Raw genomic sequence first — 72089 nt, 5'->3', positions numbered from 1 at the left:
CACTACAGCGGACTTTCTTAGTTCCAAGGAATTTCAAGTGCATCCTGGTGCACTTGAATATCATGCAGTGAACTGCCTAAATCCAGTCTTTCAGGAAGCATTGAAAAGGGATTCTGACAGAATCCTGTCAGAATCCTGACAGTGTTTGCAAGCTCAGCACAGAAGGAACTGCCAGATTCTTTTTGAGAAAGAGAACAAAGAAAGCAAACCTGCTCCGTGCTGGAAGCTCTTCTAGTGCAGATTTTATTTCAGTAGCTTCTGCACAAAGAAATGAGGCTTTCCAAAAAGAAGAGTCTGAAATGAAAAGAATCAGAACCTTGTTCCTTGATTTGTTTTGGTCATAAATCAGCAGAAATTGATTTCTTTTATCCCTTTTTTTTTTTTTTTTTTTTTTTTTCCCCACCTCTGCCTGGATATTTGAAAAACTGCAAGTTTTGTATTTTATTCAGACTTCAGAGGGGAAAAAAAAATAAGCCATTCTGGAAAGGCGGTATGCAAGGAACAGCATAAGCTAACAGAGGAGAGGACAAATGAGTACAATAAAATCTGCTACAAATCTATGCAAATAAGCATCAAGAAATGACGGAAACAAATCTTGCTAAGATATCCCAGCCCATCCTAAAAGTCCTTCATATATATTGTGTGTATAGGAAACCCTCCTTGTTATTAAATCTTAAAATTCCACCATAGAAGTTTCCTCTCTTGAGATCACATCTACATAAGACACCTTTGCTTTCCAGTGCATCTCATCCAGACATTGGCTCTTGACCATTCTCTGCAAGCTGCTAGACCAGCCTCACCAAACTGAAGGGTCTCTTCCCACCTTGTAAGAGCTGTGGTCCCTAGGGACCTGTACCAAGCTAGATATGCTATGGGGAGAGACTCTTCCAAGCTATTTATGGGGACTGCTACATGGAACTTGGTTTGATGCAGCTTCTTGTGCCTTTTGGCCAAGCATAGGTAGTGAGGACACCACTGACAAAACTGATTTTCTGTCTTAGGCACAGCACTCAATGCAAGGATATCATACAGCAAAAAATCTTCAAAAAACAGATGACAAATGGGGAAGTTAATCAGGATCCTACTGTCTCTGTTATTTCTCCATCTATCACACACCCTTCAAGGGTTTTGGTCTACAGAGTTTGCATGTGTGATGGGAAGGATATCCATGAGCTTGCATATCATGAAAACATCCACATGATTGACCCATCTATTACATGGTGGCTCAATAAAGAGACCTTGCTGTGTCATTGCAGCTGCTCAGCTATGTTGCTTATCAAACCAAAGGCTTCATGTGCTGAATTAATTAGGTTCTACGTTGTTCAGACCTAGGACCTCATGTAGCAAGTGAAGCAGAGGTCAGGGGTGGCTGAGTGCAGCTGCTAAAAGCTGCTCTACAAGTAATAAAGTGTGGAAAAAAAAAAAAAAAAAAAAAAAAAAGCCTAAAGACATAACATATTATTCAGCTCAAGCATGGCTCAGCAGGGGAACTAAAGACTGAAGGACTGTGAATTCCATGGAGGTATTTCCAGGATTGTTTCCTGAGGATCCCATTTAAGGAAGGAAATGAGTCAGGCTACTGGGCTGCTTCCATAATTTCTCATGCCCTGGGGATGGAGGTAAACTTTTTGTGCAGCCCATACACTTGGAAATGGAGTTACTTCGCTATAGGTCTGTGTCATGTAATCTGTAATAGGAAAGCTGCATTAATTTGAGGGCCCATGACATGTTTCCTGGGACTTCTGTTCCAAAATAGGCATCTCCATTAGAATGTGTGTTCAAGTTTCCCTTCAAGTGAAAAAAGACAGAAAGGTGATTTTAGTGTGTGGCTTCATCCTGGAAGCAGAAGAATCCTAACAGCATGAAATTAATCCTTCAGTGAACCCAAAAAGTGGCTGCAAAAGAAAGTTAAACAACCAGCTATTATGTGCCTACTTAAGTCAATTGAATTTGGCAAATAATGAATAAATGAAATAGGACATCTAGATTTGGATAAAGGACCTTTGTTTTCAAGGCCAGCTCTGATCTGGCAGTGCTAAGTGTAACCATATAAAGGTGATGCTGAAGGGCTGTAGTTTATAAGATTCAGGTGAAGTTTTCCTGAAGACCAGGTTGGATGGGGCTTTAAGCAACCTGGCCTAGTGGGAGGTGTCCCTGCCCATGGTGGGGGGTTTAGAATTGGATGATCTTTAAGGTCCCCTCCAACCCAAACCATTCTGTGATTCTATGATTCCTGCACTGGCACAGGATCTCTGTGCAGCCCCAAGATGACTCAGCTGCCTACACATAGGTCATTTGCTGCTTTATGATACCTCGTGTGGGCCCCAGGTTCTTCTCCAGGAGGATGCATGTCTCCTGCAAGTCTCATGTCATATCCCTCATCCTAAGTTGAAGTTACCTCTAAAGCATCTCCAATGACACAGGATTCCTTTGTATAGGTAACTTCCTGGAGCCCTTAATTTTTGCATTTCTCGACTTGCAATAACAATCCTCATCTTTCACACTCCTATAGGTAGGTGAGGAGTAGGGGCAGCAGGAGGAGAGTTCGTTGCAAGGATACTAACAGTAGTGACTCTGAGGCACTCAGGTACAGGAGGGATTCCTAGCTGCTTCCCTATTCCTTTGTCCAGGTATAGACATGAGAATACAGGAACAAAACACAGGTAAGGTTCAGTGGCGTTCAGAAAGGAAGCACAAGAGTTATTACCTGATATGTACTATGACACAGAGCAATCAGAAAATATCTGGACCCCAGCAAATAGTTCCAGCTGCAGCTCTGTGCATCAGATGCAGAGGAAAGCGTGGGAAGAACAAGGAGCCAGTGACATTGCTCTGAACCTCACCCCAGGAGGTGATAATCTGCAGCTGGCCTCTAGCTACGGGCTTTGGTAGAGCACCTGCAGGGCTGGACGTTGCCTGCAACAGAGTAATAAAAAACAGAGCAATCAATAAAAAGCAAGATCTCCGCTGCACTGCACCAGTTTGCCTGATGAACCTGGAGCTCCAGATAACAATTCCACTTGAAATAGGTAATGATGGTTAGCAAACAGCAGCCCAGTTACCCGAGACAATGCTGAGGGCAGCGTGTGACCGAAGAAAACAGCCTGATCGTGTTTCTCCTCTAACTTTTCCAGACCAGTAACTGCCAAAGAAGAGAGGCAGAAAAAATATTAGAGGGCAAGGGAGAGGGAGGGGGGTAAAAAGAGAAAAATGAAAGATGCAGGAGCTCTAAAATTGTTATACTCTGGAGAACTGGAGGAAAACAATGTCTTCAAAGGTCTCCGGTCCTGTACCCAGTGGGACAGATCCAAGCCTTGCTGGAGTCATTGGATAGACTCCCTTTGACTTAGTAGGCTCTGGACCAGACCCAAGGTTCCCATAATAATGGCTAAGCCTGACCTGCCTACTGGGATGCCTTGAGGCTTAACAGAGCCAATAAAAACCTCGTCCTCCCAAGACCATTTTTGTTTTCATGAGGTTAGACTAAAGTTAGCTGCTGGAACCAGTGCAGCTTCTTCACATCTGGACTGATGTCCTTGCAGCCACAGGCTGCTTTGCCATGTGACAACCCCATCCGAGACTATTTCTGGACACCAGGATACATACAATTATTTCAGCATTAGGTGCCACGTCAACGCAGCTGAATTTATGCCACAGCAAGAGCTGCCCAGGCTTCTGTAGGGCAGATGCTTTCCTTAAATCCTGCCTTCCTGAACCATGTTGGTGGCAAAAAAAAAAAGGGGGGGGGGGGGGGCAAGAATGTAGCCAAACACCCTCCAGTGGGTTATTTCCTGAAAGAATGTCTTTATCTCCATTTGCCACCTTAGCAGTGTCATCCTTTTCTACCTTTCTAACTGCTGAATTAGTGAGTAGTGTGCTCTTATATGACACACTGGTTCCTTCAGGCCATGGTGTCCAAGTGCTTCGAGATTCAGCTATTTCCAAAGCACACAGCGGATCCTTGAGCAGAGAGTCCAAACCATATCACCAGGCCATCTGCTCTTTCTGCAGCTATGCATTAGGAGGCAGAAACACAGCCCTTATATAAAGGGGAGAGAAGATATTAATGTTGCCTGAAAAGGATAAGCAAGCATGGACTGGAAATCAGCAAAGGCTAACAGATACCAAAACGTAATGAAAGAAAATAACCTCCTTTCTGTCTCTTTGCTCAGCACAAGGATTGTTATTCAACATTGTCTGACTGATTTTGGTTCCCATTTCAATTCATAGAAGATGATTGCTGTTTGTATCTATCTATCTATCTATCTAAATATAAAGAAAAAAAGAAAATTATGTGCGATTCATGTGGCATACTTCAGGCACATACTTATAAATTAATCACTTCTTGACTAAATCGCTACAAACTATAGAAGATGCTCTCAGTAATCAGCACATGTGGAGATGTGAATTCCACTCACTGTTAAGAGACATGGCAGTGGCTGCAATGGTCTGGGAAACAAGAACCTTTGGGCTGCTCACAAAGTATAAAACATTTACAGGTCACAAAATTTGGTTCAGCCCTTGGGAAGTTTTGTCCCTTTTGCTTCACTGCTCTTCACTAAAGTGAAACATTCTTCCCTGCATCCCAGCAGTCGTCTATCAGGCCTGACTAGATGGTCATATCTGCAGTTCATAAGGTCACACTTGGAAACTTGTCTGATTTTATGGCAAGGAATGTTATGTTCATTAAGATATTTCACAAACAAGTCAGAGGGTGAGATTTTCAGCCCTTGCAGGGTAGCCTTGCTCCAGTGAAACTGGGGAAGTCAGATTCCTACCCAGTGTAAAAAATCCTAACTGCAGTGAAATCCTTGATTCGGTAGGAACCAGGAATTTCACACAAAGGGACCTCAGAGCCCAGAGAGGTTAATCAAGAATTTTCTATTTGGCCCCAGACTTCGGGTCAGACCTTCACCTGAGTGAGAAATAGTACCTGTAATTGGAAAATACACTATTTTGGAATATTGATGGTAATTTAAAACTTCTTTGTAAACAAATAAACATATCCTGATGTGTTTTTAGCTATCAGATGCACCCTTGAAACTGTTCTGAAAGTCCTAGTAGGGTTTAAACCTGCAGGCCTTGAAAGTTCACCTCCACATGAATTTTCTCCTGTTGGAAAATGAAAAGAGGTTGTTACAGAGACACATCTCACTACTAAGAAACGTGACAATTGTGAAGAAAAACTTCAGTGCCATTCTTCAGTGTTTTTGCAACTGACATTTTGATGGTACTTAGGTGCTTTCAGAAGAAAATCAATTTTAAGACTTCTCCAGGCGTGGAAGATGCCGCCAGGTACGTGAGATAGGACTGATTAACAGGGGATCACACAAAACTTTTTATTTTTTTTCTGTTCAGCTCAGGAAGAAAGCTTTTAAACTGGAACCCCCTCTTCTCCAACATTGCCAAAGTGCTTTTTTTAAGCAGCCCATTGATGGTCTCCACTCATGGTCAAAGCTGGTGGTCCCAGACACCCAGTTAAGTAATCATTTTGTCACCTTGTGATGGTTTCGCTCGGGTGGGTGACCGAGCTCCACCACAACCGCTCTCTCACTCCCCCTCCTCAAAGAGGAACAGGGAGAAAATACGATGAAAGGGGCTCAGGGGTTGAGATAAGGACAAGGAGATCGCGCAGTAATTATTGTGATGGGCAAAACAGACTCAGCATAGGGAGATAGTAAGATTTATTGCCTATTACTAACGAGCTAGAGAAGTGAGAAACAAAGGAAAGAAACCAAAAGCACCTTCCCCCCCATCCACCCTCTTCTACCTCCTCCCCGCGAGCGGCGCAGGGGAACGGGGGAATGGGGGCTATGGTCAGTCTATAGAAATTCTTCTCTGCCACTCCTTCTTGGTCACTCTCATCCCCTGTGCTGTGGGGTCCCTCCCACGGGATGCAGTCCTTGCTGAACTGATCCAGCGTGGGCTTCCCACAGGCAGCAGCTCTTCAAGAACTGTTCCAGATATGGGTCCGTACCACGGGGTCCATTCCTCGGGAGCAAACTGCTCCAACCTGGGTCCCCCACGGGCAGCAGCTCCTGCCAGGTCACCTGCTCCTGCTTGGGCTCCTCTCCACGGGCTGCAGGTCCGGCCCGAAATCTGCTCCAGCAGGGGTCTTCCACAGGCCGCAGTCTCCGTCGGTGCAGGGCCACCTGCTCCACCGTGGTCTCCTCCACGGGCTGCAGCGTGGAACCCTGCTCCACCGTGGTACTCCATGGGCTGCAGGGGGACAGCCTGCTTCACCATGGTCCTCACCACAGGCCCCAGGGGACTTCTGCTCCGGCGCCTGGAGCACCTCTCCCCCTCCTTCTTCACTGACCTTGGCGCCTGCAAGGCTGTTCCTCACTCCTCTCACTCTCCCAGCTGCTGTGTGGCGCAGTGTGTTTTTTTTTCCCTGTCTTAAATCTGCTCTCACAGAGGTGCAAACAACATCACTTATTGGCTCAGTTCTGGTCGGCAGTGGGGCCCTTACCAAACATGGGGCAGCTTCTAGATCCTTCTCACAGAAGCCACCCCTATGGCCCCCTGCTACCAAAACCTTGTCACATAAACCCACTACACACCTGTAAAGCCATGTTTTACCAGAGGTTACAAAAAGTCACTGCTTCAATGGGAGTATCTGGTAGATTGAAAGCAAGATGGGATGTTCTCCACAGAAAGTTAAAGTACCGGTCACAGGATCCACTTACACAGTGTTTTCGTGACAAACAAAAGAGCACAACCCTCGGTGACACTGTCAGAGCTACACAAAGCATTTGACTGGAATAAGTTCCACTTTATGTCCAAAGCTTCTCTTAGTGGGGTCCTTACTTCAGCTATTATTTTTTGGTGCTAATGTGACTGCTAAAAATGTACAACTGCATTCCAAGCTTTGGCCTGAGTTTGAAAAAAGGGCGAACCCAAAGCAAAATACAGTCTGCCAGTTTTGTGCACTCGTGTATGTGGTTTGGGGAGGAAGAGGGATTGTTATTACTATTACATTTTTTTTTTTTAATTTATTTTAAGTAAGAATATCTAGCTAAGATCCTCCAGGAAATGAATATGAATGAAAACAATTTAGATCACTGGAGATGCCACCGCTTATAATTTGGGAAGGAAAAAAAAAAAAAAAAAAAAAAAAAGACAAACCAAAATATTTATTTGGCATACACATGCAGTTTTAGGGCATTCCTTCTCGACTGGTCCTAGCAAGATCATTTAGTTTAGTCAAATGTCTGAAGGAAGTAACCAGCCAGATGGGCTAACATGGCTAAAGCATGTTGAATTGAAGTGCCAGAAGTACACAAGGCAAGGATGTGGCTTGCTCCCGAGCCAATTATCATTAATCCCTCATAACAAATGTTCATCCATTACTAAGCCCAGTGCAGAGAAGAGAAATCATGTCTTTCAGCACAGTACATGAACAAGACTGGAAGCTTTCGGATAAAAAATTACTTTTTCTACAACCCTTTTCTTGTTTACCTGCAATCTTACCCTGCTTTTGCAAGACAATAGCAGGATATGTTGGTGACGGTCCAGTTGCATTTGTGTGCAGCAGATGTTCTGAAGCATCTGCTTCCCAACACAGAAGGAGCTTGCAAAGCTCCCAAGAATGATAATTGCTTGTAAGAAGTATCTTTTTAATACAAGTTTTATTCTACCCAGTCCTTTCAGTGGCAGCTTCCTGGCCCTAAGCTTTATTCTCATTCAATGAGCAGAGTGAAAAAGAAAAATAGTAAAAAAATTAAAATGTTGAGGCCAAGTCTTACAAAGAAAAGGTCAAGTGCACAAAGGTGTGAAAGCTCCTGGAGGAGCCAAGGTATTACTGGCCACAGCAGCTCAGTGAGCCAAACTGAAAGCTAGCACGCAGACTTGACGTCATCCATTGACTCTTGGTATTTTGAAGGGACAGGATGAGCTAAAGAAATTAGTCTTGGTTATTTACCAGTCTGTAATTTATTAGGCTGTATCATAGGCAGAACTCCTCCTTTCAGAATGAGAGCTGGAAAGTTGTTGTTTCTCATTTGGGATGCTTAGACTGGGTGTAGATACTCAAGAGCTAGGCAGTATTTCATTTAAAAAAAAAATCAAAAAAAAAATCCAGGGGAAGTGGAAGGCAGAATATGCACCCTTAAGACTGCAGTTTTGAGCCTCCCAAACCGATGTTCATTTAGGTAATTAGTTACTGGGAGTAGGGAAAACTTGCTGGGCTGGAAAGAACTTCCAAATTCTGGAAAGTTAAAGTGATTTTTTATATTTGTTTTGCTATGCCTTGTTTTGCTTGCTTGTTTTGTTTTGTTTTAATTTTAATTCCTAATGATGTGATACTTTGATCTTAATGATATTTAATGAAAGAAACAAGTTCAAAAAATTCACAAATAACCCACAATTACTTGCTTTGCCAAGGACTATCTTTCCTGTCCTCTTACTATCACAAATTCATTTACAAACTGTGAGTGAGTAGAAAAAAAACATTTCCAAGAACTTCTCTGACCTTTGTTCTCCAGATTCCTGGTAGAAACCTGTCTAAATCCTCCAGATCAATGCAGGCTCCATCCCCCAGTGATGCTTACATAACATGGGGTGGAATTCTGGCCCAAAACTTCAGCTTTTTTGCTATGGTCCCAGGGAAATCAATTCAGATCTTGAAGTCCAGCCTAGCTCCACCCAAATGGCCTGTCGGTAAGTGAACTCACTGAAAGGCTGGAAAGTCAAAGGGTAAGTAGACAATCTTTTCACATACGCAGGTCCTATCTACCTGGCCAAATATCAGCAGTAACTCCTGGGAAGTCATCATACTGATTCTGATTTGTTTTGCATGTACATGAGGTGGGTGTAATTGGAATTTGGAGCTGGTTGTGGCTTAGCTCAGCATACCCAGTGCTAAAACCTGCTTCAGCAGAGGAGTCTCACATTTCATTCCATGCTATTCCATTTTGGATAGCTAACCTTAAATCAAAATAAATAATTCAATTCCATGAATTCCCACTCTATTTGAAAGTCTATGCAGAATTTCATGCTAGAACGTTGCAAGTTTTACACAATTTCTTAATAGGTCTTGAATTTTCCATCTCTGCTCTATTTCTTGGATCGTTCCTTTTATTATTTATTTCATTCAAAGTAAATGAGGGCCTTGAAATATAGTTTTCTGATGCTTGGCTGATCCGTGTCTGCCCTGAGATCACCAAAAGCATGAAGAATATAGATTACTGTTGAAATGAATAAACTATATCGGGTTCCATTTGTTTCCAAGTTGAGGAGTGATTTCATTGTTGTTGTTTTGTTTTGATGATACTGAAAGGATCAGAAAGAGAGGCTAGGACTCTTGTTTCTGGATAATAAAGTGTCAAAAAAAAGGCACCTAGACATATCTGAGATTCCCTAGTAAAACAGAGGCACCTACAACACCCACTGAAAACATTTTCCAAATTGCTTTTTAGTCTCTGTACTGTTGCCAGTGAGTTCACTATGCAGGTGGGTTGATCCTGGTTTTTACACAGTTCACTTTTTATGTTTGTTGGAAATATGTTCCCCATAACCAAACCAGTATGCCTTCCAAACTGGGGAACAACATTGGAACCCACCAAAAATGTTGGGTAAGTTGAAAAATCCCATTTCTCTTCCTCTTCACCTATTTCATTTCCTTGTAAAGCAAATCACTTCTTGACCCCATGGTGAAAGGAGCAGGAAAAATCTTTCAGACCAGAGTACACAAATGTCTACAGACAGGACCACGTTTCCCATGCACGTGCTCTGAACTACCTGCTTGTGCATGGCATTCAGATATTGTGGAGATTTGCAGACAATATTTTCTCTGTAGCTGAGTAGCTAAACCTTGTGAGCTGCAGCAGTATAGGGCTTCAGAGCACTCATCCTAAAGGAAGCTGGTCCTGTAAGAATGCCTTACTCATTGAGAATGGGAGATGGAAAACACATTACAGAAAAAAAAGAAACTTGTTCTCATATTTTTGTAGTGGCATTTATAGGCTCTTATCTGCTACATCTCTAACATAACACAAAGAATCAAGAAAAAAATGAATAAGGGATATAGCCAAATAACATTTCCTTCTCACATTTCTTCCACAGGTCTGAGAATTTTTGAATTAATTCCTTAATGACGATCTTAAATCACAAAAAATCACCCTCTTATGAAATCTTCTGCATGCTGCTTACAACTCTTTAACAGTCAACACTTTGTTCTGCTTTTCTTTAGATAAAAGGAAATTAAACCAGAAACATTTTCTAAGATGTTTTGTCTTTGAGGCTGAGAATAGGCTGTGAGTGGCATAAGTACATCACTGGTACATGGACAACTATAGACCCTCTTACTTGTAAAAGGTCTCTCCAGCATCTTGCTGACCATTACTCAAGGCAGAGTATTAAAACATGACGTCCAGCATGATTCCGAAGAAATTTTTGCAGAACACTCGGAGTACAAAACTGTTCAGGAGGGCCACCCATGGGAAATAAGCTCATGTACACAGAGTAGGTAGCTTAAATCAGCTTTATTTAAAAGGTTTTGTTGTTGGTGGTGGTGTTTTTTGTAATCTTGAAATCACACTGTAAATACAAGAAGACCTATTATTAATAAGGCACCCTCATCACTACAGTTCATCACATGCTGACTTAGAGCTGGGAAACTGGAGATTGAAGATTGAAGGTTGAAGAAAGTGAAAGATCTAAGTCCTGAATTTAAAGAACACTTGTGGAAGGAATTTGTCTACATGTTGGAGCCTGCATTCCAGAAAAGGTCTCTGTTCATTGCCTCTGGGAATCTGCTCTTCGACATGAATTCAATCCAAGAAAAAAAAAAAAAAAAAAAAAAAGTAGCCTAGTAGGATTTATCTTTCATTATCTTACCATAAAATATAATGCTTTTAATCTTCAAATGGATTACAGAGATTTTTTATATTTTTTTCCAGTCTGGGCTGTCCTTGGTAGCAGATGGAAAATCTCTTACTTCTATCTCATATCTGACATTTCTCACCACACTGCTTTTCCTTTTTAGTCTCCTTGTTAAATGCAACTACCTAGCTGTAAATGCCAGTGTATTTAAGGCAAGGTGCGCAGATACTCAAATTATAGAAGCAGCAGAGAGAAAATTGAGCATATCTTTCTCCAATTTCCTCACCAGTAATCCACCCTGTCTTTTGCAAGACCATTTGTCTATTCCCATCAATGGCTAACAATTTCATTGTGCACCTTTAGATGTTACAACATCCCATAAGGAGGATTTCTAGTGGACTCATCTCAATGGGGTCCTTGCCCTGTCACTGGTCTTTTAAGTTTCTCTAGCAGAGGGAGGGTTTGCATGCACACACGTGTATGTGTGCAGGTTTTGGTCTGGAGCACTGCTGGGTTCCTGTCATTCTCCATGATGGCACCAAGTTGTCTAACTCTGCTTTGGAAACTGTTAAAAGTGATGAACTTAACCCCACTGGGGCCAGCACACAAGACTCCATGTCTATGCTACTAAATAATATCAGCCTGTTCTTGGTCCCTGGCTGATACAAATAAACCATCTCCCTCCCACACACCCTAAATAAGTGGCCACAGGCAATCTTCCTGCTGGGAGTATGTTCATTTGTGCTATCCCCAACTGTGCTCAAGCATTGTCTGAGCATTTACTCTTGGACACAGGTCAAAGCAATGCCAGGGGCTATGTTAACAATGTAATAGTGTGGGCAGCTGTGGGACACTGCCCACATCCATGACTTGGCTCTGTTAACTTTCTATATAGACAGGCTGACTTCAGCAACAACAAAATCTAGCTCCACAGGAATAATCTAGGTAGGAGCCAGCTACAGTACAAACTATCAGGCAATAAGGAGTCCTGGAGGATATTTTATTTTCTTGATTCCATCTGGGTATTTTTCATAGATATTAGTATGTATACAACTTTTGCAGAGGACTCAATTGAAAAACAGTTTTTAGAATTTAGGTTTTCTTCATGTCTTTTGTGCTATTTGATCAGTATCACTTTAAAAATTTTTTGTAACACAACATTAAAAAAAGATATATAAATTATTTAAATAAGTATTTATTTTATTTATAAATTATATGAATACTTATTTAAATATTTTCTTCCATTAGGATTTTCTGATGTGTCTGAAACCATTTGAAAAGCTTTTGCAATGTAAGCTCTGATTCCTATTACAGTAGGTATGAGAGTGATTTGTTGCCATTACTTTGGTGACTTTGGTACAGAAAGACCTGCAAAAAAGACACAGAGCCCCATATCTTACAGAGCAAGAACTTACTGAATTCCCTCTAGTTCTTAATGATGCAAGAACCTCTGAAACCTCTATATGTTGTTGGGTCTGTTTCTTGTACGGGGATATTGAAGTGCTCCAAATGAGGATGAGAGGAGCTGGCTTGCTGAGCTTCCAGCCCCAGTAGATCATCAGAAACACAGGGACAGTGCTGATTTGAGTCCTCAAAAATACTGAAACACAAAATTTTAAGTTGGTGGAAAAAAAAACTCCTTTTGTATCAGATTTACAGCTGGAAAATATCTCCTGAATTTCTGTACCTAATCCAATCCAACTGCATTCAGATGAAATGTAGATAAGGAAAGGACCTATGTGAGGCCTGAACTCTGTTATATGGCACCTGATGAAGTACGAACAAGTGTTTGGAGCAATTCTGTAAAATCACATCTGGTACAGCTGTAGACTTTCAAAGCTCAAGACACTCAGGCACATCTTTAGAAGAATGTGACTAAAGGATGTGGGTATTTCCAGAACTTAGGAACCAGCTGAGCATGCGTTTTGAAGGAGCTGTGTTTCACATCAAGGTGTTTATAGGGCTCGCCAATCTTTTATGGGCCCCATTTCAAGCTCTATGTACACATTAGGATCTCCAGTCCCAGCTTAGGTCCTTAGAAAAAATCTTCATTTTCCTGTTGGTCTTCCTGTTGAGGAAGGAGACTATTTGTAGTGATGCCTTTAAAATACATATAGGGTCCCAGGACACACTCCTGGCTTAGGTTGTCCCTAGCTTAGATTTTTGTCCCTAGCTTAGATTTTTGCTGGGACGAATAAATTAAAAGGTATGTTTAGCCTGAAAAAGAGAAGGGTCCAGGGTGAAATCACTGCAGCTTTTCAATACTTAAAGGGGGCTTATAAAAAAGATGGAAAGAGACTTTTTTCTTGGACAGATGACAGGACAAAGGGAAATGGTTTAAAACTAAAGGAGGAGAGATTTAGATTAAGAGTTAGGAGGAAAAAAAATCTTCACACAGAGGGTGGTGAGGCACTGGAACAGGTTGCTCGAAGAAGTTGTGGATGCCCATTCCTAAAGGTGTTAAAGGCCAGGTTGGATGATGGCCTGATTTAGTGAATGGCATCCCTGTCTATGGCAGGGGATTGGAGGAACTGGGTGATCTTTAAGGTCTCTCCCAACTAAAGACATTCTATGATTCTGTGATTCTTTGTCCCCAGCATGAAGAAAATAATTTTCAGGAACTTGCAGTTGCTGCTAATTAAAAAAAAAAAAAAAAAAAAAAAAAAAAAAAAAAAAAAAAAAGGAAGAGAGAGAGTGAAAATCAACAATATTCAACAGCAAGAACCTAAAACTTTCAGGTAATCTCGCAGCCTCACAGGTTTTCTTTCACTGAATAAGGAGAGAAATGGGAACTTCAGAGAGTAAGCCATATCATCCTGAGAGAGGCAGATAAGATAAGGCACACTAAGGTGATTTTCCCCATCAGCTGCACAGGGCACTAGAAGCTGAGCTCAGGCTTAAATGTCTCACTCTAAAGCTACACCTTCACTATAAAGTACAAAGTGCATTCTAACTCCAAATCTTGTTTTCCAGATTTGTTTAAGAAGGTTAAGAAGGATAAAGAAATCATAAGGCAATGAAGTCAGGATGTATCTATGTGATGACTGCTGTAAAAAAAAAAAAAAAATATATATATATATATATATATAAAGTAATTGAGATTTAAGAACATAAATGTTTATACCTGAAGCTATATCTTCTTCCTTGAGATTATAATCAAATCAGATAAAAGGAGTACATCAGGACCTGTGCCATCTGCTCCACATGGATTTGGTATCTGAAATGTGTGCTTAAAGTTCTATAAATTGGCTTGGGATACTGAGGCTTGGAAACTCATGGCAGGATATGCATCTCAGCCTCCACCTTCTCCAAATTATATGCGATTACATTGCAAACAGTGGAAAAATATTCAATTCTCCATTAACTTTGCACCTGTATTTTTGACTCCATGTGAAGCACTGACAAAGGCAGTTGAAAGTTACAGACAGTCTTCCAAGACTGTTTTGTTGGTTTAAAAATTTTTAATGCAGTGATTTTCCTAGCACAGCTCATCTTCTGCTTTTTAAAGGAACTTACAAAACTTTTAATTGAAAATAATAAAATTTCTTAATGTTTTGAAAATGTATTTTGTATTTCAGTTTCTCTTTTCCCAGGTTTTGCTGTCACTTTTTTCTTTTTCTGTCATGGGAAACATTCAGAGGATAAAAAAAATATGGAGAAGAGCAAAACAAATGGGGAAGAAAGACTACATTTTTGCTTGAGATCAGAAGGAGAAATAAAGAAGGATTTGAATACAAAAATGCTGAAATATTCCCTTTAAAAGGAAGAGCATTTTCATTTTTGAAGATGTTTGTAAAGAAGAAAAACACATTAATTCTGGTGAGTAATGGCCATGTCCAAAAACAGTCTAAAACCAGTAGGTTATAAACCTCAGACTCTGCTCAAGGAAATCATAAATATACAGTCACTCAATCACACATGAACAAGAGCATCAATCTTTCCCCAGATGATATGCAGTTTGCAACCTGCTCTCTTCCACCTCATGCTTTGGTGGCCTATTTTGGTTCTTGACAAGCTGCCTGTCTGGTCAATTTGTTCTTCAATTTCTCCATCCAGCACCTGTTCTGCATTAAAACATGAAACTCTACAAACAAGCATTCCCAGACCAGACACAAGGAAAACTCAGAATTAAAGTGAACGTTCTGCTCCATTAACTTTCATAAATGGACGATGTCCTTTGTTTTTGAACATTATTTTTAATGGCCCCTGTTAGGGATGAAACAATTTTGAATTGAGCTGTTAGTGAATCTCCGTGTAATTTGTGTATATTAAAAAAAAAAGAAAAAATACAAAAGAAACAAACTGCCAAAAACACTCTTTTTTGCTCTTTAGCTGTAAATTCAAGTCTGTCAAGTTACGCCTTTGGAAACAGTCTTTTTTAATTAATGTTGCTTGCTTGAAAGGTGCTTTCAGAGTCATTTGCCACCATAAAAGTGAAGAAGTAAAAAAATGCTGGAAGAGATCATAAAACTCACCCAGCTGTGAGTGGGTACATGGGGTTTGCTTCATCACATGCTCAAAAACAAGTGCTGAGGCACTGTGTTGAATTTTGCTAATATGGTAGTGCAGGCTTTATGTTTGCAGTAAGAGAAACAAAGAGATGCACTGAGAAAGATTCCTGAGCCCATTCATATGACTGCAAGTGCTCATGTTTTTAATCACGTTGCACTTAATTAACTTATCCCATGTCACTGACCCATGGTAAAAGGCATGCATGCTCATAATCTGTCCTAGCTCTGAAACAAAATGTTGCCTGACACTATGCTAATGTCTATATTAGTGCTGTGGTGCTGTGAAATTACTTAAGAGAAGGAAATTTACCCAAAGTTAGGGAGTAACAGGTTAGAAGTGTGTCTTGCAGGATACTGGAAAGCTTCTGAGAAATGTTAAACACATACACCAAATCACTGAAGTCAGGATAGTTTCAGCTTGCAGGTTCAAACTCAAGTTTTGCATGAAAACATGCAAATGTCTGTATGAGAAAAGGTTGTGTAAGATCTCATCTCAGTTAGTAGAAAAATGGTCAATGGATTCAGTGAAATTTAGAGCATGGTCCATCTGCAAAGCTAATAAGGAAGCAATTCAGTTGTTAAAGTCTAACTATTTCCATCTAAGATGCCTTTCAGTATCCAAGACATCCATGAAGGGGTAGTGAACATAGCAAAGGGCCTGGCAGACAACTAGCTGGCACAGAGACACCAGATGGAAACCTCCTGAACATCTCCTGAACATCTCTGCATATCAATACAGACTCTTGAGCTGAGATCACAGACAAAGATGCCAGTTTCCGCACCTGTCCCACATATTGCTCCCTATATTTTGGTATATGAATTTGCAAGATGAATTCCTGCCTGAAGGATTAATTCGCTTCCTTAAACACAATGCGTTAACTGCAACTGAAAATGCCTTGTGTTCTCTTGCCTGACCTCCAGCTGCAGCGTGAAGAAGGCACAGATCTCCTGTACCTCCTGTGTCTGTACTGAAGAACAAAGTCTTCTATACAGTAAGAAAGCAAATACCTTCTTTTCCTTCACCCAGTGTGCTCAAAGAGCACTGGATTCTGAAAGCTTTTATAAAAATGTCTTTGGTATAGATCAGAAAACTGTTATATTCCTGCTCTTACTTATTTCCCAATTGAATCTTTTTTTAACTTTTTAAGATAACAGAAGATGGACTTCTTACTGATGACTCTCAAGAGACCAAAAATAAGTTCAAGATCCTTTGCGTATTGCACTTTTGTTTAATGATAGTCACCCATGGAACAATCTGGGCACCTAAAATTCCATGTCTTGAGATATCTGAGGCACCTTTTGATACCCAAGATATCTACAGAGAAAAGATGACACAAGACCAAGGGGAAACACATGATCATCTAAGTTTGTAACTGGAGACCGAGTGGGATAACTTTAGTCATCTAAAATATAATTAGATTTCTGTGACTAGATAGATGAGTCATTTCTGAGTAGATGAAGAAGTTTTTTATAGCCTGTGTTTTGCAGATGGAGAGGAAAGGCCAAGGGAAATGCCACATCCAGCATCAGCAATGAATTTTCTGGTAAAGTCAGGTGTCAAATGCAGAGCACTGGAGTCTCTCAGTTGTGGTTTGGCCAAGGTTTTGAGGCTGAATTGTATATCTCAAGCACAAAAAAAGTTGTGCTCAGGTTACTGGCAATAGATCTTCATTCCTACCCAGAAAAAGGGTCATGTTCAGTCCGGTTCTGTAAGTGCCTTATGCCTCACCATGGTTTCTTTCCTCTGTTGGTTGTGCAAGGATCAGAGTCAGGGAAAGTCATCTCGAGACAGGGCCATGAATCCCTATCTAAAATCTAAGATGTTATGACAGATGTCTAAATTTACCTTCGGTACTGTGGTGAGTGGCCTGAATAGGGATTATAGATCACAGTTGACTAATATAGCCTACAGAAATGTTGATTATCTCCTTACAGAAATGTTCATGTGGGTCCCTACAATTTTGGGGTTAGTGATTAACCTTCCTCATGATATTCCCTGTAATTAGGATCAAATACATGTTTAGCCTCAGGAATATCTGCAAAATAGTGTGGTCACGGTAATTGCAAAGGCATTTTTAGAGGTTTTAATAAGGGCCACTGTATAAAACTTTCCTCTGTTGCTAATTTAGGCTTGCTATATTTTCTCAATTTCTTTATTAAAAAGCTGTTCTAAATGGTTTATTTGCTGCCTTGTCTCCCTTTCATGACCTCCTTCTTATTAAAATCTTTTTAAAAATTAAAAAAAAAAAAAAATCTGCCCTGAAGAAACTCAAGTCTTGCACAAGTTTGGTGAGGTGTTTGCATAAGGGTTAGTTAAGGTATTAACCACCCAGTCAAACTTTATCTATGAGCAATGAGATGCTGTTATGATTTATTTCCCATTTAACATCTGTGGTTTTAATAGATGTGAGAACCAAAGAGACACAGTGCAATAGAGTACATGAAAAATTGAGACTAAAATGTAGGTATTCCATGCACATTCCATGCAGCTTGACAGTAAAGTCTCAATTATAGTCAAGAGAGGCTGAGACATAAGAGCCTAAGGAAAACTGCCTTGAAAATGAAGTCCTGGGTTTACACTTAAAAGCCCTGTCTGATTTTATGAAACTCAGATCTATTAGCATGAGGATATGTCTGAGATAAAATAACTGCAATATTTTGGTATGCAGATTAGTGTCTCCTCAGAGATCTACATGCACCAAGATGTTAATTTGAGGGTCACTTCAGGCACTCAGTACGCTAACAAACTGCCTAATAACCTGCATTTCAAGGAAATCACCAGGAAGGTTCAGGATCATGCTGCTCCATTTTCTTCCCAGGTAAATCATGCTTTGACCACCAGTAGACATCCAAATAGGCTTTCTTCTTAGTCTTAGGGTAACACTTGATATTTTGGGAGGGTGACTGGGACTTTATAATGTTCAGGTGCTGGGGAAGGTTATTGACAGCACCATGCAGATTCAATCACCTGGATTCAAATGTCTATACCCAGTGTGTTCATACAAATGGGGTGTCTTGTTTCCAGTTATGGTCTATGTAGACCTGAGGTTAAAATCATTTGCCCACATAGAGGCACCTACTGCCATTTCAGGCACACTGAGTTACCTGTAATTTTCCCTTGTCCCTTGTCATCGGTCCCCCAGGAGGCAGGATACTTGGCCTAGGGAATCTCAGATGGCTTCACATACCTGCATTGAGGAAATTGAACTGACATTAGATCTTTCTTACATTGTGAGGGAAGATAGGACGCGTGGGGCAGATACCTGGGTGGGTCAGCGTCTAGATTTACATCTGACTCTAACCCAGTATCTACATTAGCAACCTAATCTTCCTTAGCTCCCTCTATTATTAACAGAGGAACAATGCCTTGAGAAGGCAATTCAGAACAATTAATTGGATCCTTCCTCTAATTCACACTTTGAAAATACCTGTTTGTCTCTATTGACCACTGGGTAACACTGGGGTACCTAGGCTCCTTCTGCTGCCCTGATTTAGGCATCTGACTTTTATGGCATCACAACTGTAGCAGTACATATCCCAGCTGATGCACATATGCTTAGAAAAATCTCTACCATCTCTCTCCCCAGGGAATGGAAAGTTCTGTTCTTATTTTAGGTTCGTTCCCACCAACTGCAAGGATGGGGTATAAAGCTAAGTACAAGTTTGGCTATAATCTTTGTGCTGACCAGGACCGATCCAAACCTCATCAATCTCTAAGGCAGATTTGCCCTGTCTGGGGTGGCCCTTGGATCAGGCCTACTAGATCAAAGATAATGGGGAAAAGAGCCAAAGACAGATTTAGAAAAAAAATCAGCTAGCCATAGCTACATTCTCAATTAAATTGCTGCAGGCCAACAGCTGCTCTTTAGGGAGTTTCTAAACTCTAACACATGCCCCTATATTACAGTAGTAAAACCAAGGAATAATGTTGCTCAACAATAGCTTTCCTGTGTGCATTGAAATGGCCCAATATACTGTCATGCTTGAATTTTGTGGTTTAAGGGCAAATATATAACAGCGAGGCCTTTTCTATTTATTTATTTATTTTTTAATTATTTTTATTTTTCTGGTCTACCAACTATGATATCAAAGTAAAGGAAAATATTTTGTGGAAAACCCAAATGAACAAGCCACAGGAAAACCATATGACATTTCTCCTCATCCTCCTCACTGCCTTACTCCTTCAGATGTAAAATCCAAAATTTCTCCCACAGATACACTACATATGTCAGTACCACAACCTTAAACCAGAGGTGATGGAAGAGGCTGAGAAGACAGCAATGATATCCTTTAGAAAGGTCTACCTATACTGAGTCTTGAGTGCCCCATTCATTCCAAAAGGCAGGGAGCCACAGCAAAGGAAGATCAAGTAAGGGAAGGCCAACTGAAAAGGTTCATCAGAGCTCAGAAGTTATCATTCAAGTCTTCTGTGGTAAGAGCACAAACACTGAGTGTGCTCATGACCCTCCTGTGTTACAGGTCTCACCTCAGGAGGTCTCTAAACCTCGAAATCAAAACAGGGTCTTCTATGAGATCAGGCCAGGCTATTTTGTCCGATTTGATTTTGAAAAATACAAATGGTGGAGACTGCACAACCTTCCTCGAGCAACCCATTCTATTGCTTGACTAATGGTTTATATATATATATATATTCCTTCTCGGAGCCAGTCTGAACAACCATAGTTTCACTTTCTGACTGTTGTCCTTCTGTTGTCCTCCTTCCTTCATCATTCCGCAAAGCCTGATTCCATGCTCTTTGTCAACTCCTCACAGGTACTGGCAGGCTGCTGGCAGGTCCCCACAAAGCCTTGTCTTCTCCAGACCACAGAAGCATAGGTCCTTGAGCCTCTCCTAACTTTTCTGACCATCTTGGTGACTCTCTTGCTGAGCTTGCTCCCGTCTGTCTTTGCTGTAACTGTGCCCCAAAACTGGGAGAGGTATTGTAGATGTATTCTACATTTTCACCTGAAACAACAGGCAGAAAAAGCTGCTTCTTTCACTGAGTAGATACATGTCTTCCACCCTTTCAAGATTTACTTGACCTAACTTTAGATGCCTGAGATAAAAATGTCTAGTTACAAAGCTTTCCTTCACTTACTTTTCTCTGCTACCTCCTCTCTGGTGATTCATCTGGACTGTTTCTCAATATCTCAGGATAAAATTAATCAGATTAAAGCAGATTGTTTTTAACTGTCTAAACCCCACTCATGTATCTGTAAACATTTAGGAAGAAGGAGAGGCCATTCAATGCTGTAATAAATGTTCTAGCCTCCACTAGATGTTATCATACTGTTTACAGATAATGCTATCCTGCAATCCTATGGCAAACTGAAGTCTGGAGACTTGCAGAAAAATATACTCACATGCCAACACCATGCAACTGTGAATGGGCTCTCAAATAGGCATTCAGATTCATGCTGACACACTCCTTGCCTTCTATAATTTCCCACTCAACGCCTTCTGTAGGAAGCAGCAAAGTTCAATAAATAAAGGAGGTGAAATCCCCCAGAGCAGCATACAGTACATTTGAACTCTCCTTTATGAAAGAGTTGGTTATTTTGTTTAGAGTGAAATAATGGAGGATTTGTACATCTCCCAGCCTCTCACATCGCTGAATGGCTTTCTTCCTATTGACAAATTTGCCTTTTTCCAGATCATAAAGTGCATATATATATTAGTGCAGGTCTATGTGTGTGTGTCTAAAACAATGTTAAGCTTCAGTTAGTGTTTAAAAAAAAAGCAGAGTAAAATAGGAGAGTTATTCCTGGAGAGAAGCCAAAAAAGACTGAGAAAATTATGGCATGCTCAGACACAGAGGTTTTTCAGAGGTCAAGTAGGTGAGCACTGGGTGGCCAAAGGCTGTGGAAATGTCTCAGCAGTTATGAGAGATCCAGCAAACCAGTTCAGCAATTTACACACAACCACGTTGCTCTGCCTTGCTTGAGAAAAGAGGTGACAATGTGCTGCAGAGGCAGTGGGATAGAGTTTCCTTCCCCGGGCTGCCCACATCATCCCAAGTCCCACCAGGGATGTGGCCCAGGGGGCAGAACCACCAAAAATTAGCCAGAAAGCAGCCTAAGAGGTCAGCATGAGCTAGCTCTAAATGGCTTCTTCTGGCTGCTACCCATGGCTTTCTTTAACAGAGATCTACACCAGCTGCCAAACCCACCTGGCTTTGGGGGGATAAACATGCCCACATTAAGCTCTTAAACAGCAGCAGATGGTGAATGGAGCCGTAAGGTCTGCTGTGTCAAAAGTACAGCCGAGTTAGGCTCTTTTCTCCCTCTTTATAGTCGCAAGAGACGAATGGGGATTTTAGGGAATAATTCATTTGAACTACCTTCAGCACAACCTTTAGGATGAGAAGACTCCCGCTCCAGTTTATTAACTGTATTGAGCACCTCCCTGACAACAATAAAAAGAATTCAAGGTATCTAGCACAGGTGGAAATGTTGACTCGTAGTCACGTAAATCCCATAGCAAATATTGCATGACAGCTATTATGTACCGCTGTCCTACAGGATTCTGTCCAAGGACATTTGTTCTGTGCTTTGCCATCCTCAATCAGACCTGACAAATGAAATCTGCAGAGCATTAAAGGATATTATTCTCAGAAATTGCCACATTTGTGTGAGGGGAGATTCATTGCCGCGTGTGTAGCAGCCAGAGCAGTACTTCAGCAATTTCTCATTATATCCCTGTTGTTCAGCCAATTGTTTGCAAGGTGCCGATTACGATCCCTGTCTGTATCTTTCATTGTACTGCGGCAGATAATCAGGAATCACTGAAAAATTATCAAGCCCCTAAATCAACCTGCAACTACGGGAGCTCAGAGAGGTGGGGGAGAAGCATTCTTGGAAAGAACATGGCAAAGGAAGGCAGAAATATAAAATGGCTTTTCCTCAGACTTTTGTCAATGTGTGTCCCAGTGAAAACCAGTAAGAAATCACCAGTTTCAGTACTACCAGTTTGTACTTGTAACCAAGTCAGTGATGGTGTATTTTTGATTTTTTATGTATAACAGTGAGATGAAGCCTTTAGAAGGCTTCATGGGTAGAAAGGCACTCATGGCATCTGATTTGTGATCACAGTCCATATAATCACTCTTACAGATTTTGTGCTCGTCCCACATAATTTTCCCTTCCCTTCCCTTCCCTTCCCTTCCCTTCCCTTCCCTTCCCTTCCCTTCCCTTCCCTTCCCTTCCCTTCCCTTCCCTTCCCTTCCCTTCCCTTCCTCTCCTGGAGAGGTTTTTTAGAGCTCATGCTCCGAGGAAGGGAAGGAGGTGGAGAAATGAAGTGCCTTTTGTTTATGCAATCTCCAGGCAGGTTGGGGACAAGATGAGCATCTTGACCTCTTGGAAACAAACCCAGCCAAAACGGAGCCAGCAAACATTTAACGGTAGCACTGGGAGGGGGTGGTGAAGCATTTTTGGGTGTCTTTAGGATCTGTTGTCTTTGGCTGTGCTGCCCTGTCTCTACACACTTCCTGTCTCTCTGATGTTTTGTTAGTTTTTAAAGTATCTGTGTCTGACTTGAGGTTCACACTTCCTTCCCACCCGGGAAATTGGTTCTTGCCATAGTCAGCAAAAGTGAAGAGAAAAGAGAAAAAGAGAGTCTGAGGCTCCCTGGCCTACCAACCCACCTCTGTGTGAAGCCTTCAGAGAACTTTTTCCCCAGAGCAGTTTCTGGAACTGATATGCCTTACAGATTACAAATGAGTTATTTCTATTGGTTTGTTGTGAAGATTTCCAACCCTAAACATGTAGAATTCCCTGGGATCCCACTGCCCTCTTTTCACTGGGCATCTTCTCTTTTGCAGGAGGAAGACTTTGGGACCTCCCAGCAGGCACAGACCAACTGTGTGAAATGGGAAAATAAGCCATGTGAGCTGGAGTTCAGGCTTTGCTGGGCTGAATGCCCCCTATAACCTGTTCTCTCTTGCTACGTCTCAGAAATCACATCTTGCTCAGGAGGTTCCTCGGGCACCATAAGCCTCTGTTGGCTCTGCCACCTCTCACCAACAAGGAAGATAGCAGACTAACTAGGTGCATGCACACATACAGTCACACATGATTTTGTACCCTGTAAGCATGCTTGTCCTACTCATTAATGGTCTCTGAGTCCTGCCTGTGTAACTGCAAAGGGAGATGCAGACCTCTCTACTGAGAAACAGAAAAACAGAGACTGAAACCTGTCACATCCCCTCCCTTCCAAAACAGAATTTCACCCATCGATGGGAACCAGACCCCGGCACACTGATGCAGACACGTGCAGAACTGGTTGCAAAGCTACATGTGGCCATATACATGGGAGCACCTAATCCCAATGAGCACAAGATGGGTGTGTGTCCATAACGGGTGTTTCTACTTCACCTCATATATTGACAACAGCTAAAAAGCTGTTCTCTAGAAAAATGAAGGATATTTTTATTGAAGAGCAATTTTTTGATGCTAGCCTGCAAGCTGTGATTAACAGCTGATGTCCTAAAACAGCCAAAAGGGGAACTCATTCCCTATTCAGCCATCACCGGGTAGCAGGCAGTAAATGAAGCCAGCTAGTGAAGTCCTCAGTAAATTAACATGGGAAAGGTCTACTACACGGTGACCTGACACCGTCCCTCCCCTCTTCCCTACTTTGGGAAGGCAGAAATACCATCTCCTGTTTCTTGTGACATTATTCCTGGGAACAAAGCATCCCCCAGTTTGTATTCCCCCTTTCATCCTGCACCTTATCCCTGCAGGACTCATGAGCAGGAGCAGCTCATTACACCCCTAGAGTGATCCTAGGCAAAGCTGCTCTACAAAACCATGCGGCTCAAATTATTCTGGTGCATTCCCATAAATCGTGGCTGTTTTCTCAACCTGAGAGAACTTTATTTAGCTTTTTAGATGGCTTCTCTATTTTAGGGGCTGTCTGGGAGCAGCGTGAAATTGCCACACAGCCTGGGGCACACGGTATGCCACCCAGAAATCAATATGCCCTGAACCAAATGTAACCTTGCAACTTCTTAAGACAGTGCTTTTGATTTATACTAGAAATATAAAACAGTCCCCTGTGGCACATATTTTCAGTCCTCTTCTGCATTTTTACATTTCAAAGCTTTGTTTTTACAGCAAACTGGGCATTGGAGCAGAATTTGGCATTTCTATGTTATGTTCATATTATTTATTAATCTGATTGCTTTTTTTTTGTTGTTTTTGTTTTTGTTTTCAGTGCTTGTTTACAAAAACCCAAGGTTTGGACAATAGTTTAGCAGTCATTATTCCTTAAAACTTTACCTTGGCTCTGAAGCAGACTCCAGCTTTGACCTCGGAAAGCATCATTTCAATGCACACACATTGGCTCATGGGTGGGGTGTCAGTACCTTCTCACACATGCTCCTTGGCTCCTAAACCTGTTTGTCATAAGCACTGTATTGTTAGCTGTGGAGGAAAGGTGTCTAGCAGAAACTGCCTGCCCCTTTAGGATGAAGCAATGTGGTCTCAGGTGTCCTACGACAGCATCCTTCCAAGCTCTGGGGCTGAGCCCACTTATTCCCTTCCCCAAAAAACCTCCCCTCATTTGGTGAAGCTGGGCCATGAGTTTATAAAGTGGGTGTCACACTAGCCTCAGCATTTATTAATGCTGGTGCTGTCTGAGGCACTAAAGACTGCAGTGATGCAGAGGTATCCCTACATCGCTGCTCACCCTTACATTCACCACCATCTCCGTTGACACCACTATGAATAAGTACCTGCTATTTACATTATGAAAAATAGCTAAAATCATCCTGACATGATGCCAGACATATCGTCCCCTCCATGCACACGGCCAAAAAGCTGGTTGTGTCCTAAATTCATTAGCTTGGTACTTAATCTAGATTTCATTCAGGTTTGAAACACCGCATGTCTCAGTCGAGGCAGGCTGTGAGCAGGCAGCTTCATCCCTGTGCATAGACCATACCATCAAAAGAGAAGCAGTTTTGCCTGTGTAATGATCCTCACAGCTTCTGCTGGCAGAGCTGCACCACACAAAGCTCACGCTACTAAGCAGTGTATATAAAAGGAGAAAAGTGAAGTATAAACAGTTCATTGCATCAGCTCTGGGTTTGAAGCAGTTCCCTTTAGCTCAGTGCTCATGCTAAGTCGGGAGGCAAAAATTCTCCAGTATTTTACCTGCACCGAGTGTGAAAACCTTTAAGCATGAAATGCCTCTAAGCAAGGTCTTTGAGCAAGTGCTTGAAGACCATGATGTTTCCAGCCTTTCAGGCAACATTTCTTGGGGTGACAAAATGCTTGCACAGCCAAAGCCCCCACACTTCGCTGCTGCGTGGGACGTGACAATGTGAGTCAGCTGTAGTGTGAACACAGGAGAGGTGCAAAATGCCAGAAAGCAAAACACCAGCTTACAAGGGGTTTTGACAATGTTTCTCACACTAGAATTCATCCACATTCTCCAAATCAGAAGTGGGAATTTACTCTGCCACTTAGTAACGATTTGGACTCAGAAAGACATGAAAACTTGGGCTTTACTTTGAAGAATTTTCCTCAGTCATTTTTCATACAGTTCCTGCACACCATGATGTTCCTTAAAATGGTATATTTTTGTCAGTTACTCACTTCTCTGTGTGATCGTGCCATGAATCACTGGGTAAACATCATAAACATGCATTTTGATGAGAACAATAGTTTTGAAAGAAACTAGACTGTAAATTCCACAGTGCAGAAACTGTTCTTTTGTTCAGTTTTGCTCTGGCATCAAGTGCAGTGTGGTCCCAGTCAATGGCTGTAATCCTAGCCAAGAATCATGATTATTAGGAATTTAAAAATTAATAGCCATTAATACTGAGCAGTAGCTACTAACAGTACTTCTGTTCAGTCTGGGATTTGCTCACCATGCACGTGGTATTGGAACATTTTAATATTTTGTATTTACTTGCTGCCTCCCATATGCATTTTTCCCATATCATTTTTCTCACTCTACTTTCTTTTTCCCAAAGTGTATGAAACTCCATTTGTTGGACAGCAAAAGTCCTTCCAGGCCATTCTGGGAAGATGGCATGTCTGAACTGAGGAAGATAAATTAATCTTCTAAGAAGACTTGATGGGAGGCAGAGATCTCTGCAGTCCACTGCCAAGGGGTTTCCACTCCTTCACATCCCTTCACTCCAATCCACTTCCCATGGTGTCTGTGTTGGCATGTGTGTCCCAAATGGCACAACCTGAAAGAAATTTCCGAGGTCTCCATAGACCAGCACTATGCTTCCTTCAATAAGATGAGGGCGTGCAGATATGTTTGCATACAGGCATTTTGTTAACCTGGTATTATTACTGCCTACACTTCAGAAATGCCTGGCCATTCAGAAATCCACAGGCCACAGGTAGAACACCATACTATTGGGTTGTACCAAGGCTACTCAGTTTATCCCAAGATCCACTCTTATGCAGAGCGACATCACTACCGTAAAATTTACCTTTAAAGCAGGGGCCATGCACACACACTTCCAAGATCCAGCCTCCTCCCTGCAGCAAACACCACACCACCCCCAGCCCCAGCATATCAAACAAGCTTGTACTGTCTACAATGCCAACAAGTTAGCAGAACGGCATAGGAACCCCCAGATTTTTTGTTTATGGGAATATGGAAGATTTTATGTATCTGGGACCTTGGAGAGATTTTATAAAAGTTTATTCAAGGTCTGGATCTGGACAGAGGTTTTCTTTGGATAGCTCTGCTCTGGAAAGAGTAAATTAGCCGTCCAGATTGGACAAAAATCCAAACCTGGATTTTGTTTTCAAAATATCCTACTTGGAAGTCCTCTTGCTCACTATATTTCCACACATCATGCTACAGTGCTGGACAAATGTAAGTCAGAGTGAACATTTATCCCAAGCAGCTCAGCATGACCATCCACTGATCCTCATTCAGTTCAGCAAAGGAATGATGTTCTAGGCAAGGGCAGAAAACAAATTTTATTTACTTTTTTTGGGAAAAAAAAAAAAATGTGAGCATGTGACATGTTTTCAAGGATGGTCCTTTCAGATTGAGGTAGTCAGAATGAAAACCATCTCATCAGATGTTGGCATCTAGAGAAGAGAAGTCCACACACCTATGCTGTAAATTCTTTGGGGGAATTTAGGATCCAAAATTATTCCTGTGTTTTAAAAATATCGGCCTATGTGTTGTCTGGGGAGAAGACTGTAGACTGACCCTACTACAAGTAAAATCAGCAATGCCACTTCAGAATTGGGTGCACTGTGAGAAAAAATAAATCCAACTGGCAGCGTAGAGACTTGAGTCGGATGGAGACAAGTCAAAAGATAACTCTATTGTTTTCTGCAAACCATGAGTATTTCCATTCAAGAAACACTTGGTTCTCAAAGACAGGATTTGCATAGACTTATTCCATGGATGTTTATTGTTTCTTGAAACTGGCATGTTCCAAAATTCTCTGTTCCCATTATTTACCATCCCTCAGCATTTACAAATGGCAGTAGAGAACAATTACTCATGGGTTCAACACTTTCTGGGGAGTTTTTTCCTCAGCTGAGTTGACTCGGATAAAAGTTTTGTTTTGATTGGTTTTCCTTCTTTCCTAAAAATTTTCTTTCATAGGTGATATTCTAAAATACGGGCTGTCTGGTAGGAGGAAGACACGCCTGAGCATCATCAGATAATGAGCTCCTCAAAATCAAAACCATCAGCAGAAGAATCACTTTTTGTGAATTTGCTCTGAGCATAAGTGTGACCTCATGCAGCCAGAAGGTTTGCATGAAATGTGAAGGGAGATGCCATATAAACAAGAGGTGCCTACTTGAGTGGCAGCTACCAGAAGATTTTCAAGTAGTACCTTAGTTTTTATATAGCACTGCATGCAAGCTGGAAGGGACTGAGTTTCTGCAGAAAGTTATATGGATTTTCTTCCAGCCCAACCTTGGCTGAACAATTGCAATACTCTCACTACATCCAGTGGGCATGGTACAGAGTGTATGCTGAATTTCTCCTCTTATATCTGCTTTACAAAATCTCCTGAAAGATACTGCATGTATTTTATTTACGGATACCGAGCAAGAAGTTGGAATGAAAGAGAAAGGTGGTTCTGTGATCCCCACATATAAGTCTGCCTAAAGCAAGTGAATGTCAGAAGTTTTGAGTGATTTTGAAAACACACGGTGAGTTTACACTGAAACAGAACTTTGTATTGCATGTTTATGGTTTGTTTGATTTTATTTTATTTTTTTTAATCTGTTACTAGGCTCCCCAAAGCCTAGTATCATCCAACTAGAAACTTCATTCCAGAAATGTCAAATCACATCTTGAGATACTCTGAGTCTGTGTTATCTGGGTGTTTGTGTGCGTGCACCTACACACCCATCGATTCTACCTGGTGGGAAGAGAAGCCCAGCTCCAAATGCTAGCTCTGTCCCAAATCAAATGACACACAGTTGCTTCAATTCAGCACAAGCCTACCTACACACATACATACTTTTCTTTCTTCATTTCTCCTGTCTTTTATCTTTGGCATGCATCATAACTCTCCCATGGCACTTTTATTACAGGAAAGTGAAGGAATTCACAGAACAGCTAGTACAGAAACACAGGCACTTTTGGATGTATAAATGAAAACATTCATTTTGCTGTTCTGTTGGGCTTTTGACATATTTCAACAACTTCACAAGAAAAATGTGAGAAGAAGGCTAGATGGACAGAGGCTGCATAAGAAACTTTAGGGAATCCAAAGAATTTTCCATGTTAAATGAAACTGGGAAAAAAATAGCTATGCTATATCACAAGGCATTTGGTGAATTCAGAGCTCACATGGTCTACATTGTGCAGTGTAGTTGCATCTCTGTATACACATATATGTATATTTAAGATCAGCAGCATATAGTCGGGTATTAATTCTACCTCTAAGCTTGAATTTTCAGATCTCTTCACATCATTACCCCTCCAAGAATCTTGCTACTACAATCAAATAAATTAAATAAACCTATCACCCTAGCTTTATGGTAAGTGATGGAGTGAGGAGGGGGTGAAGTAGTGTACAGGCAAAGTCTATGGAGAAACAATCTCTGTAAGCAAATCAGTCAAGCTTACAAGTTGAATAAGGTAAGTCTCATCCATACTAATCACATATCAGAATACGCAGAAGATATGCATATTTCTAAGCAAAAGCTAGAACCAGGAGGAATGTTCTAGAGCATTGCAAATGACAAGACGCACTCCTAATTAATCCACTGAAATGAATTCAAAAAGCCTGTTCCTGAAGTAGCTGTTTAGGGCCACTTTATTCTCAGTGGAGGGGAAAAAAAGTATTTCTAAGTGGCAATAAATCTCATCATAAGAGCAAATCAAATTCAAATGGTTCAGCTGTGAAAAATGAACCCCCAAAACAGTTCCAAGAAAAGCTTCATAGTCTGTGGGCAATTTCATTATGGAGGAAACTCGTGCCTAAAATCAGGTGTAATTTTCACAACAGGTATGACTGAAATAAAAATTGGGGTCAGAGAGAAAAATATTGAAAATGTAAAAATGTTTAATTTCAGAATGATACAGATGGAGCATTTTGATTTTTCATTACAAATCATTAATTGACTATATGAAGTTAAAATAGAGTTTTTAGACAGTGTTGAATATGCCAAAAACTGAGCTGAAATATATCACTGATGGGGGGGGGAGGGGGGGGAGGAATATTTTTATTTGATCCCCAAAATGAGACTGTTGATGTATTCATTTTTTTATTTGATTATGAACCTCACTGAAAATATATATATATATTAGTATTAAATTTCTCTTTGGCTTCCTGATCAAATATATATATACATATATCCAAGCTTCATACCCCGCTCTAATCCAGGTTTGGGTGGGTTTAAGGATAGAGTAATGAAATGCCAGCCAATATTTTTGCTCCATCTGAAACCCTTTCTGCATGACTGGGTGTTGCAATGCAAGTCGCTGCTGGAATGTACTATGTAATTCTGGCAAGAATTCAATAGGCTTGAACTCCTCAAATAACCAAAGAATGGTACTAAGAAATCAGCGGAGCAGGCAGCAGCCCAGTCAGCCAGTCCATTAGCAGCTTAACCACAGCAGATGTAAAGTCACCAACAAAACTCCCTACGGAGGCTCCCAAAGAGCCAGATGCTAGTGCTATAAAAAGATCTTCCAGAAACTTGGCATGTCTCCTGGCCACATTTTTTTAAAAGAAACATTCTCTAGATAGGAGGTTATTTTTTCTTAATTCGGGGTTGGGGGGGTAGGGGAGAGAAGGAATGGAAGGGAAGGGGGAGATATTGCTTATTTATTCCGGTTTGCTTGTGAGTGAATCTTGTGCTTGTGAAAACAAAATTCAGCGATAGCATGTCCTGGGACACAGCAGGCAGCAGGCACTGTTCCAGCCTTCTCCCACACACAGCTTTGCTTATGCACCTTGGGCTGACCTGCATATCCACGAACAGCCCTGCCAATGCACTCAAGGTGAAACACCAGCTGTTATTTCACTCTGTTCTGCTTCACCAGGTTGCTGGTGAGCCTGGCTTGCCCCAGGTGCTGCACTTGGGCAGTCCTCTTGCCTAGCATGCTCATCTGGTGCTCATTAACCCGAGTGGTTGTGCTTAGCCTGGCTGTTGCCCCTCATTCTGCTCCATCAAAGGACTTCTTGCTCACTTGCAGCACTACCAGCCCTTGAAGCTTTCCTGGAATACCCATGAGCACTGTGCAAGTCCCAGCTGCTGGATTTATGTGATTATATGTGTGTTTCACCTGTGAACAGCAATAACAAAGCCAGTAATAATATCTGACAATGTGTAATCCTTATAGTACAGAAACATCTGTGCCACTAAGATAACCATTGGATATAACACAAGACTAGAACACATAGACTCATAACTTTATGTGTATCTGCACTTACATGGATGAATGGCACCCCCAAGGCCAGATGAAAAGCTCACTTGTATCTGTGGATGTGAACAGATGTCATTTGGGGAATGCAGGGTGAAACATTCTGCAAGGTTTAGGTATATATGAGTCTGAGAGGCAGGCAAAGGTGTCCTAATTTTAGACATTAAGGTGTCCCGTCCTTGAACTAGGGGATGTAAGACTATGTTTAGTGGCAATAACCCAGACTGAAGATGAGTTTTGGTGGCTGAAAAACAAGGGAGGGAGGACAGAGAGAAGGTGGTTAGAACGAGCTGATACTTTTCTGAGGGCATCTGCTAGCAGAGTGTTTCCACACTAAGTCCTGATGGTGCTCGTCAGCCTTACAAGTGCTAGAGCCCAAGAGTTCTTCAACCATCCCCCTACCACCAATGTCACCACTAAACCATGTCCCCAGGCACCATGTCCAACCTTTCCTTGAACACTCCCAGGGACGGTGACTCCACCACCTCCCTGGGCAACCCGTCCCAATGCCTGGCTGCTCTTTCTGAGAAGAAATGTCTCCTCATTTCCAATCTGTACCTTCTCTGGCGTAACTTGAGGCCAGAGAAGAGAGGGAAGGCAAGATGCCTTTGAAATGCTGTTTGCCCCAAGACAAACTAGGCCTTTGGAAAACATAGGAGCCAACAGTGAGAAGGGAAGTGGCTGCCCACAAAGCGAGCCCCGAGGAGATGACCCACTGGTGGTGATTATCTTTGGTGTCTGTCCACTGCACACTAGAGCAGACCTAGTTACTACTGTCGTGATCTCACCAGTGGCCTGTTCAATGCATTTCTCTGTTCAGGATTGATGCTTCCGAGGTAGATTCTCCAAAAACATTGATGGTGATATATCTTCTTGCCTCTTATTTGCATCTTCATGTACAGTTAACATGTTTCTTCCCTTAATTAACAGTTTTCCACTTGTTCATCTCCACTAGCTTTTTGAATTCCCTTTAGCTTTTTATTATTACTATTTTAATACTACATTTAATTTAATATAGTAGTGTTCCAATGACTATCTTTCCTCCACTAAGTTTTCAAGCCCAGCTTCGATATTCTTTTATTTTTTCCCACCAAAGGGCATAATGGTTGATTGCTTTTTTTTTTTTTCAAATGATTTTCCCCCAGAAAATGAGCCAACTTGTTCTCTTATTCTGTGTTGTTGTTGTTGTTGTTGTTTTAATTAATTAATTAATTATTTTTTTATTTATTTATTTTTATTTTTTCCATACTTCTCAGCTTTCCTTTGGCTCTACTAAGGTTTTTCCCAAAAGCATTTTTTTCCTATTTCCCCTTCCCTCACACAGACACAGAAACAACAATGAAACCAGGAGACAAAGAATCCCATGTTTTAATGCAGGACCAAGACATGTATATCAGAACAATTTCCAGTTTGTATTGGGAAAGACATTTTACATGTTTCATAGGCCAGACTGTTGAAATGGGAAGATATCCTTGTGGAGAACAGAGAAGGGATCAATTTTAGCATACATTTCATACATCTTTGCTGTGTTTTGTTTTCCTTTTACATCTCACATATTAAAGGTGGTATCCTCCAAAGCTGAGAAATATATGAAGAATTTTGCATTTGTTGCTGATTGATGTATATTCTATTTTTGCCACTTTTCACCAAAGGCCAAAAGTATTCCTTGCACACATGAGATTTATACAGTTGTTTTAGTTTCTTTTCTCCCTTACTCTCTTACAGTTTTTTTTTAAAAAATAAAAAAAAAAAAAAAAAAAAAAAAAAAACACAGAAAGAAAGGTCCAGTTGCTTTGGAAGGAAGAGAGAAAGGGAGAGAAGGGTATAGCTAAGTGACAAATACATTTTTTGATTGACTTAGTGACAAAAATTCACTCTCCCCTTTCTCACCTCCTTCTTAAAAAATTGCTGTTTATATTCCATATCAGAAAATAAAATAAAATAAAATAAAATAAAAGACAATGCCCAGGTATTCATGGTTCAGATTCCATGCTTCTTCAGTTTCCTGAGTGTATTGAATCTCCACAAAGGCCATCCTCTTCCCATGAAGAAACAAGACAAAATAAACAAAAAAACATTTATCCAAATAACTTCAGGACAGTACATTTTGTAGCTCTGTAATGGGAATCTGGGCTGAAAAATGAGAAGACATTCCAACACATCGAAATCCAAGGCCAGCATCTGGGGTTCTCAGTGCCTATCCTGTCCTAAAAATAAAGTTATTTTTAAGCATCAGAGAAAGAAAGCGGAAACAAACAACACCATCATGAATCAGCCTCAGTCATCTTAATATATCTGTACTCAGCTTGTGGGCAGTGAGGCCTGCATCTGAGAGTCTCTGCCCTATGAAGATGCCAACTGACATCAAAGATAACACAACATGACAAAAAATCTATAGAGTCATCCCCAACCCTGCAGTCTTAACCTCAACATGCAAATGATGGATGAAACATGGTAAGCAGTAATATAGAAAGGTGATAGAAACATGCCACATGTGAGGCTAGGCAAAGACTTAGCTTTACAAAACAAAACAAAACAAAACAAAATAAAACAAAATCAGCCCAGTTCCTGAGCCACTAGACAGTTTATCCTACTTCTATTTAGAACATCCCTAAGCAGATGGGAAATATGCATTAGGCTCCAGGGAGATTTTTCCTTGTTTGCAAGTTGCTATCCCAGCAGACACAGATCTGTCTTGGGCTCTGCATCATATCCATGAATCCATGGTATCTCAGACACTTGGAACATCTCAAACAACACCATGAACCTACAGGTGGGACACTAACTGAGCCCCTGTGAACACAGCATGGGCTGTGTCTCCAGCTGTACTGCTCTGCTACTTGTGCTTACATGTTTAAAGTTAACTAAGGTATTTTTGTTGGTTGTCTATAACTAAAGTCAATACAGTGTAGTCACAATAACTATACTCAGAAAATAAATAAACAGAAAGACATAGTTCAGTTCTTATATTAGAATACAGATCTAGCTTTCAACTAGTATGTGGAAATGACCCAGAAACATAAGCCACTATATTATTGAACCGAGAACCATAGTCCCACTTAGTTCAAAGTCAAAGTTTTGGGATTTGTTTGTTATATGCTCTATGGCAAAGGGCCACCACCATTTCAAGGGTAAAGACTGCATTTATCTTCCTCTAAACATGCCAACAGCAACACAACAGGGAGTGGAAGATGCCACCCCTGAAAGGTGCCCATTATGGCTGATTGGCAAATCAGTGGCACATTGGTTCTCGATGAATCAGGGAGCTCTCAGCTTCTTCTCCAAACCCACCATAAGCCAAGACACTCTTGCTGGCCCCTATTCTGCAGCTCCCAGCCTCTTGCTAATGTTACAGCATACCACTGCTCACTTGTCTTCTTCAGTGGCTGACCCTGCCTTAGGTGATTAGAAAGACTTCTGGCATCATAATGGGACTATCCCATGGCAATGGATTTAGGAAGGGATTAAGAATTGAAAATATCTCAAAACAATGAGCAAAGATAATGCTAACTGTGGGAATACCCACTACGGCTGTGGGCCAGTCCAGATCTTTGGAACTGAAAACTGGGATCTAGTGCTGGAAAACTGAGTGTACATTCAGAGTAGATAAAAGTTTTTAAGAAAGAAAACTGGGCCATAATAAGAAAAAACAGTCCGCTTTTTAGGCAGTTTACATTTTGGTCAATTATATCTTGGATCAAATGTCCCAAAGTCCTGGATTTGATTCTTCCTTAACTCACTCCCTAGGGTGCCAGTGAGCATAATCAAAAGTCACCACACAGCAGACAGGTCTCAGTGGGATGGGATAATGTCAGCTCCAGAAGCAAAACAAACCAGGCCTGGTCAAGACTGAGTAGAAAAATAAACCAAAGAAGAAGAAAAATAACCCAGAATGAATCTGAAGGAAGCCACTGCCTTTCCCACTTTATCAGACACTTTGCAGAATAGATAGAGTTGGTTAAGTCTCAGGTCAGACCTTCCCCAAGAGCTGAACCAAGGTAAACAGTGGCAAATGCCAGTTCAAAACAGCTGGCACCTTTTCCAGGAATACAAAAATAAGTGGTGACCAGACAATACTGGAAATGAAGTTCAGCTCATTTGCAATGGCAAGACTGAGATACCCTTAATGGCACTGTGGTTTGGAGAACACTACTGAATAAAGTCAGAAGATATGCTGGACAAAGCTCACGTCTTTTCCTGGAAGACCAATCTATTTGCCAGTAGAGGTTGGGAGCCAGATTTATGGAAGACCAATAATTATCCTCCAAGTTTAGGCTCAGAGACATAGGCATGCGTTACTGCTTATCTATTTGTCTTTATATTTTTGCCCACTCTTTCTCTAGTCAGCCCAATTCTATCTCATTGCACTTTTAGGAAAAGTCTAGGAGCAGAGCCTTGTAAGTGGACATTGAAATGTAAATCCTTTGAAGTTTCTGGTTAATCACCAAGGAATGGGAATTTTTCTTTGGAAATCAAATCCTTTTAGGATATATTATGTTGGACTTCTAAGACAAAGGTGTCCAGATTCACCAGTTTCAGAAAGTTTACTGATTTGCTGTGCACTTGATAGGATGAAGAACTTCTTCTATTTTTCTTGATCTGCTTCCTTGTACTGCATGTTGAAAATATTCACACCGTTGGATTAATCATTTACACATTCCCCTAGCCTATCTCAGATGCCAAAACCAAAATAATAGGATATGAAAAGAGAACAGAATAGACTTACCTGTTAGTCTCAGTTAGCCATGATATGTTTCACAAAAGCTGGAAGCAAAAGAAAGAGCAGGATCATATATCAATTCCCCTTCATTAAATAAATTAAGGTCCCACATTTATCAGCTTAGTCATTAAATTCATTTTTCTTACTTCCTCTGATGTAATGAAGACATCATCACTTTGTAAATAACACTCCAGATACCTTGGTGCTAAATGATTTATAAATCCTTAAGATAATATATATTACAGTGCAGGGTAGTCAGCACTAAGTAGCCAGTGAAAAGGAACACATGCATTTGTCAATCCATAACTTGCTTAATCCCTTAGCTCTGGCTGCAGTATGGAACCATCTTTCCAAAGTATACAACCATGAGAAATTTTGGGTCACCATCTTGCAAGGTTTCAGCACATTAATACTAAGGCATATAATACTGAAATATAATACTGAAAGCAGCTCTGGAGTGAACCTTTAGAACACACAGCAGGTCACCTAGTTAGGTATCGTGACTATACCTCTGCAGTGAATTCAAGCTTAGAAACAAGTCATTTCAAAGGCAACTGAAATTTCTTTATGGTTGTTGTTGATGTTTGTCTGGTTGTTTTTTTACAAAAGGTTTTGCTTTTGTTTTTTCTCCATTTTGAAAAAGCATTCATCATAAAAAAGTACTCATGATTTTGAAATTCAAAAGGAAAGAGAGAAACACTTATTGCAGCATATTCTTTTCCTTCCCAATAATCTGTCTCTACAACGAATTTATTTGAATTCACCATAACTTCCCGAGCCATTTGGGTTGGCTAAATCTACAATTATCTATTTATTTTCTGCTTATAAGAAAGGTTTCCCTGACATCAGATCACTAGCATTTGTAAAACAAAGGAGAGCACCGAGGAAAATATTCATAACAGACTCAATGAAGATGACAGACTGGTTAAATCACCAGATAATACAGCAGTCAGTCACCAGTTAACCTTCAAAGAAGGATTCAAAAGGGTACAGTAACATGAAGATCATATGTTCACAATCTTTACTAGAATATTGTATTATAATGAAGAGTCTGAAACAAGCAGACTTGCAAGATGCATGAGAGAAACATCCATTTATTCATTATCAAATCCCTTCATTCAGGTTTTCTACAAGCAGTGAAATAAACTGAAAGGTCTTTGGAAGGTCTTGTAGTGTTTCTAGGTCAGAGAACCAACGAGGATCCATGGATAACATTTTTTTTGGCTGAGATATTGAAAGAAAATTTAATGATTTTCTGGAGGGAACTCTCAAGGAAGTATTTGATTTTGAGATGACAAGGAAATATTGGGTGCAGGTATTAAAAATAAGGAAGAAAAAAAGAAAAAAGAAAAATCAAAAGAAGACATATCCCTGCTTCCTGAAAAGGCCTTGGCTATTCAGCTATGGAAAATGCAAGTAAACTTACTACAGATACAACTTATCAGGTGAACTATAGAGTCTCAATTAATCTAAAATCTGGAAAAGCCTGCATACTTATTATGGGGAGCCAGATTTTCCTTGGATTTAAGTCTTCACAGAAAACATTGCAACAAAACCTTCTAGTACATGACCACTGTTCAGACCAGACTGGTATTACCTACCTTCATAGTTGATACAACCATTGGCATCTTCCTGACCAGCCATTAGCTTATCAACTTCCTCTTCAGTCAACCTTTCACCTGTGGGGAAAGCAAAATGACTGTTCAGTACCTCTTAGTCCTTCTAAAGAATTTCTAAAGAACAGTTCAAAGAACCAAAGAATACAAAAGAGTGTGAGAGAAATATGGGAGGATTTCTCTTCAGCTAATTTGTGGTGCTGACTGCTAGGAAAGCTTCTTTTGAACTTTCAAACTGAGAAAATTTGATCTGAAAACCAGAAAGACAGAATAAATATGGAAACCCACATTATACTCTGTTCACATACTCTTTCTTCTAAGAATAAACTTTCTCTAAGTGCCAAATCCTAAGGTTTTAGTCAGCCCTTAACCAAGTCCTCACTAAACAAATTCTCACTAAAGTCACTCTCTAGTATGCCTATGAGTTTGAGGTTCAGGAATATTCCAAGGTCATTTTGGGGATCTCTGAATTGAATGAGTGCTCCATTCCATTTAATTTAATTATCTTAATATTAGGCACCTATTTACCCATAAGGCTTCATTCTTGTTAAACAGAGGGATCAATCCAATAGATCTCTCTATTCTGATATTAAGCACTCATTTTAGGATGAGATCAAATGACTTCTAGAAATGCATGGGAGAAATTTTAAGGTAATATCAGATGAAATTGTAGAAATGAAAATAAAGTGTGTTGGATGTATCCTACTACTTATGTTGTTCTGCTTTTACATCACTGATCTCTGCCACAGAAGAACAAGTCCTCAGCTGATGTAAACCTCTGAAAATTCAACTGATTTTTTGAAAATTGAACAGAAAAAGATGCAAATTTACAGAATACTTGGTTGTGCTTAGGATTTGAGCAATACTTAAGAATATCACTCTAAATATAACTGTTATTCAGATTGAAATATTTTCTAAAAATGCTGGAAAATCAGATATTCTGGATTACTGGAAACAGAAGGGCAAGTTCAAAATCATTTCTATTAGTGCACTGAAACTAACAAAACTGACAAGAGTGGTTACATTGCCCAATGTAAGCTTAGGTAGACATCAGTCCTGATGGTTACTGTTGTTTTGGAGTTGATGGTGGGGTTTCCTGTTGTTGTTTTGGTTTGTTTGTTTCTTTCTTTTTGTTTTTATTTTTGTTTGTTCATCACTGAATTTGATCCCCAAAATGATCAGTGATGAAAAAGAAAATAACATTGCTTTTTTTATAGCATTATTATTACATAAGTCAACAGAGAAAAATATGCCATAGAATGGAAATCCCTGAGTATAAAAAATTTGGCTTTTTGAATCAATATCCCACGTCAAAAATTATTGTTGGAATCCTTTTATCTAAGTCAAATCTCTTTTGCAATAGATCATCCTTTTTTAAAAATAGTGGACAAACCCTAGTTGAAAAGGCTGATCTTGAGAAATGCTTACTGGATTCAGATGACAACATTTCAGTGCCTTCTAATCCAAATTTGAAACCTGTCATTAAGTTACATTAAATTTTCTGTCTGCTATTCATGCTGTTTTCATCACTATTCATGAAAACCAGAGTTTCTGAAGTCAAGATTTAAGACAGTGAAATACTCATTCCTCCTTTAAAAACAGAGCTTTTCCATTTCAGAGATACTTCTGCTAAACTCATGACTGATAAAAAAGGTGCAGAAAAATGGAGACAAATATTTTAGGAATAGATGGGTTTTCCATTGTTTGGATAATTTTATGGTCATGCTAATATAATATTTATTGGAAGGAAGGAAGAAAGAAAGGAAGGGGTGGAAAGAAAGGAAGGCAAATATTTGAGTTCTAGGTCAGTGATCTTTTGCTTCATAATTAACAAGATTTTTATTTTTGTCTATATGTTGAGGACAATGTGATGACTGAAGTCTTGCCCAGTCATTTTCACCAGAAAAATCACCACAAGCTGTAATGGAAAGCCCTCGATGATTAAATTGTATAAGCTTCACCTTACCCAGAGTAGCCAAAACATGGCGGAGTTCAGCCCCCATCACTGTTCCATTTCCCTCCTTGTCGAACACACGCAGACCTTCCACAAAGTCTTCATAGGTGCCCGTGTCTTTTGTCTTGGCAATATGCTGAAGCATGGGCAGGAAGGTTTCAAAGTCAATCATCTTGGAGTTCATGTCTACAAAGACACAGATGGAAATGAAAGTTTTGGTAGATTCTGGGAGAGCTGGGTCATGCACCATGGGTAGGTTGGAGGAGGAGGAGAACCATGGCAATAAATTCTGGCTAAAGGGGAGAGACGCACATAGGAATATTTTAAGTACAGATAGAGGAATGGATAGTCAGAGCTGAAAAAAAGAGTTCTGGTAAGGACAAAAATATGTTTTTAACAGACCAATAGACCAATATCTCCTAGTACCTGACATATGCAAATGGCAAGGACAGAAAGTACAGCTAGAATTGTAAGGCTTTTGATGCAATATAAAAATATGAACCTAAGCAGAAGACAATCAAAGAGGAGCCCAGTCCTGATATGAAATCCGCTTTGCTTTGCATCCCTGTAAAACAGAGGTGTTTAAAACCATGCTGGGACAGGAGCTTCGGAGTGAATAGGGGAATGGCAGGACTGGGACTGAGTCCTATTTTCCTGTTTCTTTGACTTTCAAGAGCATCATTATATTTTATAGTCCCTTTTGACTGCTTGCCCCACCCACCACTGTGTCATTGCCATATCCTGATACATCCCAGTTGTTCAATATGGGCCTAATTGTCAGTTCCCACTAACCTCAGATAAAGGAAGGGATAGAGAAGTCATCTAGAAAATGCCTGAATGTGGTATGGTCCATTTCCTTTGCTCTGAACACATCTCCTGTGCGTGGTGAATGTTGAAGGGAGATGTAATCGCAGTCATAACAGTGCATCTAACATATACTTTGGTAGAACAGATTGTGTCCTTACTTTCAGTCTATCCTTTTGTTTCTTTAGATGTCTTCAAAATGTCTGAGTTTTTAGTAAACACAAGTGAATGTCTGTCAGCAAAGCAATTTCAAAAGGTGAAAACATGCAATTGTAAAACTTATTGACACACATTGGCCATCAGATGAATTCAATCTCCTAAATTTGAGACAATTATATTGACAGACATCTATTTTTTTCCTTGATTACTTTTCTGCTAGAGATTTTCAGAGGCTGTTCCATACCCTTCAGTGTTTCACATTTAAACTTTCCATTAAAAAAAAAAAAAAAAAAAAAAAAAAAAAAAGGAGAACTCATCTGCTTCATCATTAATTCTTTGAGAGATCTTTTTCTAAATGAAGACAGAGAAGGACACCAACCTTCTGGTTTGGGTCTGCCAAGAACTTTCATGACCTCAGCCTGGGTTGGATTCTGCCCCAAAGCTCTCAAGACATCTCCACACTGTGCGTATGTGATTTTCATCTCAGATTTGGGAGTCCGGTCAAAGAGTGAGAAGGCTTCCTTAAATTCTGAAAGACAAAAAGATGGAATGAAATGCATGCCATGCTCCCTCAGATAAAGTCAAAGCAAGCCTAGACCTTCCCCCTAATTAACTCAGCATAACCCCCTTATTTTGCAGTTTGGGAACAAGTTTGATGAGCTTTGCTGTCACTGTTATCAGCAATGTTTGTCTTCCTCCTCCCCTGTGTTTTCCGGTTCAACCAGGGAATGGAATCAGAGAGGTCAAATGCTTTTCTCATGATATTTCCGTCTCAGCTAACATCAGAAAGTGCAGAAAACCTCACAGAGATGGTTGGCCTTGAGATCTTCCCAGTTCAGCAGGAGCACTCAGGATGGCACAGAATTCAGTAGCAGTTCTGCTCGTGAGCTAACTGGATATTGTATTCAGCATTACACACTTGGAGAGCACTGGCAGCCCACAGATGAAGGAGCACCTACATTAACAGGTAACAAAATGCCATGATAAACTAGTGAAATAATCACACAACAGCATGTTGTTGTTGGGGGAAGGTGAATGTATATTGAAAACTTATAATAGATATTTTATGCTTAATAATGCCAAGGAACAGATCTCAAAGAATCCTCTGATTTTTCTTTCTTCCAGCACCAGATCCAATTGTGTCTGGAAAATTCAGGTTTGGTATGCTGTCAGCTACTGAGGCCAGACCAGATCTCATGTGTAGAGATGCAAACATTCACTGCAGTGATTTCACATCTGCCTGCTTCCCCTTGTGTGCCAAAGCAGAGCCCTTCCCATTGCAAGACAGCCAGGCCTCCTCCGCTACATCTTCATGGGCATATCCTCATCTCTTCCTCCCAAAGAGTGAGTCCTTTACCACTGCAAGCAGCAATACCCTGACAAGAACAGTCACATGGGAGAGGGTTCCTGTTCTTCCACTAATTAATGGGGACAAGGCAGAATGCCAGGGCAGACCCTCAGATACACGAGTTGCCCAGGTCTGCCTCTCCCCTCTGGAGCTGCAGACACGTTGCAGACAGGAGTAGCTCAGGGTGCAAGCTGTTGTAATTTACAAACACTCTGTGTGGTGTGTGGTCACAAATATCCCTTCGGATTTAAGTTGGGAATCCCTGAATCTGCACCTTGTCCTGCTGTTACTCTTCTGAATTTTCTCTCCCACTCTCCAAACACAATGAGGCTATCTTTATTCCCTAGATCTTGACTCATTCATTTATTCAGCCCCTCATTCTTCACACTGGATTTTCTCCATCTTTCTCTTCTCAATTCCTTATCCTCCTGATTATTCCTCTCTCCCCGTTCTTTCTTTTTCTTATTTCCCTTTCTCCTCCTTCCTTCCAATGCTCCTGTTTTTCCTCCCTCACTCCTCCCTCCTTTTTCATTTTTATCATTCCATTCATATCCTACTCATTTCCTTCCCCATCCAATACTTGCAAGGAGGGATCCAATTTTCTCATTTTGGACTAATCAACACTCCCCTTCTTTTCTTTGCATTCTGCTTTTTGCCTTCCCTTGCTTTCTCTCCCAGACCCTCTCTCAGATCTTTGCCTCCCCTGTCCCCAGCTGGCGCCCAGGTCCCACCAGCAGCCCTCACTCCAGCAGAGGGCAATAGTGGATTTTCACGGGCTCCTTGCTGACAGGAGAAGGGGGCCAGAGCCCACTCCAAGAAATCTCCTTTCCTTGGGGGTCTCAGCAGCCAAAGTGGATGGGAAACACAGGAGCTACTCCTCTGCCTGCCACCTACCTACTCCAGGAGCCCAGCTGCCTGAGCACCCTGTGCTCCACCTCCCAAAGGCTCACAGTTCATCACAGTCACTGACAGCTCTCTCTCTCAATTTAAATTCAGACGTAATCGTCTCTGACCAGAGCATTGGCCTGTGGGCTTGGAAACTCCATTTTGTCAACATGCAGAAGCCTTTTTGCTTTTATTTTTTTATTTGCTTTTGCATTTGCTGGCTTAATGCAAGTTTCCATCAAAGCAGTGAAACCAGCACGGCTATGGTCTCCTTTGTCCTCTCGCTAGCCATTAAATCACTGGCAGGAGCAGTTTATATTTTCATATGCCTAATTACTACCTATCTTCTCATGGTGAATAGCTCATATTCTTCTCTTTTCAGAAGAGGCCAGGAATTCAGTTTCATAAATACACATTGCCAGAACCACTGAACCTCACTGGCAGGGCAGGCGGAAGGACATGTAAGGATGGATGGCTTCACCCAGAGAACATCCTTCCTCCTCTGGCAGTAACATTTGGGGGGCTACCCTAACACCAGTTCCTTGCAGTGAAGTAAGTCTGGCACAGCAGCATCTTTTCCTTAGCAAAGGAAACAGGTTCACGGTATCTTAGAAGGTACAGATTGAAAAGGCCTTAAAAAAACTGTGTTATCTGTTTCTCCTCCACCACAGAATCAGCAATATCGAACACATAGTCTGGATTTCATATTGAGCTAATTTCAGCTGACTAGCAAGGAAGTATCTAAACCCAGTGACACAGCTAGGTCCCCATCTGGTCAACAGAGAGAGATTGTTATTATACAGTAGAAGGTTAAAAAGATAAATAAATAAATAAATAAATAAATAAGGTATGACAGGTGACTTTGACCTCCTGATGGCTTTCTGGACAAAAGTCTGACAAACCTAAAAGTGCTTATGTACAATGAAGTCAGTACAAAAACCGTGCAGCTGAAACCTAGAAGAAAGGGAGGGATGGAAATATTGTAAGTCTGAGAAAGGAGAGAATGGGAAGGAGAAAACAAATTGCAAAGGCAACAATCTAGAACTCCCATGAGCCCCACTTCTCAAGTCTGGCCAGCAGCCAGTATAACAGCTATATATTATGGCAAGCGGTGTTTGTTTCCTGACCTGTGTTTTTAACACAAAAAAAAAAAAACAGTCTCAAGAACTGGAGTGATGATTGCCCACTTTGTTAAACTGGTAGCTCACTTCATGACAAGGTTTTCAAAGGTGCACACCAGTAGAGAGGACAGTACTAGGGGCAACCTGGGAGCAACTGTGGGCCATGCCACAGATATAATGCCACACCTGAAGCATCTGAACTCTATCTAGGAGTGAGTATCTGTCTATCTTCAAGCAATCTGTTTGTTTCCTTCCCCATGAACCCAAGGACCTTCTAAAGGTCAAGCTAAGGAGAGGAGAGAAAAAAAAGAAAAAAAAAAATAGAGGCAGAGAGGAAAGGCATTGAGGAACTGACTGATAAGCAGTGCTTTTCTGCTCTTTCCCCAGGTGACATTCAGACCGTTAAGCACTCTTTCCAGTGATTCATGGCAGAACTGATGAAACAGCTGTGGGGTTAACCGTAGGTGTGTTTAGTGTCATTCCCTGGTGCTAGTACACAATATAACTTTCTGTTATCCTGCTGTGGCTGACATGCAGGTCTCCCTGCATTTCTCACACAGATGATGTTATCTGCTTCCTGCTTCATGGCTTTCCCTTTGATGCTACAAGGATATCCTATTTCACAAATCCCAGATTCCCAGCTTTGCTCAGTGAGTACAGATAGATCAGATGGCACCAGAGGCTGCTGTAAAGAAAGAAAAAGCACATTTCTGTTTCTAGAGATAGTCTACATCTGCTCCAGACTTGCAACCTTTTATGGCAGCCCTGGAATTGTTCCAGATTTGCCTTTTCCAAGCCATTCTAATGTGCTGATGGCCTTATTTATTTATTTATTTACCAAATTGTCCTATTCTTTTCACATTTTTTTGATAGAGCCTCTAGTGCTTATTCTCCTCAGGGGAAGAGAAATAAAGCATAGACACTAGGAGGGTCCTATCCAATCCCCAAGGCATTATCTTAACAGCAATCCAGCTGTTCTGTGATGCTGGAATAGCTCAACGGTCTGTGGCTCAGAACTGGGCCTCTCCTGTCATTCTCCCATGATTTTGGGACTGGAAAAGGGGAAGTTTCCCAAAAATTAGTAGTTGCCTTCAATCATAAGTTATTTTTGACCTGTTGTTAGAAGACTGGAACTAAAGTCATGAAGTGGGGCTTGAAAATCCCAAGGTAATATTGGAAGTTTGTAGCAAAGCCTCGGTCTCTGAGGCATTAAGACATTTGTTTCCAGTTCAGAAAATCCTTCCTTCTATATCTCCTTTCTCTGAATCAACCTGACTGGATGGTCTGTGATTTTTTTCATCTGTTCTAATTAATTCATTTTCTGATACCATTTTTCATAGGCTCTGTCAAGCTCTTCCAAGGGTTTAGAGACCAAAGCAAAGCTCTACCAGATGTTTGACTCCATCTATCAATTATCCTTTAAGTAATAAGCAGACTGGTAGTTGAGGGAAAAGAGGACAGCTGCAGCAAATAGTGTTCCCAGGACTTCATGCATGAGGTTTCAGTATCATTTTCCTGGGCTGGGACAAAGGGCTCAGAAACTAATGCTGATGTTTTCCTTTGAAAGAAAAACCATCATCACTGTCATTATTTGATGGTTTCTGGATAGCTGTCACAAAACTGTAGCAAATTAATTCTAATTGAATACAGGGAAAAGTTCTCAAAAGCCTGGTCAGAAGACTTTCTCTTGAAAGTACTGATATTTTATTGGTGGGTTTTCTTAACTAAAAAGCATATCTTTGGACTGAGGTTTGGAGGGGCGAATTGTTTATTTCATTTTTGTGTTTGCCTCCTTGGCAGAGGAGCTGATGTTTCCTTTAATTAAATAAGTGCCTAATTTGCATGGTGCATGACTTTCCTCCTTTTCTTTTGACCAACACAACGGAGGATTTGGAGGAGGGACAGGACAGGAGCAGAACCATGAGCTAAAGCACAGCTGTTTCAAGGGAGCTCCAATATCTACACCCATGTACAACCCAGTGCTCGACAGCACCTCCCAATGATGGCATTTACTCTGCATAGACGAAAAGCAAATTTTTCTCACCTTCGATCTGATCAGGGGTGAATTCAACCTGGAAGAGACAAAAAATAACAGCCAGGTGAAAACAGAAAAATGAAGCAAATAAGGAGAGCCCTTGCTTAATATCCCTTGAATATTGCTTGATGAAAGTGACTGATGCATAAATCTAATAAAATAATTTATAGAACCTGTAGATATTTCTTCTTTCCTCCTCCATTTTCCCTTACCAATCAGCCCCACCTTTAGCACTAAACAGCTGCAGATACCCTTTTTCCATTCTTCTGATTACCCTGTGTTTCTTCTGTAACCTCTTTCCCCTATCCCTACGTACACCTCTACCACTGATGCCCTCTCCAGAGATGTTCACAGAAGCACTGTGGTAAATCCCAGGCCACTTACCTAAAAGGTTTCACCTCTTCACATGGGCATATACTATCCATCGTCTTTCTCAGCAGAAGAACTAGGGGTATCGAGAGAAACTGGCCCAAGTCAGGCTCAAAGCAAAGTGAAGGAAGTGATTCTTTCCTCTTGCAGTTTAATTGTGAAAACTAGTCATGAGATGCTCATGGTCTACATGTGTAGACATGTAGACAGTGGTCACAGGACCACTTCTTGGAAGAGAAAGCCATTCAAGGAGTACTAAATGCACAGAAATACTTAGCTCAGGAAGTCCCGGTTTGAGGTTTAGGAAAGGGTTTGGGGGAAGTTTTGCCTTGTTCTTGTACCTTTTCTTAAAGCATGCTCTAATATGGACAGCTCTCAGGGTCTTTCTCTGATTCTGCCATCTGCCTCTTGTATTCTCACCATCTCACATTTCCTCCTGTTCCCTAACTTTTAGAGTTGTTCTGCTCCCCCTTTTTCCATGGTGCTGCCTTTTGCAGCTCTGAACTCCAAAAACACCCCAATAGGCCCATGAGGTGTTACTGAGCTCAAATACAAAAGAAGAAAACACTCTGACAGAATGTGACATCCAAGCTTCTGAATGAGTAGGCATAAGTCATCAATGAGAATTTATGCCATATTGCAGTCTGGCTCACAGGCTTCTATTAGGTTTGTTTTGAGACAAAGCACAAGGGTCTACAACAATGGTGGGATTCAAACCCACGTATTCAAAGCACATTGGATTAGTAGTCCATTGCTATAACCAGTCTGCTGCTGACAGATGTGACAAGGCACAGTTTACCACATATAATTACAAGAAATTGCATAGAACAGCTGGAAAGAAAGAAAATCCAGACTTTAGCACCCAAAAGGGAAGGATGGTGTCCTTGGATGCATCCCTTCTACTCAATTCCTTGTTTGTGGGTGTGGTCTTAACTTTTTAATATAATATTTACATTATATATTTATATATTTATATATATATTATTTATAATATATAAATATATATTATATATATTATATAGTATATATAATATATATAATATATATTATTTATATATAATATATATTATTTATATATATTATTATTTTATATATATTATTATTTATTATTTATATATTATATATGTATTTATATATTTATATAACTGGTGCAGTTTTTACCTCCTTCCAAATGAATTTGTCAGAGAAGTAGGGAGATTGATGCTCTAAAAGAAAAGTTCCAGTCACCCCAGTATCTATTTTTTTCTGCCTACAGGGAGTCAGCTACACCTGCCTCTTGGGGAATACCAACATAATTGGCATCTCTGCTGATGGGGGCATTCCTGTAAAGCAGGCAGACTGACAGAATGACGTTATGGTGAATACATAAATGAAGAGAAACTGTATTCTGATATGCACAAATTTGCATGGAAATATACACATGTAAATATATTTTGGGTCTGCTTTTCTTTTTGAAGCTGTCCACCTCTCATTGTTTAATACCATATTTTATTCTTTGCCAGCAAAGCAGCCAACATCATAGTGAGACTCTTAAATGTAAAATTCATTCTTCTTTCAAGGTGAAATGCAACGTGACAAAACCTTTCATCACCTAGTTGGGATTTGTTGCTCTTAAAGGGTGGAACTGTTGTAGCTCCCTAACCGTGCTGCCAGGTGCATGGCAACACCAGTTCCAACTCAGGAAATTCTATGATTCTATTATTCTATGATTTCCTTCTTCCACCAGGGTCTCTGTGGACAGCTCCCAGGTGATTTTCTGTCTCCAGATACCCTGAGCAGCACGAGGAGCTCTAGCACTCATAGGATAGGACAAAATGAGTGTTTATGGGGCAGCTGCAATCAGCCCCAAACTCACTCTACCCATGCATATCATTGCCCAGTGAGTAATTCTGTGCTGATGGGGATCTCCTTCCAGGAAGCTCTGATTTTTTTGTCATAATTGATGGCTGAGAAGGTCCCTGACTCTCTTGCAGGGCATCTTGCATTAGCTGCTGGAGTAGCTGGGGATGGCCACTCTTGAAGACAGGGTATTTGGTGCAGAGGGATTTACTGATTTCATCTGTTTTGGTAGAAAATGGCAGAAGATACTTATTTAGGTACCTCATTTAAGCACTGAACAGCCCTAATCCCTTGGACCCATACATATTCCCTCCCAGCCCTGCCTATCTCTCCATACCACGGTGTTTCTGAGCATATTCTGGTTCAGAAGAAGAAAAACAAGAAAACATCTGGTGGTCTTGGAAGACAAGACTCATGACTAATCCTGCAATTGTTGAAAACCAGACCACTGCTTTTGTGCCTGCCCTCTTCAGTCCTTATCTGAACTAGCTCATTCAGGGGATTATCACTTTGTTTGCAATTCTCAGTCACAGTTTACCTTGAACAAAATCCAATTAATAACATAGTTGCCTAAGAAGCAGCCAGGAGGCTGTCTGGAAGGAAGCATTTAGGAAACACTAGTAAGGAGTCCCCAGAAGAATAGTGATGCTCTTTCCTTTTCTGACACACAGATGGATCCAAACAATTTTTTTTTCATGAAGATTATAATCACCTAGATGAGGTCCTATCCCAAATCCACACACCTCATTTTAATTAGAAGTAAATGCCCATTTGGGAACACATTTATACATGTGCATTGTCAGCAGACGGCCTTACAGTCAGTGTGTCTAATTATACAAATCTCTGAGAATTTGACTGAATCTAATTGCATATTGAATTTATTTAGGCATCAATAGCCCTTGTGGGTGAAATAAGGCCAGAGTTGTTGGCAACTCATATTTAAATCACTTTGATGGATTATTCTCGGGGAAGTATTCATCTCAGCTGCACTTAGATGTATTCAGCAAGATTTATCAGCCATCAGTTCCATTTATACCAGCAGAGAGGAATGGACACTTCAAGGGGGTGATCAGACTTGCTTTAGGTGTGTGCCTGGGGAGGAGACGAATCATGCCCTCATTTTCTCTGAGTGGATCAATCAGTACTACAATGAGGACAAAAACCATAGTTGGAGATGTCCTTTCCTGATCTGGTGAATCCCACCGAGAAAGCATGGGCTGGTCCTTTGGCAGGCTGCAGGCCAGGAGAAACTGCCAGAGTGAAAAAAAATAAAATAAAAATAATAATAACAAAAAAAAATAGATGCCTGCAAATTCCCACAGCTGGATCAAAGGGAAGGGTTGAGCTGAAAGGCTGAGCATGCCTCACCTCTAATCACAGACCCTAGAAAAACACCACCCAGAGCTGGAGGACCGTGCATGACAGCCAACAGGGCAGTGGCAGAGAGTTTTACCAGACCTACCACCCAGGCACGGCTTCCTCTCAGGAAAGCTGCAGAGATGTGTGGGTGGTGGCTGCAGCTATTTTATCCCCTCTCAGCACATACCGCCATGGAGTTGAAGGGAAAGGCAAGTCATCATTTAGCCAGCCACAAGGTATCATTGAGAACGGATGGAGTGAACTCGGGCTATATTTAGATTGAAGATGGTTTGGTTTTCCCTCTCCTATCCCTCAGAATGGCATGGAGCACACAAGACCAAAGCCATCTCCATACAGTAAGAGCAAAGGCTCTTATCCATGCAAGGCCACCGCCCCAAAGACCCCAGACAAGAGGGATCCAGAAGACAGGCTGTAAAAATGGGGTCAGATTAAGGCAATCAGTGGACAAAGGACCCCCAGTGCATTGCAGCCACAGACAGTGGCCCCATATCCCTGCTCAGAGGCAGCCCTGCTTCTGCTGGTCTACTGCATCAGGCTTGCTATGGGGTGAAAGACCCCACCAGTAGCTCTCATGCCCAGAACCACCCGTGTCCCCAGGCACGTACTCAGCTTCACAGCAGCTCAGACGACAGCATATCCCTCTTCACCCAAAGCTGGAGGCTGCAAAAGACACTCGCAGGCTAAGTGTGACTTCGCTTTCCCAGATAGGCTTCACATTTTCCAGCTCCTTGGATGTAAGCTAGGATGACTGCCCTTGGGGGCTTGATTATTTGTTTTCTTGCTTTTAAAATGCTGACACTATAGAAGAGTTAAGTTTCCTCTGGCACTTTTTTTTCTGTTGGCCACTGTGGTTTTAGGGCAAGGACGTTCTAAATGAATGCCAAGCACTCACACCACCAAGGATCACAGTGGTGTTACTTGCTACAAATCCCTAGGAGAGACAGAGCTGCTGACTGCTGGCATCTTTCCTCTTGTCCCCTGCCCTGATCTGGGGACTGTGCTGCATGTTCCATGCAGACACCGGGCAGCTGAATTACATTCTTTTCATACCAATTGTTATGCCAGCTTCCCTGATGTTTTAGCAATCTTGGCTTCATTACCTGGTCACCAGTGGCATCAGCTATGGCCTTAATGCTCCTCTCCCCTTTGCCTAAACAATGACATTAAGCTGTTTTTGTCCCACAGAGACCAGGAAGGATAAGTGCACCCCTCGGCGCCGTGAACGTCATTCACAGCTTCTTATCTCGGAGACTTTTTCATGAACCCACAGTATCTCAGTCAAACACATAACTCTGTGCATGACAAGCCAGTAATAGCTAAGTTTGAAAGAAGTCCTATTAATAAAACCATTGCTAACCAGCATCTAAGAGGTTATCTGGGGAGGGGTATTTAGACAATGCAAGAAAAGAGCCCCTCCAGAAAAATAAAGCAATGTTCTTCTTGTTTCATGGCACTCTGAGGAATCCCAATACAAACAGAAAGGTTTGTACTTAGCTGTGGCAGGGCTAGTTTTGGAGAAGGAAAAGTGTTCTTTTTTTTTTTTTTTTGATTTATTTATTTTTATTATTATTATTGTGCTTTTGGGAGGCCGATTTAGGAAGCAGAAATGCAGCAGATGGAAAGAGGCCCAGAAGGCCATCAAGATCAGTATCATTGTGTCGGGATTGCATTTGTATTTCACAAACGTGGGTTTTTTTCCACTAAGACCTTTTAAACCTATTAATACACATCATCTCCATTGTACTCTCTCCCGTCACTTATGCATAGAGCAATTACGATGTACATAAACTCCTCCACTGTCCGTGGACAAACCTTGACACACAGTCAAGTCTCATTCCCTTGTTGTTTTTTTTCTGTAACCACTCCTGATTTCTCATCATCTCTGGCTTCTGAAACTCTTTTGGTACATCTACATTTAGTTCACAGGCTTCCCAAGGACTTTTCTGGTTGTTTCTTTTCAGCTTATGGTCTGATGGGTGAGAAGGCATCACTCAGCATAGACACTTGATCAGGACATGCGCTGTGACCCTGGACAGTACCAGATCCACTTGATCTCCGTGGGGAATAGTTAACATTGAAAGTTTTGCAGGATAGAAGCCCAAACATAAAACTCTACAAATACTCTCTGTTTGCAGTTTTGTGGCTGGTCCCCAATGCTTTCAGAAGAAAAATTCATTCAGGTTGACCTGAAATTGCAGGCATGATTTTTTTTTTGGTGGAATGGCAGATTTTTTTTTTTTTTTTTGGAGTTTGAGAACTGAAGAGTTGACTTTTTACAATATCTAACTACACTGATAATGAAAATGAAGTTAAGATAAAAATGAACCTTTATCTGTAGCTGAATAGGTAAAGATTTCCAATTAAAATATATATTATGTACTTCAAGATCAGGAAAGTGAGGGAAAGTCTTAATCAAGGTCATGCAGAGGATGCTGCCACATAAGGAAGTACAAAACCACATTTGTCTCCAGCACACACTTTTATCTGACAGAATATGGTTACCTCAAATTTTTATTTTATCTGGGTTCCCTAAGAGCTGAAAAAACAGAGCATTATACCACCACTTTTGCTACTATACCTTCAGCAGACTTTATGGGTTCAAGGTCCCTATTTTAGTCTGAAATAAATCTAGATGAAGTCTGCCATGGCTTTTGATTCCTTCAGGAAGTGGGTACAGAAGCCTTGTGTGAGGAGCAGTGCCTGGTTTGGGATTAGGAAGCACTGGTTTGGGTCTTGGAGTCACTCCATGGGATGCTCAGAGTTGTGACAGAGTCGGAGAAGGAAAGCTGAGGTAGGTGCATGGCACTGAAGGTAAAGGGAGGCTGAAGAATTACGGAGAGACAAGACATCAGCAGTGCAGCCATGCTGAGAGGTGGATTTGGGAACCCATGTGGCTCCTCCATGAGGAAGGAATTACAGCACAACTCTGAACTTCTATAGCTCACACTAAATCTACTCTGCCAGAGTGTGGTGCTCTGAATCCCTGCTGAGTGAGGAACCACAGCCTGATATGTCTGCAGGGCGTGGGTTCATCTTTGTCCCTTGCAGGAAGCCTGTCCAAGCACTCAGTGACTCAGAGCAGCCTTACCTTTGGTGCTGATGCCCTGTGTCCTCAGCCCGAGCCAGAGCTCTGGGTGGCAGTCCCCTCTCAGGACATCATATCCTTCTCACTTCTTTGTTTCCTGTAAATACCTTCTGGGGTTTAATGAGCAAGGCACTTTCCAGCCACTGTTCTCTTCCAAATCTGGCAGCAGCCTATAAATTGATAGCTCCATTTTAAAAAAGAAATATTTTATTATTATTATTATTATTTTGGATGAGGAATGTGTTGCCACAGTTTTCCAGAGCACAAGGGGAAATTCCAGAGCCTCGACAAGAGAATGACACAGACACTCTGGAGAACAGAGACGGCTTCTGGCAACCAGCAGCACCAGAAATATAAAACATTTTGTAGACTGACTGTTCTCCCTGTAGCTCCACGGCTTTGGATTCTCCAACCAGTTACTGACAGCTGGCCTCTCGCCTTCTCTGCAGTCCCCCCCTTCACCAGCCTCACCAGCAGATGTTTGTTCAGATGTTCTCAACTGTATAAGAAATTATAAAAGCTAAAAAAATACCCTCTGTTAAATCCTGGAGGGGAGCCTGGCGTGTAAGGGAGGTCAGACTTTGCCTGAGCTGTCTGCTTGCAGTAGACAGTAGCGCTTGGGTTGGGTCTCTGATGGGGAAGAGAAAAGCCCCAAGGATGCAGCTTGTGGACATCGTTGCAACATTTCCTGGGGTCTTCAGACCCTCAAATCTCCTTGGCAATGAGGAAATAGGCCCATCTCCCAGTCCAACAGGCATGGAGACAGGTAGAGTCCCCCATCCCACCCTTAATTCTGGGTCAGCACTGCATTTGTTTCCCTTGCAGTAAGAGCACCTTAAGATGTAAGGTCTCAAAGAGGGCAGGTAAAAGCAGTCAACAGACTATATATTTGGTGGATAGGTTGGAAACATGTCCAGGAAGAGTCAAAAACTTCTGCATTTAATTTGGTAAACAGCTTAAGTAAGAAAACAAAGTGAGAGAGAAAAAAGAAAAAGAGAAAAAAAAATAAAAGGCATTATTATCATTATTACTCTTATTATTTTGAGATAAAGCCTTTTCTTTGGCTTTCATTCCCAAATCAAACACTTTTCTTTTGTAAATACTGGCAGGTTTTTCTTTTCTTTTTTAATTCAAACATTTTTATATTGAAGTGGCATATTTCATGTAAAATTGACTTAAAGAATCCCAGTCCCCCACACTAGATTACTCCAAGCCCTACCAAAACAATTCTTTTCAGGCTGAACAAACCCATTTCGAGTTGCCAAATGAGAATTTTTGTGGGTTTTTCTTGTGTCACTGAAACCTCCTCCTGAAAATCCAAGCTGTTTTCTTCTAATATTTTAATTCCCCCTACCAAGCCTGAAAACAGCCACCCTTTGCTGAACCAGTTTTCCTCTCGGATGACACAGTTGTGTAACCCTCTGGGTTGCCGATTGACACGCCAGTCATGCTTGTAGTGGATGAGGCCATGGGAGACATCCTGTTGGCCTAAATGAAAGGAGCTTGATGGGTCTCAGGCAAGATGTAGCGGAAAGGCGCCTGCAAGGCAAAGTGCTCCTGGAAACCCGGGAGTTGGGTTTGGAGGTGGAAGCTGAAACCCTTCCTCTTACTCAGCAAGGTCCCCCTGGACACAAAATGCCTTGGCAAAGTACCTCCACCAGCAGCACTGGCCATCTACCATGTTTTTTTGTCCTCCAAGATGTAGTTTGGCAGGGTTTGGCAGCCCGGTGGCACACGCAGAAAAGCTTTGGTGTCTTGGGTAGCAAATATTAAGGTTTCCCCTGACATAGCCTGACAGCACCATACCACACTCGTACTAATGCTCCAGCTCATACAGCAACACATTGCAAACATTGTTCGGCCCCAGAGCTCATTGCTTGAGCTCCTCAGGTGTCATTTTTTCCCCTGCCATTGGCACTGCAGCCATCACCACCCCAGGGATGGAATGGCACCAGCCTCCAGCCCCCAGCAAGTGCAGTCCATCCCCATGCACTCACAGCTCCTACAAAGTCAAACGGCAGCTGGACCCCTTTAAAATATCACACTCCTCGCCCTGAAACCGTCCTGAAAAAAAAAAAAAATAGGATTAAGCCACCTCTGCCAGACACTCGTTGCGATAACACACTGGCAGCGGGGAGAGTTCGGCTTTTGTTTCTCGAAGCTGGCAGGCGCAGCACACATACCGCTCCCAAAATAATCACACTGTAACTCAGCCCTGGTTTCAAACGGGCCCAAACGTCCCTGTAGCAAATCCATGAGTGCAAACTAATCTGTCAGTGGGGTCCACTTGGCTTCATGCAGGGGCTGGGGGAGAGTTGTCTTTCTTTTATTTTTTTTAAATTATTTTCTGAAACAGGACATTATTCATTGTGAGATGAAAAAAAAAATAATAATCATAGCGTGCTCTGATCTTGCGGTGCAACCGCAGCCGTACTGGATGTTCCTGCCCGACCCCAGCATCGCCAGGGAGCTCCAGTCTGAAAAGCTGAGCCCCAGCTGGGGGCCGGTCAAGAGGATGGAAATTTTGAAGCCTGACCTTCTATCGAAATTTCAAATTCTGATTGAAAAAAAAAAAAAAAAAGGAAGAGGGAGAAACCCTTCCCTTCTCCCTCTCATCACCACGAGTTGTTTTCTTTTCAATTCACTGCAGTCTGCTGGGGTCCTTTGCTTGATTTAGAGGTTTATTAACTTACGCAGAAAGAAGCCAAGTTTGAAGTTTCCTACAACCACAATTGGAGCCGATGTTTCAAGAGTTTTGTTTTGCTTTTTTTTTTTTTTCTTTTTTTTCTTTTTTTGGTCCACTTGCAGCAGTGTCAAGGTCCAAGAGCTGATCGCATTAACAAGTGCTCTGACCCATGGCTGTTTTCTTGGGGCTTTGCAGCGGAGTTTTACTTGAGACCCACGAGACCTGTTTGGGTTCCCCAGCCTCGAGCCCAGATGCCCTTTGGGATGCATTGCAGCCACCTCCTGCCCGTTGTCCCCACATGCGATGACGTTGGAGGCAGAGTCAAGCCCGTGCGCAAGAGGCAGTGTTGATAAAGTGCTGTCACCAAGCAGCATGGTACACAATGACATTTCATTTACAGACAGATGGGGGGGGATTTCGGGCAGTTCTCTGTGCAATCATTAAATCAAAGAGAAACAACACTTTTACTCCATGCCAGGCTATGACTGTTACCTACCAGTCAGAACCAGCCACAAACAGTGAAAAGTTATTTTCCTTACCAACATTTTCTGTCTTTTTTTTTTTTTTTTTTTTTTTTTTTTCAAGCATTCAGTGGTTATTGTCAGGCTGCTCTTAACCATAGCTGGGCTCTCTGTGAGCCTGTTTTTATCTCCTTGCTCCCGGGTGCTGTTTTGTTAGGGCTGGGTGGCTCATAAACCAGTTTGTTTTTCTAAGGTTGTTCACAGGAACAGGCTTCTTTTTCGCAGGAGATATTTCACCCACGTCTGCCCAGTGGCTGGGATGTTCTGCTGCTTCCCAGAAAACACAATTGATGGATTGTTGCAGTTTCTATTCTGGGCTTTGGGTGCATTAGTTTGCCGGAGCAAACAGTTTTCACAGGATGGATCAGATCCCAAGGTTTGGCTCTCATGCACCTGTTGGAGAGCCGGGGAGGGGGCAGTGGTCTCCAAACTGTCCATCCAGACACCTTGCCTAGGTGTGTGCTTACATGCACCCTGGGCATTTGGATAAAAAATATTAATTGCACAGGGGCATGCACGGATGTAAAGATTTGCTCTTCTACATATATGTTTGCATATATGTGCATATCAATTTACATGCACATATGAATATACATAGGCATATATATCAGCACACCCACATTTCTGTCATGTATATATGCTTATGCACACATGCATATAGCATATATACATGGACATACACACCACATGCATATAAAGTAAGCACAGCTCACATTCACAGCCAGGCACACACATTAACCCTTGAGCCAGCCAGAGAAACACGAAGTGAGGGATGATCATTTATAAGGGACCACCATAAATCCAGAGGCAAGGATCTCCCTTGGGAAGCCAAGGGGTTTTTTCATCTGTGCTTAAGAAATAAAATAAAATAAAAATGCCCAAGCTCTCAGTAGAAGCCAACATAGATTTTTCAAACAGTAGAACCCAGGTATTGATCTGGGATAAATCAGCGCGGGGCGTGGGTGGATGGAGGGGGGCCATGCGGATTGAACCCCGCTGGGAATCAGTCCGTAATGGGAACAGCATTCAGAAGCAAAAGCTACCAAAGCCCTTCCAAAGCCTGTTATTAGTGGCAATAATGCACCATTCCCTGGCTAGGGCAGGGGTTCTGGGAAGCTGCTATCTCATCAAAGGGAGCTGGGCTGCGCGCTGACCACATACCCTGAGCAGAGCACGATGCTTTCAGTTCGAATTTAGTTGAGTCCCTCTCCTCCCCGGCTGCTTTTTTTTTTTTTTTTTTTTTTTTTTTTTTTTTTTTTTTAGGATTCAGATTGTAGATAGGACAGGGGAAGGAACAATGCCATGAGAGATGAATGCGTACAAAGTAATGTGAAATTAAGCTCAAGAAGGAAATTTGCTTAGGAGTAAAAAAATAAAAAATAAAAATGCTGGCGATTATATTGGCATTGCCCCTCTACTAATATTACATCTATTTCCTTTCCCATATTTCTTTCCACTTCTTTCTACTGCCAGCATATGATAATTTTATACATATATATATAACATGAATTATTGTTAGGAAATATGCTTTGACATTGCTTTGTTATTGCTGTTTTTAATAATACCTGAGCTTTAACCAATCTTTGTGCTACTTGGAAACCCTACAGCGAAGTCTAAGGAAACAAACTAGCCCAGGGGCTGTAGGAGGAAAGAGGATGGAGGTGGAGGAGCTTGCTATTAGTCTGACATCAGAAAGCTCCATAGTTTGGAGCCATTCAGAGCCACTACACCTTTTGGAGGGGGCTGGGGTGCTTAGGGACCCAAAGTGCCAGTGCCTGTGCAGCAAGGTGGGTGCTGGCTTGGGCTGAAGCTATGTGCATGGAGAAGCAGCACTTGCCATGCTTCTGGTCTTGGTGCAGAGCTTACTGGGCTCCCCACTTCAGGCTAGTCCAGCTCAGGTACTCAGCGCATGCCTCTGCCAGAAAATCAGTGTAGATAAACTCTGCCTTGTCCTGCTGCTGCAGGGAAGAGCTCTGCATCAGCTTTTAGGTATTTACATCACCTGAATTCTTCTGACACCTCCAAGCCCTTCACAAAAATCCATCTCAGAGCTGTAATTGTCACTATCCCCATTAGCTGCTGGAGCACAGAGGTACAAGGATAGGTCTTGTGCAAGGTGACTGCTCCCAGGGGCACCACTGGGGAGTGCACAGAGATTTTTAAGGGCTCTTCAGTTGGGCAACTGCATTTCAGCCACCCACGCTAGGGGTGTTTGTCTGAGGCTCTATTTCTAGGCATCTTTAGAGACACATTGCCCTTGGCCAGCATGGCAGGGACTTCACAACCCTGGGAACAGAGTGCAGCCACCAGCCTGCCCCTGGGAAGGGACGGGTGCAGGACCAAGAGGGAAGGCAGCAACTCATCACCTGGCACGTAGTCACATCCTCAGCCCAGCTCATGACTGGTGAGGCTCCATTTCCTGCAGGGGATGATGTTTTTTTTGTCTCTAATGGTGTTTTCCATCCTATCATCACAGACACCAGGGCAAAGTCCACCTGGGCTCCGCTGCCTTGCTAACATCTTCACAAAACTTAGGAGAAAACCAAAGTTTTTATTAAGAGCTACTCTCCTCCCTGCTTCCACCCCAGCTACTCTTAACATTTTTCTCCCTTCTCCAAGTTAAGATTTAGCTGGTTTACGAGAGAAATAAATAATCTGTCTCTACAGTCCAGCTTTCCAGCAACTTGGGAAAAGTTAGCACTTTGGCCAGGGCCTTCTGCATGCTCTGAGCTGTGCATTTAATTTAAATTTAATAGTTATTGCACGTTACACAAATGGCGATTAAAACCATATTGATTGAGGTTTAGCAGTTATGTGAGAAATGCAGATCTTATTACAGAGCTGCTCCGTATCCAGAGCGTGCTTTTAATAACTCCCTGCTATCCAGGGGCAGATTGGAGAGAGGAAAAGGACCAGAGAGAAAAAGGCAAAGCTGGGAGGCACCATCGGGAGGCACGATGGCCAGGCTGTTGGGTCGGGTGGCTCTCACCCTGTTCCCACCATGGCCAAACACCCAGAGCACAAGACCTGCAAAACTTTAGACTTTGCAAACAAGCCCACACAGCCCTTATCCACGCCACGTGCTGGAGAAACAGACAAACACCCTGGCTGAGATCTCAGAAGATAAATTTCTGTGGCAGGATGTGTTGCCACGAGGGCTTTCTAGGTCAGGACCTGCTGTAGAAGCACTTGAAAACCCCAGAAACTGTCCAAGCAGGGCTTATTTATTATTCTCCCAACCCATCCTTTCGAGAAGCTGCAAAGTACATTTAGTGGCAAAGCAGAAATAAACAGCTCTCGTGTCCTAGTTGGTCTGAGATAACGACCGAAAAGACAAAACGAACCAGAAAAATAATCACTGCATTTAAACCACCCTGCTGAAGGCAGTGCAAAGCCTTTCAAACCTGCTCTTGGCTTGGGGCAGTTCTGAGGGGCATTTCCATGCCTAAAGGCTGGGAAATGCTGCAGGGAGACGAAGGGTGCACAGGCATGAGGGGTGCACAGACAGGGAGATGTGAAACATGCAGGGGCACAAGGGGAAATGTGGAGGGAGGTGAGAAAAAAACACCTCTAGCCACATTTGCAGCAAAGCTTACTTCTAGTCGGTGGTGATGAACACCCTCTACAAAAATCATCTTCTTTTCATGAGGCACAAGAAAGCCATGTTCAGAAAATCCTACCGTGCTCCTGGCTCTCCATGATCCAGATACAGACTCAGAAAGCTGCACGTTTTACCGCTAAGGCCCGGAGATTCAGTAATGCTGCAACTCCGAGTTACTTCAGATTTTAAAAAGAGCATATGAAACTTGACAGGTTTTCATCTGAATATCCCTTAGATAAGGCCAAGCTGTTTACAGGTTTGGATTTGTACGTCCCTCTGCCACAGACTTCAGACATTGCAGAAAAATTATTGTTTGGCAGCTGCACAACAGAGACTTGGAAGAGGAAACTGCCCAGAGTCATTATTTTTATTTTTTTTTTTAAATCATACTACTACGTATTTTAGGGTGCCACTGAGCAATTTCCAATTTTTCAGGGAAAAATTCTTTTTCATTAAGAACGAAAACAGCTTTTGGTTTTGTGTTTTACTTGATGACAGTTTTAGTTGGAAATGAGGGAGAAAAAAATATTCCAGATTGGTCAAAATGTTCCCTTTTGCCCAAATTGTAGTAATTTCAACCATTAAAAATTTCTGGGTATTTTTTTATATATATACAAAGGAAAGAACCCTCTAAAATTAGTAGCTGCTTCAGATCAAAAGAATCTAAACAGAGGATTAGCTAAAAAAGCTGAAACTGGTAATTTTCTTGATCCTTTTCAGATTCTTTTGAAAACCCTTTGCAAAAATCTGTGTGTGTTTGCAAAACACTCCAGTGCCACCAAACTGCACTTGCCAAATCTCCCCGAAAAACATTTTTACGAGAAACGTCGCCCAGCTCTGCGAACAAGAGAGATACACAGAGATAGCCAGACTTTCACTGGCCCAGAAAATCCATCTGGAAAGCAACTTCAATTTCCAGAGCTGTTTGGTTTTGGCCCTAAGAATGAGTGGAATACACCACAAAGAAACCCTTTTGCTGCGTTTGAATGCATGCTTCCTCAGTGTCTATTTCTTCACCCTTCTAGTTCAAGACAGCATTTTGCTAGGAGCTGGTGAGGAACATCTCCTGTTTACAGGCTTAACAATCAAAAGGGACAAAATGTGATTATCATCCTCCATGTCTCTCCAGGGGAACCAAGCCACAAGCAGGTATTGGATGAGTGAGCCATGATCTGCCACGGTCTGCAGGACAGATGGAAGGTGAACCAAGGCTCTCTCCTCCAGATCACCTCCCCTCTCCACTTGCTGGTCTCACAGTCTTTTTTCCACCTGATCTGATTCCCTTTCCCTTGTTTTCCCATCACAGCCCTTCAAAACCTGCCATTGCACAGTTCTGCACCCTGCCCCCCGGGGATGCCCCCAACCCCAGGGACTTGAGTCATCCCACATCTCACCATCCAGTCTAACATTTCACCAGGTCAAGGCCACAAATTGTTTCCTAAGGTTGAAATCCCCCCCTTTGCCTTTCAGGCTCTGCTTCATTTCTGCAAAACAAGCTGCCAAAATCATGTCAGCCTGGGCCAGCTGCTCCAAAGGGAGGGACAGGAGGGAGAAAGGTGCTCTCTGTGCTATTAAAAGCCGCCCCACAATGGCAAGCCTGGCTGGGAATGTCCCATGCTTCCAGAGTGACACAGACTGTGATAAATAAAGGAGAGAACAAAAGAGCAGAGCTGCCTTTAGAAGTGTGCTATGGCAGCATGGCATTTTAACTACGCTTATCACTGGGGTCCATCCAGGAATGCTTAAAGAAATTGCTACAGGGGCATTATAAGCATGAACAGCACCTGATTTTGTATGCACGGCAGGGTGTCTCAGCCACCGACTCTTGAGAAAAGGCTTGAGGTAGCTGCATCTAACAGACCCTCACAGCTGAAGAGGTTCTGGAGAGGGAACAAAGGCTGCTGACAGTCCTGACAGCAACCTTTGGCTGAGCTTCAGCTCCTTGTGCATCACCAATGGCACACCTCTGAGCCTCCTGCTATGCAGCAGGAACAAGGCAGAATGGGAGAAAGTGCCAATTATAGAGGGACAGTCCCATGCCATGGACCTCAGCTGTCCCAGAGCAGAGGGAACCCCTCCAGGAGGATTGATTTATTCCCTTCCAGCTCCCACCTGCAGGAACCACCGTCCAACATGAGCTGAAGTCCTCAGCTCAGATCTTTCCTAAGAAGAACCACAGGTACTGAATTTGGATTCCCCACAGCTTCATGGGGATGATGGACTGGGAGGATGTGGGATTTTCTTTCAGACATGGTAAAGAGTGTTCAGGATCCTGAGGATCTCATTCTCTTTCCTGGGCAGCCCAGAGACAGCATTTTGGAGTTGGTTCATCATTTCTTTTAGAGCAGAGACTCGGGTAAAACATTCAGCATCCAAAGTCTATACCATGGAAAAGTTCCCAAACCTGTAGAAAACCAAATCTGTTGAGCTTTATGGTGTTATAGATGCCACACAGCTTGACTGGTTTGTGACTGGCACAGCCCAGGTCTAGCAGTGGCCTAGTGATGAGCCCAAAGGTTTGCAGATCTTGTGAGGCAGGGCACAAAGACGAGATGGCAGGACTCCTCAGCTGCCACCAGAACACAACTCAAGTGTCCCTACCCTTCCATAGGCCCTCTTTACCACCACCTTATTTGAGTTGCTGACACCTAAAACGCTCATTTTAGAGTGGAATGAATGGATTTCTTAAAGTGGCTGTTTCTCTTTAGCAGTTTTAGTGGGAGCCTAAAGAAACTAGCTCAGTCTTGTATATTTAACTTGTAGATGCCTGAAATATGGCAGATGAACCTACTTCTTAAACTTTCTTTCTTTCTTATTGGACTCAAAATGCTTTCCCCTAACCAAAATCTTTGGGCTCAGTAGAGCACATCCAGATCGAAATCTGTATACAGAATGTATGTGTCAAATCAGATCATTAAATAATCTTAAGCTCTATAAATTAGCTAACTATGTAACTAAAGCAGATAGCTATATAACTAGATACTCTCAGTGACATTAAATGCTAAAAGATCATGTGGGAACCTTTGGCCTTCCTCACTCACCCTCATATTTCCATTTGGTATAGACTGAGCAGGGCAGAAAACCCTGGACAGATGGGGTTTGAGTAGAATTGAGTAGAATTTATTCTTTTCTCCTTGTTGTGCCAATCACAAGGATATCTGGGCACTTTGGATCCTTAGCATTCTTGCCCATGAGGGAAATGAGGGTACCTGTTAGTTAGTCATGGAAAATTTTTAACGACTCAATCACGTTTTCCAGTGACTCTCTGCACTTACATGAATTGTTTATTAAGCCCCTGTGTTTAAGATACTAACTCAAACATATGCAGCCAAAGCTTTCAGGCTGGAGCTCTTTTTCCTTCATTATAACCAGCTGAGAGATATCTCATCTAAGCTAAAAGTCCAGGTACCCTCACTAGAAGCCAGACTGGACTTCTTCAATCTTCAAATAAAGACTCATTCTATCCTAAGAAAAATATCTGGTATTTAAAATAAGTGGCATGTGAAATATTATTCTAGAGTTAGGGGAGTTTGTGCCGTTGTTATGATGAAAAGAAGTTTGTCTCTCTGTGTCTGAAGATATCTGCCAGATCAATGCAATTTTAGAGCTAATGCCTAAGAGGTTTTTGCAGCACACTAAATTAAAAATAAGTCACAATAAGCTTGCAAAAGTTCTCACACCTTGCCAGAGCACTGGTCCACAGCAAGAACGGTGAGTCAGAGGAAAATCCCATAAAAAAATCAAAAGTAAAAACTTCCCCCTGACTCCCATGAGTTTGCAATGGGGTCTTTTGTCTTTGCTGAACTTACAGTCATTTTGGCCTGGGGCCTCCTCAAAGCTCACTGCTCAAATTTCTCTGTGCTTGAAAGGATTGGAAGGAACCACTGGGAGAGAAAGAGGCCCAGCATGGGCTAAGTTTAGCCTGGCAGGTGTCTGCCCACTTCAGAAACCTTCAAATATTTGAGCATGGGAGGGAAATTGCTCTCTAAAAGTAGTTCTACTGAGAGGCACTGCAGGCCAGTAATAACAGTGGTGATGACAATGGGAATATGTAACACCTGTGAGGAATGAAACCGAGGGGAAAAATAGGTTGGAGAGCAAGAAAGATGAGAGGGTGTTGGGAGGTAGAGCCAATGTGGTGGCCATGTACAGCTGACTCGATGCCTGATCTTGGAGTCTCAGGCATGCACATGGAAAGAGTTCCCACTTCTTGCTCCAGAAAAACTTGGCCAAATTCACAATGTGATCCTCAGACATCCTGAAAGGTTTCAAAGTGACCAAGACCCGCATCTTCCCCGTGTCTTACTAAAACATAACATTATTTCATCTCACAATCTGGACATGGTACAGGTATGCTACCTGGTAATTGCTGCCTTTCTTCTGAATCAGACATGTCCTTATTAGTTGGATGTCTTCATTATGTCTCAGGGCATCAGAGACTATGAGAAATGGGCCCCACAGTGATTGCTGTGCTGCATGGGTGGCTCAGGGACAGCTCTGTGCCTCCTTTTATCTGATGCACCGTACATAACTCTTGTTTCCTGGTGTAAATCCAGGATGAGGCAAATTTATGAATGGCTTCAAAGAAGCCCATACTTCCCTCTCACATTTTCTCTGCACCAGAAGGAAGGGGTTCATCAATATGCTGAAATTTAAACCTCTCTTACCTTGGGCCCAACAAATGGCTTTTTCTAGCAAGAAAAAGCCCTCTTTTTCCTGTGCAAGCCCTGTTGTATCATGCTTTCCAAGGGTCTGTGTTGCAAAGGACCCTGCAGTCCTTCCACCAGCCAGATGTGAGTTTACCTGCTGCTGAGCCATGTACAGAAGCTGGGGACTCTTATTTACACAAAAAATATCCCTCATCCTCCAGAGCTACACTAAAAACCACTCTTGCACTACAAAAATTCAGAAAACCAGGGCACGTGCACCACAACTGCTGATTGCACACACAAATGCCCCAAAAACATGCCTACAAAACCTGTGTCTCACAGGCGTGCCTCCCCACAAACACAAAGGTGTCACATGCAACACTGCTTCACTTGTACTCACATTCAGATATTCAGTAATTCAGATATTACTCCCATAAACTGAATTCTTTAATACAGCCACATTTTAAAGAGAGTCATTTGTCTTTCTTTTCTCATGCACATCAATACAACACATTTACCCCACAAACAAAATCCTTTTTTTACCACAAAGTAACTCTAGCTTTTTAATTCCCCCCATCTCTAAGCCCTTCTCACACATATGTTCACTGCTAACTCATAAATTTCTCCTGTGCTCAAACTTACTCTGGAATATACTCATTGCAGCCACTTCAGCCCAAAACGAATTCTTCAGCCATGTACACAAACTGCTCTGACAATCCCACCTAGAAGGGCATTTGTTCTTGAAATGTGATTTGCCTGCTTATTTCCCTTGTTGTTGCTCCCATCCCAGATGCCCTTACATCTTTTTTGCAGAAAAAGACACTTTTATTTTTGACCGTCCCTGCAGATGTTGGGAAGCCTGCGGGGCTTCTCAAGAGGACCAGGTTTCACAAGGCTCCAAGACCAGCGCTCCACAAAAATAAGCTCTGACTGTTTTTTTCCCCAGGCACCCGTATTACTGTATGTTGCTACAATAAGCATGTCAAGTAATGGCACAGGACAATGTGGCTATTAAGGTTAACTCCATATTGCAAGCTGTGCTCCTTCCAGGTCCTCACACAGGCCAGCTGTCTCTGTGTGACCTTTTTGTACCCAGGACTTTGGGAACACGTCACCTCAGCTAACTTTGGTTGCTGAAATGTTGGCACCCAGCTACCTGTCTCATCCCCCTCCTTAATGGATTAGCATCTCCTGAAGCTGATTTAATCCATACCAGGAGTTGGACTTGATGATCCTTATGGGTCCCTTTCAACTCAGGATATTCTACGATTCTATGAATTTAGGTGCTGAGCATAAGGGCAAACAAAGAAAGTTTTTCTCTGCTGGTTATAGATGACATTTAGGGTCAATGACCTACTTTGCAATGGTCTCTCCCAATTTTTTGTGTTCATTGCATTAAAAGATTTTTCCTGTTTTGTGTCAGCCTAATTGTTTTCAGGAGAGAAGAATTTATTTCTGGCAACGTGTGCCTGCCTAGACAGCGTTCAGTTGGGAATGAAAAATACCTATATGGAAATGACAATCCTCTTGCTTCAGAATCTCCCAAGGACAACGTGTTCTCCAAAGTGAAGTTCAGGGGCTGTTCTAGTGAAACATTTTTGTAAAAAAGCATTCTCACAAATTCAGCCAAATTCTTACAGAAAAGCAAGCAAATGGAATACCAAACAAACAAACTAATAAGCAAACAAACAAAACCCACTTTTCTGTGGGTTTCAAGCAACATTTATTCTCATCCCATCTATTAAAAAAAAATATGTAAGTATTAAATCAAGTCCTATGGAGTTGTTAAGTTAAAACCTTTACAATAAAACTTTAGAATAATTCTATTTACTTAAAGGTACACTACATCTAGGTTAATTCAGATCCCAGTACAGACCCTGATCTTGACCAAGAAACAGCAAAAGAAAAGACAGGAGAATGTTATATGATCCTGGAGTGCAAAATCGGGCTGACGGACCATTGTCGTGACAGTGTACACTAAAAGTCAGGTAAAATACAATGAGAAGAATATCATAGCTTTGAGACTTTTTACTCTCTAAATTCAAATTGGAGAAAAAAAAAAAAAAAAAAAAAAAAAAAACTCCAAAAATAAAATTGCAAAATAAGGTCTGAGAACAAATATTGATAATTGAGACCTTTCCATCAAAACACAGATTTTGATCACCTTTAACGTTTTGTTTTGATGTAAGTTTGATTTCCTTGATGTTTTTTAGCTATAGATTGTCTTCTGCATTAAAATAATAATAATAATAATAAAATTAAAACAAAAACAAAACCAAAACAGTTTCACTCTGGAATGCAGAAATGGGATGTTTGGAGAACTTCAAATCTCATTAAATCATATTTCTTTCAAATGTTGTACAATGACCTAGGGAGGTATTCTGATCTACACCAGATGGCCTGATCTCCACCAGAGCTAGGTTTATGGAACAGGAAGCAGTATATTTGCCAGACCCAGCCCCTGTGAGCAAAGAGCTTCAATTTTAACGAAAGAATTTTTGATGAAAAACATTTAATTGAAAAATTCTCACAAAATTTTCTCTACAGAATAGAGAATATCATCTCCAGTTGCCATGAGGGTTTTTTTGTTGTTGTTTTTTTAAAATAAAATAGTACCCCCAGACCCAGACCATGAATCTGTTAATGCGTTCCCTGGTCTGAGTTTGTATATTCTAGGTAATGGAATACTCTCCACAAAGATGAAGAGTTATTATCAAGGGAGCACTGGATTTACTTATTTTTTAGAAACTCAATGCAGATTTTTTAGTACTTTAGAAACCATTAGGAGAGTCCATAGTTTCAAATTGTACTGGAGGGAAAAATAATAATTTGGATGAATAAGTGTGCAGAATGAGTAGTTTAAAAAAGAAAATGCAGACACGGATTGATTTCAAATCCTATTTGGATGAAAATGTATTTGATGATTTTTTAATTGCTGTGACTACAAAGATGAATGTATATTTTTTGTGTGTGTGATCCTTTTTATTATCTTTTTTTAATTTATTACAGCTCAACTCTTTACTGGACTTAGCTGCCCTTCATACCACATTGTCATAGTATCCTATCTGAATATTGCCATAAAGCCATGGTATCGCAGCTGAAGGTGTCAATGCCCTCTAAGAGAAGTTATTGCAGTTGCCCCCTCCTCCTTTTACAGTGCAGGAATGTTAAGTACAAGGACAGTAACAAAGATCTGCATGCCACTGTGGAGAACTTGCCCAAGGTCATAGTGAAAGTCTTGCTCACAGCCCACAGATGCCGGTGTCATGACTCCAAAAACTTGCCCAAAACAGAATTCCTTGTAGTGAGACTTCTTTCTGATTTTTATTTAAATATTTATAACTATGTAAACAGAAAGGTTTGCAAGGTCCTTATAATTGAAGGCAGAACAACTCCCTCAGTCTCCCCAGTGCTTCCTTTGTTAGAAATCCCCAGCTGCAAGAGTCAGGTCCATGTGGAAGAAGCAAATGGTTTCAACAGCCTGATTCACGAGCCACCCATGAAACCTGTTGTGGGGTCCTCAGCCTCTATGCTGAGACAGGGAGACCCCGGTACAGGGTCTCAGGGACATTCATCCCTCACCTCAACTCTGAACTGGTCCCATGGATGGCAGTGGAGCTCTGTGCTTTGCTTTCTTTGACATTACCCAGTCTTGTCTCATCTCTTCTGGCTCACTGTAAGCGCAGGTGATCGGCAGGACTCCCTTGTTAGTTACCCTATTTCTTGTAGGAAACAGGAATTAATCTGGTTGCTCTAAACTAATCAACCAACTAATCCTCATTTACATCCAGTCATCACCTGGCATGAGAAAGAAGCCTGTGAGATGCTGCAGAGTTCCCCCTAATTTCTCCAGCTTAAAGGACTTCTTTTGCTTTGCAAAGAAATCTTACCATGCCTCGCAGTATCTATCTACCACGTGGTATTTATTGTGCAAACAGTGTGGGAAACCCATTCCTACAGGTATGTACAGGGGTTTCTGATATTCTCTGTGAACATGTGCGGTGCACAAGGAGCAATGGGGAACTGGTTATTTTTAGATCTTTATTTGTTTATTTCATTGTTATAAATCAAGATGTCACTTTTCAAAAGTCCATTTCATGGTTATTTTCATAGGAATATGTTACATTTTTTCCTTATCATTCTTTGAGGGAAACCTCTTTTTCTCTTTTTTTTTTTTTTTTTTTTTTTTTTTTTAAAAAAAAAATGACCCTGACTTACCTGCTAAAGAGACAATTATCATGGTTAGAAACATCTGAAAGGGAAACAGATACCCGGCCTCATTTCAGTGGAATTACCTACTTCACAACCTCAAAACCTGGGAAGTTTCCTAAATTTTGGCAGTACCCTGTCAAAGGGGCAAGTCACTGAAAAGGGAAAGTGATGTTAGGCAGGCAGCCTAGAGACTGATTTCCAGGACTTGAGCAGTGGCCCAAATACTCTCAAAGCCTGGTTCAGAAATGCCCTTGCAAATGTAATCTTGTTGCTACATGTGAGCAAGAGCTCAGGAAGCCCCGCTGAGATCAGCAGTGGCTCCTTCCAGCAGAGGCTACCCTAAAGGAGAGGGAGAAGGAGAAGCTTCATGTCCTTTGGGGGAATCCTTGGGACAGGCCCTACAAGAAGCAAATAATTCAGGAAATCTATATTTTTGCCTGTGTCTCTCTGATTTCCAAAACACACACACACCAAGGAAGTCCCAGGCTGGTGATGTCTACCAAAGCAATGCACTGCAGGAAGGCAGCAATGAATGCACTGAACTGCTGCAAGTGGCCTTGGCCAGTGGCTAATCAATGGCCAGCCCTGAGTACAGTCAAGCTTTCTTGACACCTACCTACCCATAATATTCCCTGCAGAGGAACATTAGGTTCCCCATTAAGGCTGAAGAAAGTTGCAAGCAATGAAATTTGCTACTTTGGGTATTAGAAGGGACAAACAGGTCTGGACTTCCTCACACCAAACAAAATTCAGGTTTTGGGCCCTCTGTTTAGCAGAGCCCTTGATGAATTTGCTCCAACTCTTTCTCTACCTGTGGCAATCACCTTTACCGTCCACTTTCTGCCCAAAACCAAGCACTATTTTGGGTAAATGTCATCTCACAGCACTGAATGCACCACCAGTAACACCACCAACCCACGCCCCACCAGCCCTGGCTGCTTCCTCCCCTACCAGGTTAAAAGATACATACTTTGATAGAAGCTGGGTTAAATTCAACTTCTTTTTTGGGTTCTGGTTCTGCTGGTTTAGGTGCTGGTTTGGGCTCTTCCTTCTTAGGTTCGGCCTTCTTAGGTTCAGGCTTCTTTGGGGGCATGCTGGCTTGCTGGCGGGCTGCTTTAGGAAGGGAGAGAAGGAGACAGATAGGAAAGGGGAGGCTGCTGCAGGATAAATCACCAGTGTGCACAGGTCTTTATCTCTGTCCTGTCTCCTGCTGTCCCACATTGTATCGCTCTCAGACCTGTCACATACCAGAGCTTACAATAGGGCCGCTGCTATAAAAGGGCAAGACATTTACCCGGCTATTTTAGAGCCCTCCGATAGGGCATTGTTATGAATTAACACTTAAATGGAAAGAGTTGGGGGATTTTAGGGCTGAGGCTGGCACTGGCTTAAGTATTTTTGGTGTGCATTTGCACACGTGTACGTGTGCAAGGGGGAGGTTGGGTTACGGTCCCACTCCCAGTGATGGGTTTTGGCCTCCCCAGGGCTGTGCTGACGCCTTCTCAGCTCACCTGCTGCAGGCTATCACTCTTTCAGGCTGGATGGCACCCCTGGCCTTTGTTGTGCCATGGTCCATCAAAAGGCAAGCCCTGGCTTATATATTTAGATATGAGGATGGGGCAATATGGGAGGTTGACCATCATCAGAACAGCTGCAGGGAAGAGGTCGTGTCCCATACCACACAGTGGTCTTTTCCAGGAAAGGTGCAAGGAATCAGTATCGCTTATAGCAAAATGCATCTAACAAGCAGGGATATGCACGCACACACACGTCTGGGATAAATAACACTGGGTGTCTGTAAGTACAGCCTCATGGCTGAGATTTTCCAAACTATTTTAGGGATTTGAATGCCAAATTCCCATTAAAATAACTAAGATAAGGATATCCATTTGAAGCTGTCCTAATCCCAGCCTTTCCTTGACTTAAATAACCCTTTCAGAGCCAGCTGGAGTTAACAGTTTTCAGATTCGTGCTTGCTTAGGTCATTTTTCTAAATCAGAATGTCACTCTCAGAGAATTCATTTCACATCACTTCTACATTGTGTAGATTTTGTTTTATTCTCTCCAAACCAAGACGACTGCTTTCCAAAATGCAATGCATTTCAAAAGGGGATCTCTGCTGGTCTTTCAAATAAATATGAGTTGAATCATAAATGTCTTTCTTTTACCAAGCTGCTATGTCATCCTGGTAATCTACCATTCAGACCCCTTTGAGACCTGCCTGTCCCAACACCTCATTCAGCTTGATCCCCCCAGTGCCAGCCCTCCTGCACACTTTGGTTCTCTGGTGGCTCTGCTGGAAGAGCACATGGGCTTTATCCTGCCCAGCAGCTCACAAATCATGGCACTTCCACTACTGGCAGCACACAAGCAGCTTTGTAGTGTGTGACATGAGTACTACACAGAACGCTGCCACCCCATGAAGCTATTGTCCCCGCTGCAGCTTCAAGGAGAACATTTGGAGAACACCAGGGAGTCTGAGGAAGGGCTGCTCTTTGGGTCTGAATACCACAGAGTGCAAGTCCAGACACACTGACTATTGACACAAGCCTTCATGAGCAAGCTAGAGAGGTGTTTTGGTGTTTTGGTGTTTCAGGGACAGCCTGGAGAATGGTATTTTCCCCTGCAGCCTGTCACATTCCAGGGAACTCAATTCTTGTCCCCTCTGTAGAGCTGGTCATAGAGAAGGGATGTCTCTCCACAAGAAGCTGTGCAGAGCTCTGGCTGTGTCCTCTGCCAGACTGTAGTCCTGCCAATTCTCTTCATTTCACCATAGCCACAGCCCCACCCTGACAGACCCCATCAGTCCCAATTCACGTGTTTGCATGGTCAACTGGAGAAGGATTTTCTGACAGAAATTTATCAGCCTATTGATCTCCTAAAAATCAGTGCAGCCAGGGGAGTGGTTCAACTTCCCTGAGGTAGAAACCTACATTTGTTCCTTGGGTTTTTTTGGAGATGCAGCAGAGGTGCGCCAGCTGATCCCACCCAGCCTTTGCAGAGGACATCTGTCTCCCATGAGGTTTTCACCAGACTATACCTGCCAGTCCCATACACATCTCAGATAGGGTAGGGTATCAGAAAAGGCTTCAGAAACCCCTATGTAGGCTGTAGGCAAATTAATCCCATCCCATGTGACTTATTGAACTACAGGACAGCCTTGGAGAGGTCACTGTAGACCGAGGCATCTCAAACAATGCCAGCTGCTTGCATTTAAGTGGTGACCGGTGATAGAACAAGAGGTGATGGGCAAAAACCGAGGCACAGGATGGTCCAGATGAATATGAGGGAGCACTTCTTTACTGTGAGGGTGACAGAGCTCTAGGACAGGTTGCCCAGAGAGGTTGTGGGGTCTCCTTCCCAGGAGCCATCTGGACACATTAATACCCTCTAGGGGACATGGTTTGAGCAGGGAGGTTGGACTAGATGTTCTGCAGAGTTTCCAACCCCAACCACTCAGTGATTCTGTAAAAGGTTTTGTTGCATTTATTTCTGCAGTGAATTCAATAATGGCTGGAGGTAAGAGTTTTCTATCCAAGGAAACACCAGGGAGTAACTTCACCACGTTCCCCCACTACAGATTTCTTGATTGTCCTTGCAGGAGGCAGCACAACCCCAGGAAATTCTGCATTCTGCTAATTCAAAGTAGCAGAACTGTAATGCAAGTTAGCGTGTGTCCTGGGAGCACACAACCACCAAAATTGCCAGAAGAGCATCTGAGCAGGCACCAGCTTAAGCTCAGAGGTGTGTTTTATCCAACGTGTGAAAAATCCACCAGGTCTTACTCCTGAACCAAAAGTAAAAATAAATAAAAAAATAAAAGGCACTGGAAAATATCAGGCAATTAAGTTGTCAGCAGCAGTTGAACAGCAGCATGGGACTTGTCACCTC

At 41.9% G+C, this 72089-nt stretch overlaps 1 protein-coding gene and 1 long non-coding RNA gene across 2 annotated transcripts; one reads left to right on the top strand and one right to left on the bottom strand.

Moving 5' to 3' along the window:
* Positions 1–32553: 32553 nt before the first annotated feature.
* On the bottom strand, positions 32554–69356 carry MYL3 (myosin light chain 3). Its single transcript, XM_035319447.1, has 7 exons — positions 69169–69356; positions 45866–45893; positions 40847–40996; positions 39517–39690; positions 37536–37613; positions 35941–35978; positions 32554–33421 (listed from the first exon to the last, which is right to left on the bottom strand). The coding sequence occupies exons 1-6, from the start codon at positions 69289–69291 to the stop codon at positions 35950–35952; spliced, it is 582 nt and encodes a 193-aa protein (XP_035175338.1). The 5' UTR covers positions 69292–69356; the 3' UTR covers positions 32554–33421; positions 35941–35949.
* On the top strand, positions 41276–47672 carry LOC118162994. Its single transcript, XR_004748767.1, has 3 exons — positions 41276–41434; positions 41593–42034; positions 47481–47672. It is a non-coding gene; the product is annotated as an uncharacterized LOC118162994 (long non-coding RNA).
* Positions 69357–72089: the final 2733 nt, after the last annotated feature.

Source organism: Oxyura jamaicensis, chromosome 2 (assembly GCF_011077185.1).
Source record: "Oxyura jamaicensis isolate SHBP4307 breed ruddy duck chromosome 2, BPBGC_Ojam_1.0, whole genome shotgun sequence".
NCBI classification, from domain to species: domain Eukaryota; kingdom Metazoa; phylum Chordata; class Aves; order Anseriformes; family Anatidae; genus Oxyura; species Oxyura jamaicensis.
This window is presented reverse-complemented; position numbering and strand designations above follow the sequence as displayed.

Excerpts from the sequence above, each read along its gene's own strand:
- MYL3 (XM_035319447.1), bottom strand. The coding sequence starts at position 69,291 with ATGCCCCCAAAGAAGCCTGAACCTAAGAAGGCCGAACCTAAGAAGGAA. Across the intron at positions 40,997-45,865 it reads CACCCCTGATCAGATCGAAG|AATTTAAGGAAGCCTTCTCA; the intron begins GTGAGAAAAATT and ends TTTGTCTTTCAG. Across the intron at positions 37,614-39,516 it reads CCATGTTTTGGCTACTCTGG|GTGAAAGGTTGACTGAAGAG; the intron begins GTAAGGTGAAGC and ends CTTTCCCCACAG.